The sequence below is a fragment of the Phyllobates terribilis genome, unplaced genomic scaffold (assembly GCF_046119375.1).
Source record: "Phyllobates terribilis strain yellow unplaced genomic scaffold, ASM4611937v1 Scaffold_2__4_contigs__length_985480577, whole genome shotgun sequence".
NCBI lineage: Eukaryota > Metazoa > Chordata > Amphibia > Anura > Dendrobatidae > Phyllobates > Phyllobates terribilis.
The window spans coordinates 567,478,365-567,550,453 of NW_027362762.1; positions in this window are offsets into that span (position 1 = coordinate 567,478,365).

The window sequence follows — 72,089 nt, forward strand, 5'->3', positions numbered from 1 at the left end:
AAAAGCCGAAAAAAATTTTTTTTGGACTTAGTCATTTTTCCGGCGTTTATCAGACTTTCAGATAGGGCAAATGTCAGTGAGCATTCCGATTTCAGTTCCAGATCAATTCGCACAATGAGTCCTTGATATTTAGTCGTTTTCAGCCAATTTTCTGGATTTTTGAAAATTTCACTTTTTTGTGAAAATATCCACTAAATGAGGGAATAATATGTGTGAGGGTACCCCAGGAGAGTTCCAAATGTGTGTGGGTAGAATATATATCCCACGGGGGTAAAATTGAAAAAAGTCTAAAAAAATTTTTTTTTGGACTTAGTCATTTTTGCGGCGTTTTTCAGACTTTCAGATAGGGGAAATGTCTGTGAGCGTTCCGATTTTAGTTCCAGAGCGATTCGCCCAATGAGTCCTTGTTATTTAGTTGTTTTCAGCCAATTTTCTGGATCTTTGAAAATTTCACTTTTTTGTGAAAATATCCACTAAATGAGGGAATAATATGTGTGAGGTTACCCCAGGAGAGTTCTAAATGTGTGTGGGAAGAATATATATCCCACGGGGGTAAAATTGAAAAAAGTTGAAAAAATTTTTTTTTTTGGACTTAGTCATTTTTCCGGCGTTTATCAGACTTTCAGATAGGGCAAATGTCAGTGAGTGTTCCGATTTCAGTTCCAGATCGATTCGCCCAATGAGTCCTTGATATTTAGTCGTTTTCAGCCAATTTTCTGGATTTTTGAAAATTTCACTTTTTTGTGAAAATATCCACTAAATGAGGGAATAATATGTGTGAGGGTACCGAAGGAGAGTTCCAAATTTGTGTGGGTAGAATATATATCCCACGGGGGTAAAATTGAAAAAAGTTGAAAAAATTTTTTTTTGGGACTTAGTCATTTTTCCGGCGTTTATCAGACTTTCAGATAGGGGAAATGTCAGTGAGCGTTCCGATTTCAGTTCCAGAGCGATTCGCCCAATGAGTCCTTGATACTTAGTCGTTTTCAGCCAATTTTCTGGATTTTTGAAAATTTCACTTCTTTGTGAAAATATCCACTAAATGAGGGAATAATATGTGTGAGGGTACCCCAGGAGACTTGCAAATGTGTGTGGGTAGAATATATATCCCACGGGGGTAAAATTGAAAAAAGTTGAAAAAAATTTTTTTTTGGACTTAGTCATTTTTCCGGCGTTTATCAGACTTTAAGATAGGGGAAATGTCAGTGAGCGTTCCGATTTTAGTTCTAGAGTGATTCGCCCAATGAGTCCTTGTTATTTAGTCTTTTTCAGCCAATTTTCTTGATTTTTGAAAATTTCACTTTTTTGTGAAAATATCCACTAAATGAGGGAATAATATGTATGAGGGTACCCCAGGAGAGTTCCAAATGTGTGTGGGTAGAATATATATCCCACGGGGGTAAAATTGAAAAAAGTTGAAAAAAATTTTTTTTTGGACTTAGTCATTTTTCCGGCGTTTATCAGACTTTCAGATAGGGGAAATGTCAGTGAGCGTTCCGATTTCAGTTCCAGAGCGATTCGCCCAATGAGTCCTTGTTATTTAGTTGTTTTCAGCCAATTTTCTGGATTTTTGAAAATTTCACTTTTTTGTGAAAATGTCCACTAAATGAGGGAATAATATGTGTGAGGTTACCCCAGGAGAGTTCTAAATGTGTGTGGGAAGAATATATATCCCACGGGGGTAAAATTGAAAAAAGTTGAAAAAATTTTTTTTTTTGGACTTAGTCATTTTTCCGGCGTTTATCAGACTTTCAGATAGGGCAAATGTCAGTGAGTGTTCCGATTTCAGTTCCAGATCGATTCGCCCAATGAGTCCTTGATATTTAGTCGTTTTCAGCCAATTTTCTGGATTTTTGAAAATTTCACTTTTTTGTGAAAATATCCACTAAATGAGGGAATAATATGTGTGAGGGTACCGAAGGAGAGTTCCAAATTTGTGTGGGTAGAATATATATCCCACGGGGGTAAAATTGAAAAAAGTTGAAAACATTTTTTTTTGTGACTTATTCATTTTTCCGGCGTTTATCAGACTTTCAGATAGGGCAAATGTCAGTGAGCGTTCCGATTTCAGTTCCAGAGCGATTCGCCCAATGAGTCCTTGATATTTAGTCGTTTTCAGCCAATTTTCTGGATTTTTGAAAATTTCACTTTTTTGTGAAAATATCCACTAAATGAGGGAATAATATGTGTGAGGGTACCGAAGGAGAGTTCCAAATTTGTGTGGGTAGAATATATATCCCACGGGGGTAAAATTGAAAAAAGTGGAAAAAAAATTTTTTTGGGACTTAGTCATTTTTCCGGCGTTTATCAGACTTTCAGATTGGGGAAATGTCAGTGAGCGTTCCGATTTCAGTTCCAGAGCGATTCGCCCAATGAGTCCTTGTTATTTAGTTGTTTTCAGCCAATTTTCTGGATTTTTGAAAATTTCACTTTTTTGTGAAAATATCCACTAAATGAGGGAATAATATGTGTGAGGGTACCTCAGGAGAGTTCTAAATGTGTGTGGGAAGAATTTATATCCCACGGGGGTAAAATTGAAAAAAGTTGAAAAAAAATTTTTTTTGGAGTTAGTCATTTTTCTGGCGTTTATCAGACTTTAAGATAGGGGAAATGTCAGTGAGCATTCCCATTTCAGTTCCAGAGCGATTCGCCCAATGAGTCTTTGATATTTAGTCGTTTTCAGCCAATTTTCTGGATTTTTGAAAATTTCACTTTTTTGTGAAAATATCCACTAAATGAGGGAATAATATGTGTCAGGGTACCGAAGGAGAGTTCCAAATTTGTGTGGGTAGAATATATATCCCACGGGGGTAAAATTGAAAAAAGTTGAAAAAAATTTTTTTTTGGACTTAGTCATTTTTCCGGCGTTTATCAGACTTTCAGATAGGGGAAATGTCAGTGAGCGTTCCGATTTCAGTTCCAGAGCGATTCGCCCAATGAGTCCTTGTTATTTAGTTGTTTTCAGCCAATTTTCTGGATTTTTGAAAATTTCACTTTTTTGTGAAAATATCCACTAAATGAGGGAATAATATGTGTGAGGGTACCGAAGGAGAGTTCCAAATTTGTGTGGGTAGAATATATATCCCACGGGGGTAAAATTGAAAAAAGTCGAAAAAAAATTTTTTTTGGACTTAGTCATTTTTCCGGCGTTTATCAGACTTTCAGATAGGGGAGATTTCAGTGAGCGTTCCGATTTCAGTTCCAGAGCGATTCGCCCAATGAGTCCTTGATGCTTAGTCGTTTTCAGCCAATTTTCTGGATTTTTGAAAATTTCACTTCTTTGTGAAAATATCCACTAAATGAGGGAATAATATGTATGAGGGTACCCCAGGAGAGTTCCAATGTGTGTGGCTAGAATATATATCCCACGGGGGTAAAATTGAAAAAAGTGGAAAAAAAATTTTTTTGGGACTTAGTCATTTTTCCGGCGTTTATCAGACTTTCAGATTGGGGAAATGTCAGTGAGCGTTCCGATTTCAGTTCCAGAGCGATTCGCCCAATGAGTCCTTGATACTTAGTCGTTTTCAGCCAATTTTCTGGATTTTTGAAAATTTCACTTCTTTGTGAAAATGTCCACTAAATGAGGGAACAATATGTGTGAGGGTACCCCAGGAGAGTTCCAAATGTGTGTGGGTAGAATATATATCCCACGGGGGTAAAATTGAAAAAAGTTGAAAAAAATTTTTTTTTGGACTTAGTCATTTTTCCGGAGTTTATCAGACTTTCAGATAGGGGAAATGTCAGTGAGCATTCCGATTTCAGTTCCAGAGCGATTTGCCCAATGAGTCCTTGTTATTTAGTTGTTTTCAGCCAATTTTCTGGATTTTTGAAAATTTCACTTTTTTGTGAAAATATCCACTAAATGAGGGAATAATATGTGTGAGGGTACCGAAGGAGAGTTCCAAATTTGTGTGGGTAGAATATATATCCCACGGGGGTAAAATTGAAAAAAGCCGAAAAAATTTTTTTTTGGACTTAGTCATTTTTCCGGCGTTTATCAGACTTTCAGACAGGGGAAATGTCAGTGAGCGTTCCGATTTCAGTTCCAGAGCGATTCGCCCAATGAGTCCTTGTTATTTAGTTGTTTTCCGCCAATTTTCTGGATTTTTGAAAATTTCACTTTTTTGTGAAAATATCCACTAAATGAGGGAATAATATGTGTGAGGGTACCGAAGGAGAGTTCCAAATTTGTGTGGGTAGAATATATATCCCACGGGGGTAAAATTGAAAAAAGTTGAAAACATTTTTTTTTGTGACTTATTCATTTTTCCGGCGTTTATCAGACTTTCAGATAGGGCAAATGTCAGTGAGCGTTCCGATTTCAGTTCCAGAGCGATTCGCCCAATGAGTCCTTGATATTTAGTCGTTTTCAGCCAATTTTCTGGATTTTTGAAAATTTCACTTTTTTGTGAAAATATCCACTAAATGAGGGAATAATATGTGTGAGGGTACCGAAGGAGAGTTCCAAATTTGTGTGGGTAGAATATATATCCCACGGGGGTAAAATTGAAAAAAGTTGAAAATTTTTTTTTTTGTGACTTATTCATTTTTCCGGCGTTTATCAGACTTTCAGATAGGGCAAATGTCAGTGAGCGTTCCTATTTCAGTTCCAGAGCGATTCGCCCAATGAGTCCTTGATATTTAGTCGTTTTCAACCAATTTTCTGGATTTTTGAAAATTTCACTTTTTTGTGAAAATATCCACTAAATGAGGGAATAATATGTGTGAGGTTACCCCAGGAGAGTTGTAAATGTGTGTGGGAAGAATATATATCCCACGGGGGTAAAGTTGAAAAAAGTTGAAAAAAATTTTTTTTTGGACTTAGTCATTTTTCCGGCGTTCATCAGACTTTCAGATAGGGGAAATTTCAGTGAGCGTTCCGATTTCAGTTCCAGAGCGATTTGCCCAATGAGTCCTTGTTATTTAGTTGTTTTCAGCCAATTTTCTGGATTTTTGAAAATTTCACTTTTTTGTGAAATTATCCACTAAATGAGGGAATAATATGTGTGAGGTTACCCCAGGAGAGTTCTAAATGTGTGTGGGTAGAATATATATCCCACGGGGGTAAAATTGAAAAAAGTCGAAAAAATTTTTTTTTGGGACTTAGTCATTTTTCCGGCGTTTTTCAGACTTTCAGATAGGGGAGATGTCAGTGAGCGTTCTGATTTCAGTTCCAGAGCGATTCGCCCAATGAGTCCTTGATACTTAGTTGTTTTCAGCCAATTTTCTGGATTTTTGAAAATTTCACTTCTTTGTGAAAATATCCACTAAATGAGGGAATAATATGTGTGAGGGTACCCCAGGAGAGTTCCAGATGTGTGTTGGTAGAATATATATCCCACGGGGGTAAAATTGAAAAAAGTCTAAAAAAATTTTTTTTTGGACTTAGTCATTTTTCCGGCGTTTATCAGACTTTCAGATAGGGGAAATGTCAGTGAGCATTCCGATTTCAGTTCCAGAGCGATTCGCCCAATGTGTCCTTGTTATTTAGTTGTTTTCAGCCAATTTTCTGGATTTTTGAAAATGTCACTTTTTTGTGAAAATATCCACTAAATGAGGGAATAATAAGTATGAGGGTACCTCAGGAGAGTTCCAAATGTGTGTGGGTAGAATATATATCCCACGGGGGTAAAATTGAAAAAAGTTGAAAAAAATTTTTTTTTGGACTTAGTCATTTTTCCGGCGTTTATCAGACTTTCAGATAGGGGAAATGTCAGTGAGCGTTCCGATTTCAGTTCCAGAGCGATTCGCCCAATGAGTCCTTGTTATTTAGTTGTTTTCCGCCAATTTTCTGGATTTTTGAAAATTTCACTTTTTTGTGAAAATATCCACTAAATGAGGGAATAATATGTGTGAGGTTACCCCAGGAGAGTTCTAAATGTGTGTGGGAAGAATATATATCCCACGGGGGTAAAATTGAAAAAAGTTGAAAAAATTTTTTTTTGTGACTTATTCATTTTTCCGGCGTTTATCAGACTTTCAGATAGGGCAAATGTCAGTGAGCATTCCGATTTCAGTTCCAGAGCGATTCGCCCAATGAGTCCTTGATATTTAGTCGTTTTCAGCCAATTTTCTGGATTTTTGAAAATTTCACTTTTTTGTGAAAATATCCACTAAATGAGGGAATAATATGTGTGAGGGTACCCCAGGAGAGTTCTAAATGTGTGTGGGAAGAATATATATCCCACGGGGGTAAAATTGAAAAAAGTTGAAAAAATTTTTTTTTTTGGACTTAGTCATTTTTCTGGCATTTACAGACTTTAAGATAGGGGAAATGTCAGTGAGCATTCCCATTTCAGTTCCAGAGCGATTCACCCAATGAGTCCTTGATACTTAGTCGTTTTCAGCCAATTTTCTGGATTTTTGAAAATTTCACTTCTTTGTGAAAATATCCACTAAATGAGGGAATAATATGTGTGAGGGTACCCCAGGAGAGTTCCAAATGTGTGTTGGTAGAATATATATCCCACGGGGGTAAAATTGAAAAAAGTCTAAAAAAATTTTTTTTTGGACTTAGTCATTTTTCCGGCGTTTATCAGACTTTCAGATAGGGGAAATGTCAGTGAGCGTTCCGATTTCAGTTCCAGAGCGATTCGCCCAATGTGTCCTTGTTATTTAGTTGTTTTCAGCCAATTTTCTGTATTTTTGAAAATTTCACTTTTTTGTGAAAATATCCACTAAATGAGGGAATAATAAGTATGAGGGTACCTCAGGAGAGTTCCAAATGTGTGTGGGTAGAATATATATCCCACGGGGGTAAAATTGAAAAAAGTTGAAAAAAATTTTTTTTTGGACTTAGTCATTTTTCCGGCGTTTATCAGACTTTCAGATAGGGGAAATGTCAGTGAGCGTTCCGATTTCAGTTCCAGAGCGATTCGCCCAATGAGTCCTTGTTATTTAGTTGTTTTCCGCCAATTTTCTGGATTTTTGAAAATTTCACTTTTTTGTGAAAATATCCACTAAATGAGGGAATAATATGTGTGAGGGTACCGAAGGAGAGTTCCAAATTTGTGTGGGTAGAATATATATCCCACGGGGGTAAAATTGAAAAAAGTTGAAAACATTTTTTTTTGTGACTTATTCATTTTTCCGGCGTTTATCAGACTTTCAGATAGGGCAAATGTCAGTGAGCGTTCCGATTTCAGTTCCAGAGCGATTCGCCCAATGAGTCCTTGATATTTAGTCGTTTTCAGCCAATTTTCTGGATTTTTGAAAATTTCACTTTTTTGTGAAAATATCCACTAAATGAGGGAATAATATGTGTGAGGGTACCGAAGGAGAGTTCCAAATTTGTGTGGGTAGAATATATATCCCACGGGGGTAAAATTGAAAAAAGTTGAAAATTTTTTTTTTTGTGACTTATTCATTTTTCCGGCGTTTATCAGACTTTCAGATAGGGCAAATGTCAGTGAGCGTTCCTATTTCAGTTCCAGAGCGATTCGCCCAATGAGTCCTTGATATTTAGTCGTTTTCAACCAATTTTCTGGATTTTTGAAAATTTCACTTTTTTGTGAAAATATCCACTAAATGAGGGAATAATATGTGTGAGGTTACCCCAGGAGAGTTCTAAATGTGTGTGGGAAGAATATATATCCCACGGGGGTAAAGTTGAAAAAAGTTGAAAAAAATTTTTTTTTGGACTTAGTCATTTTTCCGGCGTTCATCAGACTTTCAGATAGGGGAAATTTCAGTGAGCGTTCCGATTTCAGTTCCAGAGCGATTTGCCCAATGAGTCCTTGTTATTTAGTTGTTTTCAGCCAATTTTCTGGATTTTTGAAAATTTCACTTTTTTGTGAAATTATCCACTAAATGAGGGAATAATATGTGTGAGGTTACCCCAGGAGAGTTCTAAATGTGTGTGGGTAGAATATATATCCCACGGGGGTAAAATTGAAAAAAGTCGAAAAAATTTTTTTTTGGGACTTAGTCATTTTTCCGGCGTTTTTCAGACTTTCAGATAGGGGAGATGTCAGTGAGCGTTCTGATTTCAGTTCCAGAACGATTCGCCCAATGAGTCCTTGATACTTAGTCGTTTTCAGCCAATTTTCTGGATTTTTGAAAATTTCACTTCTTTGTGAAAATATCCACTAAATGAGGGAATAATATGTGTGAGGGTACCCCAGGAGAGTTCCAGATGTGTGTTGGTAGAATATATATCCCACGGGGGTAAAATTGAAAAAAGTCTAAAAAATTTTTTTTTTGGACTTAGTCATTTTTCCGGTGTTTATCAGACTTTCAGATAGGGGAAATGTCAGTGAGCATTCCGATTTCAGTTCCAGAGCGATTCGCCCAATGTGTCCTTGTTATTTAGTTGTTTTCAGCCAATTTTCTGGATTTTTGAAAATTTCACTTTTTTGTGAAAATATCCACTAAATGAGGGAATAATAAGTATGAGGGTACCTCAGGAGAGTTCCAAATGTGTGTGGGTAGAATATATATCCCACGGGGGTAAAATTGAAAAAAGTTGAAAAAAATTTTTTTTTGGACTTAGTCATTTTTCCGGCGTTTATCAGACTTTCAGATAGGGGAAATGTCAGTGAGCGTTCCGATTTCAGTTCCAGAGCGATTCGCCCAATGAGTCCTTGTTATTTAGTTGTTTTCCGCCAATTTTCTGGATTTTTGAAAATTTCACTTTTTTGTGAAAATATCCACTAAATGAGGGAATAATATGTGTGAGGTTACCCCAGGAGAGTTCTAAATGTGTGTGGGAAGAATATATATCCCACGGGGGTAAAATTGAAAAAAGTTGAAAAAATTTTTTTTTGTGACTTATTCATTTTTCCGGCGTTTATCAGACTTTCAGATAGGGCAAATGTCAGTGAGCGTTCCGATTTCAGTTCCAGAGCGATTCGCCCAATGAGTCCTTGTTATTTAGTTGTTTTCCGCCAATTTTCTGGATTTTTGAAAATTTCACTTTTTTGTGAAAATATCCACTAAATGAGGGAATAATATGTGTGAGGGTACCGAAGGAGAGTTCCAAATTTGTGTGGGTAGAATATATATCCCACGGGGGTAAAATTGAAAAAAGTTGAAAACATTTTTTTTTGTGACTTATTCATTTTTCCGGCGTTTATCAGACTTTCAGATAGGGCAAATGTCAGTGAGCGTTCCGATTTCAGTTCCAGAGCGATTCGCCCAATGAGTCCTTGATATTTAGTCGTTTTCAGCCAATTTTCTGGATTTTTGAAAATTTCACTTTTTTGTGAAAATATCCACTAAATGAGGGAATAATATGTGTGAGGGTACCGAAGGAGAGTTCCAAATTTGTGTGGGTAGAATATATATCCCACGGGGGTAAAATTGAAAAAAGTTGAAAATTTTTTTTTTTGTGACTTATTCATTTTTCCGGCGTTTATCAGACTTTCAGATAGGGCAAATGTCAGTGAGCGTTCCTATTTCAGTTCCAGAGCGATTCGCCCAATGAGTCCTTGATATTTAGTCGTTTTCAACCAATTTTCTGGATTTTTGAAAATTTCACTTTTTTGTGAAAATATCCACTAAATGAGGGAATAATATGTGTGAGGTTACCCCAGGAGAGTTCTAAATGTGTGTGGGAAGAATATATATCCCACGGGGGTAAAGTTGAAAAAAGTTGAAAAAAATTTTTTTTTGGACTTAGTCATTTTTCCGGCGTTTTTCAGACTTTCAGATAGGGGAAATTTCAGTGAGCGTTCCGATTTCAGTTCCAGAGCGATTTGCCCAATGAGTCCTTGTTATTTAGTTGTTTTCAGCCAATTTTCTGGATTTTTGAAAATTTCACTTTTTTGTGAAATTATCCACTAAATGAGGGAATAATATGTGTGAGGTTACCCCAGGAGAGTTCTAAATGTGTGTGGGTAGAATATATATCCCACGGGGGTAAAATTGAAAAAAGTCGAAAAAATTTTTTTTTGGGACTTAGTCATTTTTCTGGCGTTTTTCAGACTTTCAGATAGGGGAGATGTCAGTGAGCGTTCTGATTTCAGTTCCAGAGCGATTCGCCCAATGAGTCCTTGATACTTAGTCGTTTTCAGCCAATTTTCTGGATTTTTGAAAATTTCACTTCTTTGTGAAAATATCCACTAAATGAGGGAATAATATGTGTGAGGGTACCCCAGGAGAGTTCCAGATGTGTGTTGGTAGAATATATATCCCACGGGGGTAAAATTGAAAAAAGTCTAAAAAAATTTTTTTTTGGACTTAGTCATTTTTCCGGCGTTTATCAGACTTTCAGATAGGGGAAATGTCAGTGAGCATTCCGATTTCAGTTCCAGAGCGATTCGCCCAATGTGTCCTTGTTATTTAGTTGTTTTCAGCCAATTTTCTGGATTTTTGAAAATTTCACTTTTTTGTGAAAATATCCACTAAATGAGGGAATAATAAGTATGAGGGTACCTCAGGAGAGTTCCAAATGTGTGTGGGTAGAATATATATCCCACGGGGGTAAAATTGAAAAAAGTTGAAAAAAATTTTTTTTTGGACTTAGTCATTTTTCCGGCGTTTATCAGACTTTCAGATAGGGGAAATGTCAGTGAGCGTTCCGATTTCAGTTCCAGAGCGATTCGCCCAATGAGTCCTTGTTATTTAGTTGTTTTCCGCCAATTTTCTGGATTTTTGAAAATTTCACTTTTTTGTGAAAATATCCACTAAATGAGGGAATAATATGTGTGAGGTTACCCCAGGAGAGTTCTAAATGTGTGTGGGAAGAATATATATCCCACGGGGGTAAAATTGAAAAAAGTTGAAAAAATTTTTTTTTGTGACTTATTCATTTTTCCGGCGTTTATCAGACTTTCAGATAGGGCAAATGTCAGTGAGCATTCCGATTTCAGTTCCAGAGCGATTCGCCCAATGAGTCCTTGATATTTAGTCGTTTTCAGCCAATTTTCTGGATTTTTGAAAATTTCACTTTTTTGTGAAAATATCCACTAAATGAGGGAATAATATGTGTGAGGGTATCGAAGGAGAGTTCCAAATTTGTGTGGGTAGAATATATATCCCACGGGGGTAAAATTGAAAAAAGTAAAAAAAATTTTTTTGTGTGACTTATTCATTTTTCCGGCGTTTATCAGACTTTCAGATAGGGCAAATGTCAGTGAGCGTTCCGATTTCAGTTCCAGAGCGATTCGCCCAATGAGTCCTTGACATTTAGTCGTTTTCAGCCAATTTTCTGGATTTTTGAAAATTTCACTTTTTTGTGAAAATATCCACTAAATGAGGGAATAATATGTGTGAGGGTACCGAAGGAGAGTTCCAAATTTGTGTGGGTAGAATATATATCCCACGGGGGTAAAATTGAAAAAAGTTGAAAAAATTTTTTTTTGTGACTTAATTTTTCCGGCGTTTATCAGACTTTCAGATAGGGCAAATGTCAGTGAGCGTTCCGATTTCAGTTCCAGAGCGATTCGCCCAATGAGTCCTTGTTATTTAGTCGTTTTCAGCCAATTTTCTGGATTTTTGAAAATTTCACTTTTTTGTGAAAATATCCACTAAATGAGGGAATAATATGTATGAGGGTACCCCAGGAGAGTTGCAAATGTGTGTGGGTAGAATATATATCCCACGGGGGTAAAATTGAAAAAAGTTGAAAAAAATTTTTTTTTGGACTTAGTCATTTTTCTGGCATTTACAGACTTTAAGATAGGGGAAATGTCAGTGAGCATTCCCATTTCAGTTCCAGAGCGATTCGCCCAATGAGTCCTTGTTATTTAGTCGTTTTCAGCCAATTTTCTGGATATTTGAAAATTTCACTTCTTTGTGAAAATATCCACTAAATGAGGGAATAATATGTGTGAGGGTACCCCAGGAGAGTCCTAAATGTGTGTGGGAAGAATATATATTTCACGGGGGTAAAATTGAAAAAAGTTGGAAAAATTTTTTTTTTGGACTTAGTCATTTTTCCGGCGTTTATCAGACTTTCAGATAGGGCAAATGTCAGTGAGCGTTCCAATTTCAGTTCCAGATCGATTCGCCCAATGAGTCCTTGACATTTAGTCGTTTTCAGCCAATTTTCTGGATTTTTGAAAATTTCACTTTTTTGTGAAAATATCCACTAAATGAGGGAATAATATGTGTGAGGGTACCCCAGGAGAGTTCCAAATGTGTGTGGGTAGAATATATATCCCACGGGGGTAAAATTGAAAAAAGTTGAAAAAAATTTTTTTTTGGACTTAGTCATTTTTCTGGCATTTACAGACTTTAAGATAGGGGAAATGTCAGTGAGCATTCCCATTTCAGTTCCAGAGCGATTCGCCCAATGAGTCTTTGATATTTAGTCGTTTTCAGCCAATTTTCTGGATTTTTGAAAATTTCACTTTTTTGTGAAAATATCCACTAAATGAGGGAATAATATGTGTGAGGGTACCGAAGGAGAGTTCCAAATTTGTGTGGGTAGAATATATATCCCACGGGGGTAAAATTGAAAAAAGTTGAAAAAATTTTTTTTTGTGACTTATTAATTTTTCCGGCGTTTATCAGACTTTCAGATAGGGGAAATGTCAGTGAGCATTCCGATTTCAGTTCCAGAGCGATTCTCCCAATGAGTCCTTGATATTTAGTCGTTTTCAGCCAATTTTCTGGATTTTTGAAAATTTCACTTTTTTGTGAAAATATCCACTAAATGAGGGAATAATATGTATGAGGGTACCCAAGGAGAGATCCAAATGTGTGTGGGTAGAATATATATCCCACGGGGGTAAAATTGAAAAAAGTTTAAAAAATTTTTTTTTTGGACTTAGTCATTTTTCTGGCGTTTACAGACTTTAAGATAGGGGAAATGTCAGTGAGCATTCCCATTTCAGTTCCAGAGCGATTCGCCCAATGAGTCTTTGATATTTAGTCGTTTTCAGCCAATTTTCTGGATTTTTGAAAATTTCACTTTTTTGTGAAAATATCCACTAAATGAGGGAATAATATGTGTGAGGGTACCCCAGGAGAGTTCCAAATGTGTGTGGGTAGAATATATATCGCACGGGGGTAAAATTGAAAAAAGTCTAAAAAAATTTTTTTTTGGACTTAGTCATTTTTCCGGCGTTTATCAGACTTTCAGATAGGGGAAATGTCAGTGAGCATTCTGATTTCAGTTCCAGAGCGATTCGCCCAATGAGTCCTTGTTATTTAGTCGTTTTCAGCCAATTTTCTGGATATTTGAAAATTTCACTTCTTTGTGAAAATATCCACTAAATGAGGGAATAATATGTGTGAGGGTACCCCAGGAGAGTCCTAAATGTGTGTGGGAAGAATATATATTTCACGGGGGTAAAATTGAAAAAAGTTGGAAAAATTTTTTTTTTGGACTTAGTCATTTTTCCGGCGTTTATCAGACTTTCAGATAGGGCAAATGTCAGTGAGCGTTCCAATTTCAGTTCCAGATCGATTCGCCCAATGAGTCCTTGACATTTAGTCGTTTTCAGCCAATTTTCTGGATTTTTGAAAATTTCACTTTTTTGTGAAAATATCCACTAAATGAGGGAATAATATGTGTGAGGGTACCCCAGGAGAGTTCCAAATGTGTGTGGGTAGAATATATATCCAACGGGGGTAAAATTGAAAAAAGTTTAAAAAAATTTTTTTTTGGACTTAGTCATTTTTCTGGCGTTTACAGACTTTAAGATCGGGGAAATGTCAGTGAGCATTCCCATTTCAGTTCCAGAGCGATTCGCCCAATGAGTCTTTGATAGTTTGTCGTTTTCAGCGAATTTTCTGGATTTTTGAAAATTTCACTTTTTTGTGAAAACATCCACTAAATGAGTGAATAATATGTGTGAGGGTATCGAAGGAGAGTTCCAAATTTGTGTGGGTAGAATATATATCCCACGGGGGTAAAATTGAAAAAAGTAAAAAAAATTTTTTTGTGTGACTTATTCATTTTTCCGGCGTTTATCAGACTTTCAGATAGGGCAAATGTCAGTGAGCGTTCCGATTTCAGTTCCAGAGCGATTCGCCCAATGAGTCCTTGACATTTAGTCGTTTTCAGCCAATTTTCTGGATTTTTGAAAATTTCACTTTTTTGTGAAAATATCCACTAAATGAGGGAATAATATGTGTGAGGGTACCGAAGGAGAGTTCCAAATTTGTGTGGGTAGAATATATATCCCACGGGGGTAAAATTGAAAAAAGTTGAAAAAATTTTTTTTTGTGACTTAATTTTTCCGGCGTTTATCAGACTTTCAGATAGGGCAAATGTCAGTGAGCGTTCCGATTTCAGTTCCAGAGCGATTCGCCCAATGAGTCCTTGTTATTTAGTCGTTTTCAGCCAATTTTCTGGATTTTTGAAAATTTCACTTTTTTGTGAAAATATCCACTAAATGAGGGAATAATATGTATGAGGGTACCCCAGGAGAGTTGCAAATGTGTGTGGGTAGAATATATATCCCACGGGGGTAAAATTGAAAAAAGTTGAAAAAAATTTTTTTTTGGACTTAGTCATTTTTCCGGCGTTTATCAGACTTTCAGATAGGGCAAATGTCAGTGAGCGTTCCGATTTCAGTTCCAGATCGATTCGCCCAATGAGTCCTTGATATTTAGTCGTTTTCAGCCAATTTTCTGGATTTTTGAAAATTTTACTTTTTTGTGAAAATATCCACTAAATGAGGGAATAATATGTGTGAGGGTACCGAAGGAGAGTTCCAAATTTGTGTGGGTAGAATATATATCCCACGGGGGTAAAATTGAAAAAAGTTGAAAAAATTTTTTTTTTTGACTGTCATTTTTCCGGCGTTTATCAGACTTTCAGATACGGGAAATGTCAGTGAGCGTTCCGATTTCAGCTCCAGAGCGATTCGCCCAATGAGTCCTTGTTGTTTAGTTGTTTTCAGCCAATTTTCTGGATTTTTGAAAATTTCACTTTTTTGTGAAAATATCCACTAAATGAGGGAATAATATGTGTGAGGGTTCCGAAGGAGAGTTCCAAATTTGTGTGGGTAGAATATATATCCCACGGGGGTAAAATTGAAAAAAGTTGAAAAAAATTTTTTTTGGGACTTATTCATTTTTCCGGCATTTATCAGACTTTCAGATAGGGGAAATGTCAGTGAGCATTCTGATTTCAGTTCCAGAGCAATTCGCCCAATGAGTCCTTGATATTTAGTCGTTTTCAGCCAATTTTCTGGATTTTTGAAAATTTCACTTTTTTTGTGAAAATATCCACTAAATGAGGGAATAATATGTGTGAGGGTTCCGAAGGAGAGTTCCAAATTTGAGTGGGTAGAATATATATCCCACGGGGTAAAATTGAAAAAAGTTGAAAAAATTTTTTTTTGTGACTTATTCATTTTTCCGGCGTTTATCAGACTTTCAGATAGGGCAAATGTCAGTGAGCGTTCCGATTTCAGTTCCAGATCGATTCGCCCAATTAGTCCTTGATATTTAGTCGCTTTCAGCCAATTTTCTGGATTTTTGAAAATTTCACTTTTTTGTGAAAATATCCACTAAATGAGGGAATAATATGTGTGAGGGTACCCCAGGAGAGTTCCAAATGTGTGTGGGTAGAATATATATCCCACGGGGGTAAAATTGAAAAAAGTCTAAAAAAATTTTTTTTTGGACTTAGTCATTTTTCCGGCGTTTATCAGACTTTCAGATACGGGAAATGTCAGTGAGCGTTCCAATTTCAGTTCCAGAGCGATTCGCCCAATGAGTCCTTGTTATTTAGTTGTTTTAAGCCAATTTTCTGGATTTTTGAAAATTTCACTTTTTTGTGAAAATATCCACTAAATGAGGGAATAATATGTGTGAGGTTACCCCAGGAGAGTTCTAAATGTGTGTGGGAAGAATATATATCCCACGGGGGTAAAATTGAAAAAAGTTGAAAAAATTTTTTTTTTGGACTTAGTCATTTTTCCGGCGTTTATCAGACTTTCAGATAGGGCAAATGTCAGTGAGCGTTCCGATTTCAGTTCCAGATCGATTCGCCCAATGAATCCATGATATTTAGTCGTTTTCAGCCAATTTTCTGGATTTTTGAAAATTTCACTTTTTTGTGAAAATATCCACTAAATGAGGGAATAATATGTGTGAGGGTTCCAAAGGAGAGTTCCAAATTTGTGTGGGTAGAATATATATCCCACGGGGGTAAAATTGAAAAAAGTTGAAAAAATTTTTTTTTGGGGACTTATTCATTTTTCCGGCGTTTATCAGACTTTCAGATAGGGGAAATGTCAGTGAGCATTCTGATTTCAGTTCCAGAGCAATTCGCCCAATGAGTCTTTGATATTTAGTCGTTTTCAGCCAATTTTCTGGATTTTTGAAAATTTCACTTTTTTGTGAAAATATCCACTAAATGAGGGAATAATATGTGTGAGGGTACCCCAGGAGAGTTCTAAATGTGTGTGGGAAGAATATATATCCCACGGGGGTAAAATTGAAAAAAGTTGAAAAAAATTTTTTTTTGGACTTAGTCATTTTTCCGGCGTTTATCAGACTTTCAGATAGGGCAAATGTCAGTGAGCGTTCCGATTTCAGTTCCAGATCGATTCGCCCAATGAGTCCTTAATATTTAGTCGCTTTCAGCCAATTTTCTGGATTTTTGAAAATTTCACTTTTTTGTGAAAATATCCACTAAATGAGGGAATAATATGTGTGAGGTTACCCCAGGAGAGTTCCAAATGTGTGTGGGTAGAATATATATCCCACGGGGGTAAAATTGAAAAAAGTTGAAAAAATTTTTTTTTTGGGACTTATTCATTTTTCCGGCGTTTATCAGACTTTCAGATAGGGGAAATGTCAGTGAGCATTCTGATTTCAGTTCCAGAGCAATTCGCCCAATGAGTCTTTGATATTTAGTCGTTTTCAGCCAATTTTCTGGATTTTTGAAAATTTCACTTTTTTGTGAAAATATCCACTAAATGAGGGAATAATATGTGTGAGGGTACCCCAGGAGAGTTCCAAATGTGTGTGGGTAGAATATATATCCCACGGGGGTAAAATTGAAAAAAGCTGAAAAATTTTTTTTTTGGACTTAGTCATTTTTCCGGCGTTTATCAGACTTTCAGATACGAGAAATGTCAGTGAGCGTTCCGATTTTAGCTCCAGAGCCATTCGCCCAATGAGTCTTTGATATTTAGTCGTTTTCAGCCAATTTTCTGGATTTTTGAAAATTTCACTTTTTTGAGAAAATATCCACTAAATGAGGGAATAATATGTGTGAGGGTAACCCAGGAGAGCTCTAAATGTGTGTGGGAAGAATATATATCCCACGGGGGTAAAAGTGAAAAAAGTTGAAAAAAATTTTTTTTTGGACTTAGTCATTTTTCCGGCGTTTATCAGACTTTCAGATAGGGCAAATGTCAGTGAGCGTTCCAATTTCAGTTCCAGAGCGATTCGCCCAATGAGTCTTTGATATTTAGTCGTTTTCAGCCAATTTTCTGGATTTTTGAAAATTTCACTTTTTTGTGAAAATATCCACTAAATGAGGGAATAATATGTGTGAGGGTACCGCAGGAGAGTACCAAATGTGTGTGGGAAGATTATATATCCCACGGGGGTAAAATTGAAAAAAGTTGAAAAAATTTTTTTTTTGGACTTAGTCATTTTTCCGGCGTTTATCAGACTTTCAGATAGGGCAAATGTCAGTGAGCGTTCCGATTTCAGTTCCAGATCGATTCGCCCAATGAATCCTTGATATTTAGTCATTTTCAGCCAATTTTCTGGATTTTTGAAAATTTCACTTTTTTGTGAAAATATCCACTAAATGAGGGAATAATATGTGTGAGGGTTCCGAAGGAGAGTTCCAAATTTGTGTGGGTAGAATATATATCCCACGGGGGTAAAATTGAAAAAAGTTGAAAAAATTTTTTTTTGGACTTAGTCATTTTTCCGGCGTTTATCAAACTTTCAGATACGGGAAATGTCAGTGAGCGTTCCGATTTCAGTTCCAGAGCGATTCGCCCAATGAGTCCTTGTTATTTAGTTGTTTTCAGCCAATTTTCTGGATTTTTGAAAATTTCACTTTTTTGTGAAAATATCCACTAAATGAGGGAATAATATGTGTGAGGTTACCCCAGGAGAGTTCCAAATGTGTGTGGGTAGAATATATATCCCACGGGGGTAAAATTGAAAAAAGTTGAAAAAATTTTTTTTTGGGACTTATTCATTTTTCCGGCGTTTATCAGACTTTCAGATAGGGGAAATGTCAGTGAGCATTCTGATTTCAGTTCCAGAGCAATTCGCCCAATGAATCCTTGATATTTAGTCGTTTTCAGCCAATTTTCTGGATTTTTGAAAATTTCACTTTTTTGAGAAAATATCCACTAAATGAGGGAATAATATGTGTGAGGGTACCGAAGGAGAGTTCCAAATTTGTGTGGGTAGAATATATATCCCACGGGGGTAAAATTGAAAAAAGTTGAAAAATTTTTTTTTTGTGACTTATTCATTTTTCCGGCGTTTATCAGACTTTCAGATAGGGCAAATGTCAGTGAGCGTTCCGATTTCAGTTCCAGAGCGATTCGCCCAATGAGTCCTTGATATTTAGTCGTTTTCAGCCAATTTTCTGGATTTTTGAAAATTTCACTTTTTTGTGAAAATATCCACTAAATGAGGGAATAATATGTGTGAGGGTACCGAAGGAGAGTTCCAAATTTGTGTGGGTAGAATATATATCCCACGGGGGTAAAATTGAAAAAAGTTGAAAACATTTTTTTTGTGACTTATTCATTTTTCCGGCGTTTATCAGACTTTCAGATAGGGCAAATGTCAGTGAGCGTTCCGATTTCAGTTCCAGAGCGATTCGCCCAATGAGTCCTTGATATTTAGTCGTTTTCAGCCAATTTTCTGGATTTTTGAAAATTTCACTTTTTTGTGAAGATATCCACTAAATGAGGGAATAATATGTGTGAGGTTACCCCAGGAGAGTTCTAAATGTGTGTGGGAAGAATATATATCCCACAGGGGTAAAATTGAAAAAAGTTTAAAAAATTTTTTTTTTGGACTTAGTCATTTTTCCGGCGTTTATCAGACTTTCAGATAGGGCAAATGTCAGTGAGCGTTCCGATTTCAGTTCCAGATCGATTCGCCCAATGAGTCCTTAATATTTAGTCGCTTTCAGCCAATTTTCTGGATTTTTGAAAATTTCACTTTTTTGTGAAAATATCCACTAAATGAGGGAATAATATGTGTGAGGTTACCCCAGGAGAGTTCCAAATGTGTGTGGGTAGAATATATATCCCACGGGGGTAAAATTGAAAAAAGTTGAAAAAATTTTTTTTTTGGGACTTATTCATTTTTCCGGCGTTTATCAGACTTTCAGATAGGGGAAATGTCAGTGAGCATTCTGATTTCAGTTCCAGAGCAATTCGCCCAATGAGTCTTTGATATTTAGTCGTTTTCAGCCAATTTTCTGGATTTTTGAAAATTTCACTTTTTTGTGAAAATATCCACTAAATGAGGGAATAATATGTGTGAGGGTAACCCAGGAGAGCTCTAAATGTGTGTGGGAAGAATATATATCCCACGGGGGTAAAATTGAAAAAAGTTGAAAAAAATTTTTTTTTGGACTTAGTCATTTTTCCGGCGTTTATCAGACTTTCAGATAGGGCAAATGTCAGTGAGCGTTCCAATTTCAGTTCCAGAGCGATTCGCCCAATGAGTCTTTGATATTTAGTCGTTTTCAGCCAATTTTCTGGATTTTTGAAAATTTCACTTTTTTGTGAAAATATCCACTAAATGAGGGAATAATATGTGTGAGGGTACCGCAGGAGAGTACCAAATGTGCGTGGGAAGATTATATATCCCACGGGGGTAAAATTGAAAAAAGTTGAAAAAATTTTTTTTTTGGACTTAGTCATTTTTCCGGCGTTTATCAGACTTTCAGATAGGGCAAATGTCAGTGAGCGTTCCGATTTCAGTTCCAGATCGATTCGCCCAATGAATCCTTGATATTTAGTCATTTTCAGCCAATTTTCTGGATTTTTGAAAATTTCACTTTTTTGTGAAAATATCCACTAAATGAGGGAATAATATGTGTGAGGGTTCCGAAGGAGAGTTCCAAATTTGTGTGGGTAGAATATATATCCCACGCGGGTAAAATTGAAAAAAGTTGAAAAAATTTTTTTTTGTGACTTATTCATTTTTCCGGCGTTTATCAGACTTTCAGATAGGACAAATGTCAGTGAGCGTTCCGATTTCAGTTCCAGATCGATTCGCCCAATTAGTCCTTGATATTTAGTCGCTTTCAGCCAATTTTCTGGATTTTTGAAAATTTCACTTTTTTTGTGAAAATATCCACTAAATGAGGGAATAATATGTGTGAGGGTACCCCAGGAGAGTTCCAAATGTGTGTGGGTAGAATATATATCCCACGGGGGTAAAATTGAAAAAAGTCTAAAAAAATTTTTTTTTGGACTTAGTCATTTTTCCGGCGTTTATCAGACTTTCAGATACGGGAAATGTCAGTGAGCGTTCCGATTTCAGTTCCAGAGCGATTCGCCCAATGAGTCCTTGTTATTTAGTTGTTTTCAGCCAATTTTCTGGATTTTTGAAAATTTCACTTTTTTGTGAAAATATCCACTAAATGAGGGAATAATATGTGTGAGGTTACCCCAGGAGAGTTCCAAATGTGTGTGGGTAGAATATATATCCCACGGGGGTAAAATTGAAAAAAGTTGAAAAAATTTTTTTTTGGGACTTATTCATTTTTCCGGCGTTTATCAGACTTTCAGATAGGGGAAATGTCAGTGAGCATTCTGATTTCAGTTCCAGAGCAATTCGCCCAATGAATCCTTGATATTTAGTCGTTTTCAGCCAATTTTCTGGATTTTGGAAAATTTCACTTTTTTGAGAAAATATCCACTAAATGAGGGAATAATATGTGTGAGGGTAACCCAGGAGAGCTCTAAATGTGTGTGGGAAGAATATATATCCCACGGGGGTAAAATTGAAAAAAGTTGAAAAAAATTTTTTTTGGACTTAGTCATTTTTCCGGCGTTTATCAGACTTTCAGATAGGGCAAATGTCAGTGAGCGTTCCAATTTCAGTTCCAGAGCGATTCGCCCAATGAATCTTTGATATTTAGTCGTTTTCAGCCAATTTTCTGGATTTTTGAAAATTTCACTTTTTTGTGAAAATATCCACTAAATGAGGGAATAATATGTGTGAGGGTACTGCAGGAGAGTACCAAATGTGTGTGGGAAGATTATATATCCCACGGGGGTAAAACTGAAAAAAGTTGAAAAAATTTTTTTTTTGGACTTAGTCATTTTTCCGGCGTTTATCAGACTTTCAGATAGGGCAAATGTCAGTGAGCGTTCCGATTTCAGTTCCAGATCGATTCGCCCAATGAATCCTTGATATTTAGTCATTTTCAGCCAATTTTCTGGATTTTTGAAAATTTCACTTTTTTGTGAAAATATCCACTAAATGAGGGAATAATATGTGTGAGGGTTCCGAAGGAGAGTTCCAAATTTGTGTGGGTAGAATATATATCCCACGGGGGTAAAATTGAAAAAAGTTGAAAAAATTTTTTTTTGTGACTTATTCATTTTTCCGGCGTTTATCAGACTTTCAGATAGGGCAAATGTCAGTGAGCGTTCCGATTTCAGTTCCAGATCGATTCGCCCAATTAGTCCTTGATATTTAGTCGCTTTCAGCCAATTTTCTGGATTTTTGAAAATTTCACTTTTTTTGTGAAAATATCCACTAAATGAGGGAATAATATGTGTGAGGGTACCCCAGGAGAGTTCCAAATGTGTGTGGGTAGAATATATATCCCACGGGGGTAAAATTGAAAAAAGTTGAAAAAATTTTTTTTTGGGACTTATTCATTTTTCCGGCGTTTATCAGACTTTCAGATAGGGGAAATGTCAGTGAGCATTCTGATTTCAGTTCCAGAGCAATTCGCCCAATGAATCCTTGATATTTAGTCGTTTTCAGCCAATTTTCTGGATTTTTGAAAATTTCACTTTTTTGAGAAAATATCCACTAAATGAGGGAATAATATGTGTGAGGGTACCGAAGGAGAGTTCCAAATTTGTGTGGGTAGAATATATATCCCACGGGGGTAAAATTGAAAAAAGTTGAAAAATTTTTTTTTTGTGACTTATTCATTTTTCCGGCGTTTATCAGACTTTCAGATAGGGCAAATGTCAGTGAGCGTTCCGATTTCAGTTCCAGAGCGATTCGCCCAATGAGTCCTTGATATTTAGTCGTTTTCAGCCAATTTTCTGGATTTTTGAAAATTTCACTTTTTTGTGAAAATATCCACTAAATGAGGGAATAATATGTGTGAGGGTACCGAAGGAGAGTTCCAAATTTGTGTGGGTAGAATATATATCCCACGGGGGTAAAATTGAAAAAAGTTGAAAACATTTTTTTTGTGACTTATTCATTTTTCCGGCGTTTATCAGACTTTCAGATAGGGCAAATGTCAGTGAGCGTTCCGATTTCAGTTCCAGAGCGATTCGCCCAATGAGTCCTTGATATTTAGTCGTTTTCAGCCAATTTTCTGGATTTTTGAAAATTTCACTTTTTTGTGAAGATATCCACTAAATGAGGGAATAATATGTGTGAGGTTACCCCAGGAGAGTTCTAAATGTGTGTGGGAAGAATATATATCCCACAGGGGTAAAATTGAAAAAAGTTGAAAAAAATTTTTTTTTGGACTTAGTCATTTTTCCGGCGTTTATCAGACTTTCAGATAGGGCAAATGTCAGTGAGCGTTCCGATTTCAGTTCCAGATCGATTCGCCCAATGAGTCCTTAATATTTAGTCGCTTTCAGCCAATTTTCTGGATTTTTGAAAATTTCACTTTTTTGTGAAAATATCCACTAAATGAGGGAATAATATGTGTGAGGGTACCCCAGGAGAGTTCCAAATGTGTGTGGGTAGAATATATATCCCACGGGGGTAAAATTGAAAAAAGTCTAAAAAAATTTTTTTTTGGACTTAGTCATTTTTCCGGCGTTTATCAGACTTTCAGATACGGGAAATGTCAGTGAGCGTTCCGATTTCAGTTCCAGAGCGATTCGCCCAATGAGTCCTTGTTATTTAGTTGTTTTCAGCCAATTTTCTGGATTTTTGAAAATTTCACTTTTTTGTGAAAATATCCACTAAATGAGGGAATAATATGTGTGAGGTTACCCCAGGAGAGTTCCAAATGTGTGTGGGTAGAATATATATCCCACGGGGGTAAAATTGAAAAAAGTTGAAAAAATTTTTTTTTTGGGACTTATTCATTTTTCCGGCGTTTATCAGACTTTCAGATAGGGGAAATGTCAGTGAGCATTCTGATTTCAGTTCCAGAGCAATTCGCCCAATGAGTCTTTGATATTTAGTCGTTTTCAGCCAATTTTCTGGATTTTTGAAAATTTCACTTTTTTGTGAAAATATCCACTAAATGAGGGAATAATATGTGTGAGGGTAACCCAGGAGAGCTCTAAATGTGTGTGGGAAGAATTTATATCCCACGGGGGTAAAATTGAAAAAAGTTGAAAAAAATTTTTTTTTGGACTTAGTCATTTTTCCGGCGTTTATCAGACTTTCAGATAGGGCAAATGTCAGTGAGCGTTCCAATTTCAGTTCCAGAGCGATTCGCCCAATGAGTCTTTGATATTTAGTCGTTTTCAGCCAATTTTCTGGATTTTTGAAAATTTCACTTTTTTGTGAAAATATCCACTAAATGAGGGAATAATATGTGTGAGGGTACCGCAGGAGAGTACCAAATGTGTGTGGGAAGATTATATATCCCACGGGGGTAAAATTGAAAAAAGTTGAAAAAATTTTTTTTTTGGACTTAGTCATTTTTCCGGCGTTTATCAGACTTTCAGATAGGGCAAATGTCAGTGAGCGTTCCGATTTCAGTTCCAGATCGATTCGCCCAATGAATCCTTGATATTTAGTCATTTTCAGCCAATTTTCTGGATTTTTGAAAATTTCACTTTTTTGTGAAAATATCCACTAAATGAGGGAATAATATGTGTGAGGGTTCCGAAGGAGAGTTCCAAATTTGTGTGGGTAGAATATATATCCCACGGGGGTAAAATTGAAAAAAGTTGAAAAAATTTTTTTTTGTGACTTATTCATTTTTCCGGCGTTTATCAGACTTTCAGATAGGGCAAATGTCAGTGAGCGTTCCGATTTCAGTTCCAGATCGATTCGCCCAATTAGTCCTTGATATTTAGTCGCTTTCAGCCAATTTTCTGGATTTTTGAAAATTTCACTTTTTTTGTGAAAATATCCACTAAATGAGGGAATAATATGTGTGAGGGTACCCCAGGAGAGTTCCAAATGTGTGTGGGTAGAATATATATCCCACGGGGGTAAAATTGAAAAAAGTCTGAAAAAATTTTTTTTTGGACTTAGTCATTTTTCCGGCGTTTATCAGACTTTCAGATACGGGAAATGTCAGTGAGCGTTCCGATTTCAGTTCCAGAGCGATTCGCCCAATGAGTCCTTGTTATTTAGTTGTTTTCAGCCAATTTTCTGGATTTTTGAAAATTTCACTTTTTTGTGAAAATATCCACTAAATGAGGGAATAATATGTGTGAGGTTACCCCAGGAGAGTTCCAAATGTGTGTGGGTAGAATATATATCCCACGGGGGTAAAATTGAAAAAAGTTGAAAAAATTTTTTTTTGGGACTTATTCATTTTTCCGGCGTTTATCAGACTTTCAGATAGGGGAAATGTCAGTGAGCATTCTGATTTCAGTTCCAGAGCAATTCGCCCAATGAATCCTTGATATTTAGTCGTTTTCAGCCAATTTTCTGGATTTTTGAAAATTTCACTTTTTTGAGACAATATCCACTAAATGAGGGAATAATATGTGTGAGGGTACCGAAGGAGAGTTCCAAATTTGTGTGGGTAGAATATATATCCCACGGTGGTAAAATTGAAAAAAGTTGAAAAATTTTTTTTTTGTGACTTATTCATTTTTCCGGCGTTTATCAGACTTTCAGATAGGGCAAATGTCAGTGAGCGTTCCGATTTCAGTTCCAGAGCGATTCGCCCAATGAGTCCTTGATATTTAGTCGTTTTCAGCCAATTTTCTGGATTTTTGAAAATTTCACTTTTTTGTGAAAATATCCACTAAATGAGGGAATAATATGTGTGAGGGTACCGAAGGAGAGTTCCAAATTTGTGTGGGTAGAATATATATCCCACGGGGGTAAAATTGAAAAAAGTTGAAAACATTTTTTTTGTGACTTATTCATTTTTCCGGCGTTTATCAGACTTTCAGATAGGGCAAATGTCAGTGAGCGTTCCGATTTCAGTTCCAGATCGATTCGCCCAATTAGTCCTTGATATTTAGTCGTTTTCAGCCAATTTTCTGGATTTTTGAAAATTTCACTTTTTTGTGAAGATATCCACTAAATGAGGGAATAATATGTGTGAGGTTACCCCAGGAGAGTTCTAAATGTGTGTGGGAAGAATATATATCCCACAGGGGTAAAATTGAAAAAAGTCTAAAAAAATTTTTTTTTGGACTTAGTCATTTTTCCGGCGTTTATCAGACTTTCAGATACGGGAAATGTCAGTGAGCATTCCGATTTCAGTTCCAGAGCGATTCGCCCAATGAGTCCTTGTTATTTAGTTGTTTTCAGCCAATTTTCTGGATTTTTGAAAATTTCACTTTTTTGTGAAAATATCCACTAAATGAGGGAATAATATGTGTGAGGTTACCCCAGGAGAGTTCCAAATGTGTGTGGGTAGAATATATATCCCACGGGGGTAAAATTGAAAAAAGTTGAAAAAATTTTTTTTTTGGACTTAGTCATTTTTCCGGTGTTTATCAGACTTTCAGATAGGGCAAATGTCAGTGAGCGTTCCGATTTCAGTTCCAGATCGATTCGCCCAATGAATCCATGATATTTAGTCGTTTTCTGCCAATTTTCTGGATTTTTGAAAATTTCACTTTTTTGTGAAAATATCCACTAAATGAGGGAATAATATGTGTGAGGGTTCCAAAGGAGAGTTCCAAATTTGTGTGGGTAGAATATATATCCCACGGGGGTAAAATTGAAAAAAGTTGAAAAAATTTTTTTTTTGGGACTTATTCATTTTTCCAGCGTTTATCAGACTTTCAGATAGGGGAAATGTCAGTGAGCATTCTTATTTCATTTCCAGAGCAATTCGCCCAATGAGTCCTTGATATTTAGTCATTTTCAGCCAATTTTCTGGATTTTTGAAAATTTCACTTTTTTGTGAAAATATCCACTAAATGAGGGAATAATATGTGTGAGGGTAACCCAGGAGAGTTCCAAATGTGTGTGGGTAGAATATATATCCCACGGGGGTAAAATTGAAAAAAGTTGAAAAAAATTTTTTTTTGGACTTAGTCATTTTTCTGGCGTTTATCAGACTTTCAGATAGGGGAAATGTCAGTGAGCGTTCTGATTTCAGTTCCAGAGTGATTCGCCCAATGAGTCCTTGATATTTAGTTGTTTTCAGCCAATTTTCTGGATTTTTGAAAATTTCACTTTTTTGTGAAAATATTCACTAAATGAGGGAATAATATGTTTGAGGGTACCCCAGGAGAGTTCTAAATGTGTATGGGAAGAATATATATCCCACGGGGGTAAAATTGAAAAAAGTTGAAAAAAATTTTTTTTGGACTTAGTCATTTTTCTGGCGTTGATCAGACTTTCAGATAGGGGAAATGTCAGTGAGCGTTCCGATTTCAGTTCCAGAGCGATACGCCCAATGAGTCCTTGATATTTAGTTGTTTTCAGCCAATTTTCTGGATTTTTGAAAATTTCACTTTTTTGTGAAAATATCCACTAAATGAGGGAATAATATGTGTGAGGTTACCCCAGGAGAGTTCCAAATGTGTGTGGGTAGAATATATATCCCACGGGGGTAAAATTGAAAAAAGTTGAAAAAATTTTTTTTTGGGACTTATTCATTTTTCCGGCGTTTATCAGACTTTCAGATAGGGGAAATGTCAGTGAGCATTCTGATTTCAGTTCCAGAGCAATTCGCCCAATGAATCCTTGATATTTAGTCGTTTTCAGCCAATTTTCTGGATTTTTGAAAATTTCACTTTTTTGAGACAATATCCACTAAATGAGGGAATAATATGTGTGAGGGTACCGAAGGAGAGTTCCAAATTTGTGTGGGTAGAATATATATCCCACGGTGGTAAAATTGAAAAAAGTTGAAAAATTTTTTTTTTGTGACTTATTCATTTTTCCGGCGTTTATCAGACTTTCAGATAGGGCAAATGTCAGTGAGCGTTCCGATTTCAGTTCCAGAGCGATTCGCCCAATGAGTCCTTGATATTTAGTCGTTTTCAGCCAATTTTCTGGATTTTTGAAAATTTCACTTTTTTGTGAAAATATCCACTAAATGAGGGAATAATATGTGTGAGGGTACCGAAGGAGAGTTCCAAATTTGTGTGGGTAGAATATATATCCCACGGGGGTAAAATTGAAAAAAGTTGAAAACATTTTTTTTGTGACTTATTCATTTTTCCGGCGTTTATCAGACTTTCAGATAGGGCAAATGTCAGTGAGCGTTCCGATTTCAGTTCCAGATCGATTCGCCCAATTAGTCCTTGATATTTAGTCGTTTTCAGCCAATTTTCTGGATTTTTGAAAATTTCACTTTTTTGTGAAGATATCCACTAAATGAGGGAATAATATGTGTGAGGTTACCCCAGGAGAGTTCTAAATGTGTGTGGGAAGAATATATATCCCACAGGGGTAAAATTGAAAAAAGTCTAAAAAAATTTTTTTTTGGACTTAGTCATTTTTCCGGCGTTTATCAGACTTTCAGATACGGGAAATGTCAGTGAGCATTCCGATTTCAGTTCCAGAGCGATTCGCCCAATGAGTCCTTGTTATTTAGTTGTTTTCAGCCAATTTTCTGGATTTTTGAAAATTTCACTTTTTTGTGAAAATATCCACTAAATGAGGGAATAATATGTGTGAGGTTACCCCAGGAGAGTTCCAAATGTGTGTGGGTAGAATATATATCCCACGGGGGTAAAATTGAAAAAAGTTGAAAAAATTTTTTTTTTGGACTTAGTCATTTTTCCGGTGTTTATCAGACTTTCAGATAGGGCAAATGTCAGTGAGCGTTCCGATTTCAGTTCCAGATCGATTCGCCCAATGAATCCATGATATTTAGTCGTTTTCTGCCAATTTTCTGGATTTTTGAAAATTTCACTTTTTTGTGAAAATATCCACTAAATGAGGGAATAATATGTGTGAGGGTTCCAAAGGAGAGTTCCAAATTTGTGTGGGTAGAATATATATCCCACGGGGGTAAAATTGAAAAAAGTTGAAAAAATTTTTTTTTTGGGACTTATTCATTTTTCCAGCGTTTATCAGACTTTCAGATAGGGGAAATGTCAGTGAGCATTCTTATTTCATTTCCAGAGCAATTCGCCCAATGAGTCCTTGATATTTAGTCATTTTCAGCCAATTTTCTGGATTTTTGAAAATTTCACTTTTTTGTGAAAATATCCACTAAATGAGGGAATAATATGTGTGAGGGTAACCCAGGAGAGTTCCAAATGTGTGTGGGTAGAATATATATCCCACGGGGGTAAAATTGAAAAAAGTTGAAAAAAATTTTTTTTTGGACTTAGTCATTTTTCTGGCGTTTATCAGACTTTCAGATAGGGGAAATGTCAGTGAGCGTTCTGATTTCAGTTCCAGAGTGATTCGCCCAATGAGTCCTTGATATTTAGTTGTTTTCAGCCAATTTTCTGGATTTTTGAAAATTTCACTTTTTTGTGAAAATATTCACTAAATGAGGGAATAATATGTTTGAGGGTACCCCAGGAGAGTTCTAAATGTGTATGGGAAGAATATATATCCCACGGGGGTAAAATTGAAAAAAGTTGAAAAAAATTTTTTTTGGACTTAGTCATTTTTCTGGCGTTGATCAGACTTTCAGATAGGGGAAATGTCAGTGAGCGTTCCGATTTCAGTTCCAGAGCGATACGCCCAATGAGTCCTTGATATTTAGTCGTTTTCAGCCAATTTTCTGGATTTTTGAAAATTTCACTTTTTTGTGAAAATATCCACTAAATGAGGGAATAATATGTGTGAGGGTACCCCAGGAGAGTTCCAAATGTGTGTGGGTAGAATATATATCCCACGGGGGTAAAATTTAAAAAAGCTGAAAAAATTTTTTTTTGGACTTAGTCATTTTTCCGGTGTTTATCAGACTTTCAGATAGGGCAAATGTCAATGAGCGTTCCAATTTCAGTTCCAGAGCGATTCGCCCAATGAGTCTTTGATATTTAGTCGTTTTCAGCCAATTTTCTGGATTTTTGAAAATTTCACTTTTTTGTGAAAATATCCACTAAATGAGGGAATAATATGTGTGAGGGTACCGCAGGAGAGTACCAAATGTGTGTGGGAAGATTATATATCCCACAGGGGTAAAATTGAAAAATGTTAAAAACAATTTTTTTTTGGACTTAGTCATTTTTCCGGCGTTTATCAGACGTTCAGATACGAGAAATGTCAGTGAGCGTTGCGAGCGTTGCGATTTCAGCTCCAGAGCGATTCGCCCAATGAGTCCTTGATATTTAGTTGTTTTCAGCCTATTTTGTGGATTTTTGAAAATTTCACTTTTTTGTGAAAATATCCACTAAATAAGGGAATATTATGTGTGAGGGTACCCCATGAGAGTACCAAATGTGTGTGGGAAGAATATATATCCCATGGGGGTAAAATTGAAAAAAGTTGAAAAAAAATTTTTTTGGGACTTAGTCATTTTTCTGGCGTTGATCAGACTTTCAGATAGGGGAAATGTCAGTGAGCGTTCCGATTTCAGTTCCAGAGCGATACGCCCAATGAGTCCTTGATATTTAGTCGTTTTCAGCCAATTTTCTGGATTTTTGAAAATTTCACTTTTTTGTGAAAATATCCACTAAATGAGGGAATAATATGTGTGAGGGTACCCCAGGAGAGTTCCAAATGTGTTTGGGTAGAATATATATCCCACGGGGGTAAAATTGAAAAAAGCTGAAAAAATTTTTTTTTGGACTTAGTCATTTTTCCGGTGTTTATCAGACTCTCAGATACGAGAAATGTCAGTGAGCATTCCGATTTCAGCTCCAGAGCGATTCGCACAATGAGTCCTTGATATTTAGTCGTTTTCAGCCAATTTTCTGGATTTTTGAAAATTTCACTTTTTTGTGAAAATATCCACTAAATGAGGGAATAATATGTGTGAGGGTACCGAAGGAGAGTTCCAAATTTGTGTGGGTAGAATATATATCCCACGGGGGTAAAATTGAAAAAAGTTGAAAACATTTTTTTTGTGACTTATTTATTTTTCCGGCGTTTATCAGACTTTCAGATAGGGCAAATGTCAGTGAGCGTTCCGATTTCAGTTCCAGAGCGATTCGCCCAATGAGTCCTTGATATTTAGTCGTTTTCAGCCAATTTTCTGGATTTTTGAAAATTTCACTTTTTTGTGAAAATATCCACTAAATGAGGGAATAATATGTGTGAGGGTACCGAAGGAGAGTTCCAAATTTGTTTGGGTAGAATATATATCCCACGGGGGTAAAATTGAAAAAAGTTGAAAACATTTTTTTTGTGACTTATTCATTTTTCCGGCGTTTATCAGACTTTCAGATAGGGCAAATGTCAGTGAGCGTTCCGATTTCAGTTCCAGAGCGATTCGCCCAATGAGTCCTTGATATTTAGTCGTTTTCAGCCAATTTTCTGGATTTTTGAAAATTTCACTTTTTTGTGAAAATATCCACTAAATGAGGGAATAATATGTGTGAGGGTACCGAAGGAGAGTTCCAAATTTGTGTATGTAGAATATATATCCCACGGGGGTAAAATTGAAAAAAGTTGAAAACATTTTTTTTGTGACTTATTCATTTTTCCGGCGTTTATCAGACTTTCAGATAGGGCAAATGTCAGTGAGCGTTCCGATTTCAGTTCCAGAGCGATTCGCCCAATGAGTCCTTGATATTTAGTCGTTTTCAGCCAATTTTCTGGATTTTTGAAAATTTCACTTTTTTGTGAAGATATCCACTAAATGAGGGAATAATATGTGTGAGGTTACCCCAGGAGAGTTCTAAATGTGTGTTGGAAGAAAATATATCCCACGGGGGTAAAATTGAAAAAAGTTGAAAAAAATTTTTTTTTGGACTTAGTCATTTTTCCGGCGTTTATCAGACTTTCAGATAGGGCAAATGTCAGTGAGCGTTCCGATTTCAGTTCCAGATCGATTCGCCCAATGAGTCCTTAATATTTAGTCGCTTTCAGCCAATTTTCTGGATTTTTGAAAATTTCACTTTTTTGTGAAAATATCCACTAAATGAGGGAATAATATGTGTGAGGTTACCCCAGGAGAGTTCCAAATGTGTGTGGGTAGAATATATATCCCACGGGGGTAAAATTGAAAAAAGTTGAAAAAATTTTTTTTTTGGACTTAGTCATTTTTCCGGCGTTTATCAGACTTTCAGATAGGGCAAATGTCAGTGAGCGTTCCGATTTCAGTTCCAGATCGATTCGCCCAATGAGTCCTTGATATTTAGTCATTTTCAGCCAATTTTCTGGATTTTTGAAAATTTCACTTTTTTGTGAAAATATCCACTAAATGAGGGAATAATATGTGAGAGGGTACCCCATGAGAGTACCAAATGTGTGTGGGAAGAATATATATCCCATGGGGGTAAAATTGAAAAAAGTTGAAAAAAAATTTTTTTGGGACTTAGTCATTTTTCTGGCGTTGATCAGACTTTCAGATAGGGGAAATGTCAGTGAGCGTTCCGATTTCAGTTCCAGAGCGATACGCCCAATGAGTCCTTGATATTTAGTCGTTTTCAGCCAATTTTCTGGATTTTTGAAAATTTCACTTTTTTGTGAAAATATCCACTAAATGAGGGAATAATATGTGTGAGGGTACCCCAGGAGAGTTCCAAATGTGTGTGGGTAGAATATATATCCCACGGGGGTAAAATTGAAAAAAGCTGAAAAATTTTTTTTTTGGACTTAGTCATTTTTCCGGCGTTTATCAGACTTTCAGATACGAGAAATGTCAGTGAGCGTTCCGATTTTAGCTCCAGAGCGATTCGCCCAATGAGTCTTTGATATTTAGTCGTTTTCAGCCAATTTTCTGGATTTTTGAAAATTTCACTTTTTTGAGAAAATATCCACTAAATGAGGGAATAATATGTGTGAGGGTAACCCAGGAGAGCTCTAAATGTGTGTGGGAAGAATATATATCCCACGGGGGTAAAATTGAAAAAAGTTGAAAAAAATTTTTTTTTGGACTTAGTCATTTTTCCGGCGTTTATCAGACTTTCAGATACGAGAAATGTCAGTGAGCGTTCCGATTTCAGCTCCAGAGCGATTCACCCAATGAGTCCTTGATATTTAGTCATTTTCAGCCAATTTTCTGGATTTTTGAAAATTTCACTTTTTTGTGAAAATATCCACTAAATGAGGGAATAATATGTGTGAGGGTAACCCAGGAGAGTTCCAAATGTGTGTGGGTAGAATATATATCCCACGGGGGTAAAATTGAAAAAAGTTGAAAAAAATTTTTTTTTGGACTTAGTCATTTTTCTGGCGTTTATCAGACTTTTAGATAGGGGAAATGTCAGTGAGCGTTCTGATTTCAGTTCCAGAGTGATTCGCCCAATGAGTCCTTGATATTTAGTTGTTTTCAGCCAATTTTCTGGATTTTTGAAAATTTCACTTTTTTGTGAAAATATTCACTAAATGAGGGAATAATATGTTTGAGGTTACCCCAGGAGAGTTCTAAATGTGTGTGGGAAGAATATATATCCCACAGGGGTAAAATTGAAAAAAGTTGAAAAAAATTTTTTTTTGGACTTTGTCATTTTTCCGGCGTTTATCAGACTTTCAGATAGGGCAAATGTCAGTGAGCGTTCCGATTTCAGTTCCAGATCGATTCGCCCAATGAGTCCTTAATATTTAGTCGCTTTCAGCCAATTTTCTGGATTTTTGAAAATTTCACTTTTTTGTGAAAATATCCACTAAATGAGGGAATAATATGTGTGAGGGTACCCCAGGAGAGTACCAAATGTGTGTGGGTAGAATATATATCCCACGGGGGTAAAATTGAAAAAAGTCTAAAAAAATTTTTTTTTGGACTTAGTCATTTTTCCGGCGTTTATCAGACTTTCAGATACGGGAAATGTCAGTGAGCATTCCGATTTCAGTTCCAGAGCGATTCGCCCAATGAGTCCTTGTTATTTAGTTGTTTTCAGCCAATTTTCTGGATTTTTGTAAATTTCACTTTTTTGTGAAAATATCCACTAAATGAGGGAATAATATGTGTGAGGTTACCCCAGGAGAGTTCCAAATGTGTGTGGGTAGAATATATATCCCACGGGGGTAAAATTGAAAAAAGTTGAAAAAAAATTTTTTTTGGACTTAGTCATTTTTCCGGCGTTTATCAGACTTTCAGATACGAGAAATGTCAGTGAGCGTTCCGATTTCAGCTCCAGAGCGATGCGCCCAATGAGTCCTTGATATTTAGTCATTTTCAGCCAATTTTCTGGATTTTTGAAAATTTCACTTTTTTGTGAAAATATCCAGTAAATGAGGGAATAATATGTGTGAGGGTACCCCAGGAGAGTTTCAAATGTGTGTGGGAAGATTATATATCCCACGGGGGTAAAATTGAAAAATGTTAAAAAAAATTTTTTTTTGGACTTATTAATTTTTCCGGCGTTTATCAGACTTTCAGATACGAGAAATGTCAGTGAGCGTTGCGATTTCAGCTCCAGAGCGATTCGCCCAATGAGTCCTTGATATTTAGTTGTTTTCAGCCAATTTTCTGGATTTTTGAAAATTTCACTTTTTTGCGAAAATATCCACTAAATAAGGGAATAATATGTGTGAGGGTACCCCATGAGAGTACCAAATGTGTGTGGGAAGAATATATATCCCATGGGGGTAAAATTGAAAAAAGTTGAAAAAAAATTTTTTTTGGACTTAGTCATTTTTCTGGCGTTGATCAGACTTTCAGATAGGGAAAATGTCAGTGAGCGTTCCGATTTCAGTTCCAGAGCGATTCGCCCAATGAGTCCTTGATATTTAGTCGTTTTCAGCCAATTTTCTGGATTTTTGAAAATTTCACTTTTTTGTGAAAATATTCACTAAATGAGGGAATAATATGTGTGAGGGTACCCCAGGAGAGTTCTAAATGTGTGTGGGAAGAATATATATCCCACGGGGGTAAAATTGAAAAAAGTTGAAAAAATTTTTTTTTGGACTTAGTCATTTTTCCGGTGTTTATCAGACTTTCAGATACGAGAAATGTCAGTGAGCGTTCCGATTTCAGCTCCAGAGCGATTCGCCCAATGAGTCCTTGATATTTAGTCATTTTCAGCCAATTTTCTGGATTTTTGAAAATTTCACTTTTTTGTGAAAATATCCACTAAATGAGGGAATAATATGTGTGAGGGTACCCCAGGAGAGTTCCAAATGTGTTTGGGTAGAATATATATCCCACGGGGTAAAATTGAAAAAAGCTGAAAAAATTTTTTTTTGGACTTAGTCATTTTTCCGGTGTTTATCAGACTCTCAGATACGAGAAATGTCAGTGAGCATTCCGATTTCAGCTCCAGAGCGATTCGCACAATGAGTCCTTGATATTTAGTCGCTTTCAGCCAATTTTCTGGATTTTTGAAAATTTCACTTTTTTGTGAAAATATCCACTAAATGAGGGAATAATATGTGTGAGGGTAACCCAGGAGAGTTCCAAATGTGTGTGGGTAGAATATATATCCCACGGGGGTAAAATTGAAAAAAGTTGAAAAAAATTTTTTTTTGGACTTAGTCATTTTTCCGGCGTTTATCAGACTTTCAGATAGGGGAAATGTCAGTGAGCGTTCCGATTTCAGTTCCAGAGCGACACGCCCAATGAGTCCTTGATATTTAGTCATTTTCAGCCAATTTTCTGGATTTTTGAAAATTTCACTTTTTTGTGAAAATATCCACTAAATGAGGGAATAATATGTGTGAGGGTACCGCAGGAGAGTACCAAATGTGTGTGGGAAGATTATATATCCCACGGGGGTAAAATTGAAAAATGTTAAAAAAAATTTTTTTTTGGACTTAGTCATTTTTCCGGCGTTTATCAGACTTTCAGATAGGGGAAATGTCAGTGAGCGTTCCGATTTCAGTTCCAGAGCGATACGCCCAATGAGTCCTTGATATTTAGTCGTTTTCAGCCAATTTTCTGGATTTTTGAAAATTTCACTTTTTTGTGAAAATATTCACTAAATGAGGGAATAATATGTGTGAGGGTACCCCAGGAGAGATCCAAATGTGTGTGGGTAGAATATATATCCCACGGGGGTAAAATTTAAAAAAGTTTAAAAAATTTTTTTTTGCACTTAGTCATTTTTCCAACTTTTATCAGACTTTCAGATAGAGGAAATGTCAGTGAGCATTCCGATTTCAGTTCCAGAGCGATTCACCCAATAAGTCCTTCATATTTAGTCGTTTTCAGCCAATTTTCTGGATTTTTGAAAATTTCACTTTTTTGTGAAAATATCCACTAAATGAGGGAATAATATGTGTGAGGGTTCCAAAGGAGAGTTCCAAATTTGTGTGGGTAGAATATATATCCCACGGGGGTAAAATTGAAAAAAGTTGAAAAAATTTTTTTTTGGGGACTTATTCATTTTTCCGGCGTTTATCAGACTTTCAGATAGGGGAAATGTCAGTGAGCATTCTGATTTCAGTTCCAGAGCAATTCGCCCAATGAGTCTTTGATATTTAGTCGTTTTCAGCCAATTTTCTGGATTTTTGAAAATTTCACTTTTTTGTGAAAATATCCACTAAATGAGGGAATAATATGTGTGAGGGTACCCCAGGAGAGTTCTAAATGTGTGTGGGAAGAATATATATCCCACGGGGGTAAAATTGAAAAAAGTTGAAAAAATTTTTTTTTGGACTTAGTCATTTTTCCGGCGTTTATCAGACTTTCAGATAGGGCAAATGTCAGTGAGCGTTCCGATTTCAGTTCCAGATCGATTCGCCCAATGAGTCCTTAATATTTAGTCGCTTTCAGCCAATTTTCTGGATTTTTGAAAATTTCACTTTTTTGTGAAAATATCCACTAAATGAGGGAATAATATGTGTGAGGGTACCCCAGGAGAGTTCCAAATGTGTGTGGGTAGAATATATATCCCACGGGGGTAAAATTGAAAAAAGCTGAAAAATTTTTTTTTTGGACTTAGTCATTTTTCCGGCGTTTATCAGACTTTCAGATACGAGAAATGTCAGTGAGCGTTCCGATTTTAGCTCCAGAGCCATTCGCCCAATGAGTCTTTGATATTTAGTCGTTTTCAGCCAATTTTCTGGATTTTTGAAAATTTCACTTTTTTGAGAAAATATCCACTAAATGAGGGAATAATATGTGTGAAGGTACCGCAGGAGAGTACCAAATGTGTGTGGGAAGATTATATATCCCACGGGGATAAAATTGAAAAAAGTTGAAAAAATTTTTTTTTTGGACTTAGTCATTTTTCCGGCGTTTATCAGACTTTCAGATAGGGCAAATGTCAGTGAGCGTTCCGATTTCAGTTCCAGATCGATTCGCCCAATGAATCCTTGATATTTAGTCATTTTCAGCCTTTTTTCTGGATTTTTGAAAATTTCACTTTTTTGTGAAAATATCCACTAAATGAGGGAATAATATGTGTGAGGGTTCCGAAGGAGAGTTCCAAATTTGTGTGGGTAGAATATATATCCCACGGGGGTAAAATTGAAAAAAGTTGAAAAAATTTTTTTTTGTGACTTATTCATTTTTCCGGCGTTTATCAGACTTTCAGATAGGGCAAATGTCAGTGAGCGTTCCGATTTCAGTTCCAGATCGATTCGCCCAATTAGTCCTTGATATTTAGTCGCTTTCAGCCAATTTTCTGGATTTTTGAAAATTTCACTTTTTTTGTGAAAATATCCACTAAATGAGGGAATAATATGTGTGAGGGTACCCCAGGAGAGTTCCAAATGTGTGTGGGTAGAATATATATCCCACGGGGGTAAAATTGAAAAAAGTCTAAAAAAATTTTTTTTTGGACTTAGTCATTTTTCCGGCGTTTATCAGACTTTCAGATATGGGAAATGTCAGTGAGCGTTCCGATTTCAGTTCCAGAGCGATTCGCCCAATGAGTCCTTGTTATTTAGTTGTTTTCAGCCAATTTTCTGGATTTTTGAAAATTTCACTTTTTTTGTGAAAATATCCACTAAATGAGGGAATAATATGTGTGAGGTTACCCCAGGAGAGTTCCAAATGTGTGTGGGTAGAATATATATCCCACGGGGGTAAAATTGAAAAAAGTTGAAAAAATTTTTTTTTGGGACTTATTCATTTTTCCGGCGTTTATCAGACTTTCAGAAAGGGGAAATGTCAGTGAGCATTCTGATTTCAGTTCCAGAGCAATTCGCCCAATGAATCCTTGATATTTAGTCGTTTTCAGCCAATTTTCTGGATTTTGGAAAATTTCACTTTTTTGAGAAAATATCCACTAAATGAGGGAATAATATGTGTGAGGGTAACCCAGGAGAGCTCTAAATGTGTGTGGGAAGAATATATATCCCACGGGGGTAAAATTGAAAAAAGTTGAAAAAAATTTTTTTTTGGACTTAGTCATTTTTCCGGCGTTTATCAGACTTTCAGATAGGGCAAATGTCAGTGAGCGTTCCAATTTCAGTTCCAGAGCGATTCGCCCAATGAGTCTTTGATATTTAGTCGTTTTCAGCCAATTTTCTGGATTTTTGAAAATTTCACTTTTTTGTGAAAATATCCACTAAATGAGGGAATAATATGTGTGAGGGTACCGCAGGAGAGTACCAAATGTGTGTGGGAAGATTATATATCCCACGGGGGTAAAACTGAAAAAAGTTGAAAAAATTTTTTTTTTGGACTTAGTCATTTTTCCGGCGTTTATCAGACTTTCAGATAGGGCAAATGTCAGTGAGCGTTCCGATTTCAGTTCCAGATCGATTCGCCCAATGAATCCTTGATATTTAGTCATTTTCAGCCAATTTTTTTGGATTTTTGAAAATTTCACTTTTTTGTGAAAATATCCACTAAATGAGGGAATAATATGTGTGAGGGTACCCCAGGAGAGTTCCAAATGTGTGTGGGTAGAATATATATCCCACGGGGGTAAAATTGAAAAAAGTCTAAAAAAATTTTTTTTTGGACTTAGTCATTTTTCCGGCGTTTATCAGACTTTCAGATACGGGAAATGTCAGTGAGCGTTCCGATTTCAGTTCCAGAGCGATTCGCCCAATGAGTCCTTGTTATTTAGTTGTTTTCAGCCAATTTTCTGGATTTTTGAAAATTTCACTTTTTTGTGAAAATATCCACTAAATGAGGGAATAATATGTGTGAGGTTACCCCAGGAGAGTTCCAAATGTGTGTGGGTAGAATATATATCCCACGGGGGTAAAATTGAAAAAAGTTGAAAAAATTTTTTTTTGGGACTTATTCATTTTTCCGGCGTTTATCAGACTTTCAGATAGGGGAAATGTCAGTGAGCATTCTGATTTCAGTTCCAGAGCAATTTGCCCAATGAATCCTTGATATTTAGTCGTTTTCAGCCAATTTTCTGGATTTTTGAAAATTTCACTTTTTTGAGAAAATATCCACTAAATGAGGGAATAATATGTGTGAGGGTACCGAAGGAGAGTTCCAAATTTGTGTGGGTAGAATATATATCCCACGGGGGTAAAATTGAAAAAAGTTGAAAAATTTTTTTTTTGTGACTTATTCATTTTTCCGGCGTTTATCAGACTTTCAGATAGGGCAAATGTCAGTGAGCGTTCCGATTTCAGTTCCAGAGCGATTCGCCCAATGAGTCCTTGATATTTAGTCGTTTTCAGCCAATTTTCTGGATTTTTGAAAATTTCACTTTTTTGTGAAAATATCCACTAAATGAGGGAATAATATGTGTGAGGGTACCGAAGGAGAGTTCCAAATTTGTGTGGGTAGAATATATATCCCACGGGGGTAAAATTGAAAAAAGTTGAAAACATTTTTTTTGTGACTTATTCATTTTTCCGGCGTTTATCAGACTTTCAGATAGGGCAAATGTCAGTGAGCGTTCCGATTTCAGTTCCAGAGCGATTCGCCCAATGAGTCCTTGATATTTAGTCGTTTTCAGCCAATTTTCTGGATTTTTGAAAATTTCACTTTTTTGTGAAGATATCCACTAAATGAGGGAATAATATGTGTGAGGTTACCCCAGGAGAGTTCTAAATGTGTGTGGGAAGAATATATATCCCACAGGGGTAAAATTGAAAAAAGTTGAAAAAAATTTTTTTTTGGACTTAGTCATTTTTCCGGCGTTTATCAGACTTTCAGATAGGGCAAATGTCAGTGAGCGTTCCGATTTCAGTTCCAGATCGATTCGCCCAATGAGTCCTTAATATTTAGTCGCTTTCAGCCAATTTTCTGGATTTTTGAAAATTTCACTTTTTTGTGAAAATATCCACTAAATGAGGGAATAATATGTGTGAGGGTACCCCAGGAGAGTTCCAAATGTGTGTGGGTAGAATATATATCCCACGGGGGTAAAATTGAAAAAAGTCTAAAAAAATTTTTTTTTGGACTTAGTCATTTTTCCGGCGTTTATCAGACTTTCAGATACGGGAAATGTCAGTGAGCGTTCCGATTTCAGTTCCAGAGCGATTCGCCCAATGAGTCCTTGTTATTTAGTTGTTTTCAGCCAATTTTCTGGATTTTTGAAAATTTCACTTTTTTGTGAAAATATCCACTAAATGAGGGAATAATATGTGTGAGGTTACCCCAGGAGAGTTCCAAATGTGTGTGGGTAGAATATATATCCCACGGGGGTAAAATTGAAAAAAGTTGAAAAAATTTTTTTTTGGGACTTATTCATTTTTCCGGCGTTTATCAGACTTTCAGATAGGGGAAATGTCAGTGAGCATTCTGATTTCAGTTCCAGAGCAATTCGCCCAATGAATCCCTGATATTTAGTCGTTTTCAGCCAATTTTCTGGATTTTTGAAAATTTCACTTTTTTGAGAAAATATCCACTAAATGAGGGAATAATATGTGTGAGGGTACCGAAGGAGAGTTCCAAATTTGTGTGGGTAGAATATATATCCCACGGGGGTAAAATTGAAAAAAGTTGAAAAATTTTTTTTTTGTGACTTATTCATTTTTCCGGCGTTTATCAGACTTTCAGATAGGGCAAATGTCAGTGAGCGTTCCGATTTCAGTTCCAGAGCGATTCGCCCAATGAGTCCTTGATATTTAGTCGTTTTCAGCCAATTTTCTGGATTTTTGAAAATTTCACTTTTTTGTGAAAATATCCACTAAATGAGGGAATAATATGTGTGAGGGTACCGAAGGAGAGTTCCAAATTTGTGTGGGTAGAATATATATCCCACGGGGGTAAAATTGAAAAAAGTTGAAAACATTTTTTTTGTGACTTATTCATTTTTCCGGCGTTTATCAGACTTTCAGATAGGGCAAATGTCAGTGAGCGTTCCGATTTCAGTTCCAGAGCGATTCGCCCAATGAGTCCTTAATATTTAGTCGCTTTCAGCCAATTTTCTGGATTTTTGAAAATTTCACTTTTTTGTGAAAATATCCACTAAATGAGGGAATAATATGTGTGAGGGTACCCCAGGAGAGTTCCAAATGTGTGTGGGTAGAATATATATCCCACGGGGGTAAAATTGAAAAAAGCTGAAAAATTTTTTTTTTGGACTTAGTCATTTTTCCGGCGTTTATCAGACTTTCAGATACGAGAAATGTCAGTGAGCGTTCCGATTTTAGCTCCAGAGCCATTCGCCCAATGAGTCTTTGATATTTAGTCGTTTTCAGCCAATTTTCTGGATTTTTGAAAATTTCACTTTTTTGAGAAAATATCCACTAAATGAGGGAATAATATGTGTGAAGGTACCGCAGGAGAGTACCAAATGTGTGTGGGAAGATTATATATCCCACGGGGATAAAATTGAAAAAAGTTGAAAAAATTTTTTTTTTGGACTTAGTCATTTTTCCGGCGTTTATCAGACTTTCAGATAGGGCAAATGTCAGTGAGCGTTCCGATTTCAGTTCCAGATCGATTCGCCCAATGAATCCTTGATATTTAGTCATTTTCAGCCAATTTTCTGGATTTTTGAAAATTTCACTTTTTTGTGAAAATATCCACTAAATGAGGGAATAATATGTGTGAGGGTTCCGAAGGAGAGTTCCAAATTTGTGTGGGTAGAATATATATCCCACGGGGGTAAAATTGAAAAAAGTTGAAAAAATTTTTTTTTGTGACTTATTCATTTTTCCGGCGTTTATCAGACTTTCAGATAGGGCAAATGTCAGTGAGCGTTCCGATTTCAGTTCCAGATCGATTCGCCCAATTAGTCCTTGATATTTAGTCGCTTTCAGCCAATTTTCTGGATTTTTGAAAATTTCACTTTTTTTGTGAAAATATCCACTAAATGAGGGAATAATATGTGTGAGGGTACCCCAGGAGAGTTCCAAATGTGTGTGGGTAGAATATATATCCCACGGGGGTAAAATTGAAAAAAGTCTAAAAAAATTTTTTTTTGGACTTAGTCATTTTTCCGGCGTTTATCAGACTTTCAGATATGGGAAATGTCAGTGAGCGTTCCGATTTCAGTTCCAGAGCGATTCGCCCAATGAGTCCTTGTTATTTAGTTGTTTTCAGCCAATTTTCTGGATTTTTGAAAATTTCACTTTTTTGTGAAAATATCCACTAAATGAGGGAATAATATGTGTGAGGTTACCCCAGGAGAGTTCCAAATGTGTGTGGGTAGAATATATATCCCACGGGGGTAAAATTGAAAAAAGTTGAAAAAATTTTTTTTTGGGACTTATTCATTTTTCCGGCGTTTATCAGACTTTCAGATAGGGGAAATGTCAGTGAGCATTCTGATTTCAGTTCCAGAGCAATTCGCCCAATGAATCCTTGATATTTAGTCGTTTTCAGCCAATTTTCTGGATTTTGGAAAATTTCACTTTTTTGAGAAAATATCCACTAAATGAGGGAATAATATGTGTGAGGGTAACCCAGGAGAGCTCTAAATGTGTGTGGGAAGAATATATATCCCACGGGGGTAAAATTGAAAAAAGTTGAAAAAAATTTTTTTTTGGACTTAGTCATTTTTCCGGCGTTTATCAGACTTTCAGATAGGGCAAATGTCAGTGAGCGTTCCAATTTCAGTTCCAGAGCGATTCGCCCAATGAGTCTTTGATATTTAGTCGTTTTCAGCCAATTTTCTGGATTTTTGAAAATTTCACTTTTTTGTGAAAATATCCACTAAATGAGGGAATAATATGTGTGAGGGTACCCCAGGAGAGTTCCAAATGTGTGTGGGTAGAATATATATCCCACGGGGGTAAAATTGAAAAAAGTCTAAAAAAATTTTTTTTTGGACTTAGTCATTTTTCTGGCGTTTATCAGACTTTCAGATACGGGAAATGTCAGTGAGCGTTCCGATTTCAGTTCCAGAGCGATTCGCCCAATGAGTCCTTGTTATTTAGTTGTTTTCAGCCAATTTTCTGGATTTTTGAAAATTTCACTTTTTTGTGAAAATATCCACTAAATGAGGGAATAATATGTGTGAGGTTACCCCAGGAGAGTTCCAAATGTGTGTGGGTAGAATATATATCCCACGGGGGTAAAATTGAAAAAAGTTGAAAAAATTTTTTTTTGGGACTTATTCATTTTTCCGGCGTTTATCAGACTTTCAGATAGGGGAAATGTCAGTGAGCATTCTGATTTCAGTTCCAGAGCAATTCGCCCAATGAATCCTTGATATTTAGTCGTTTTCAGCCAATTTTCTGGATTTTTGAAAATTTCACTTTTTTGAGAAAATATCCACTAAATGAGGGAATAATATGTGTGAGGGTACCGAAGGAGAGTTCCAAATTTGTGTGGGTAGAATATATATCCCACGGGGGTAAAATTGAAAAAAGTTGAAAAATTTTTTTTTTGTGACTTATTCATTTTTCCGGCGTTTATCAGACTTTCAGATAGGGCAAATGTCAGTGAGCGTTCCGATTTCAGTTCCAGAGCGATTCGCCCAATGAGTCCTTGATATTTAGTCGTTTTCAGCCAATTTTCTGGATTTTTGAAAATTTCACTTTTTTGTGAAAATATCCACTAAATGAGGGAATAATATGTGTGAGGGTACCGAAGGAGAGTTCCAAATTTGTGTGGGTAGAATATATATCCCACGGGGGTAAAATTGAAAAAAGTTGAAAACATTTTTTTTGTGACTTATTCATTTTTCCGGCGTTTATCAGACTTTCAGATAGGGCAAATGTCAGTGAGCGTTCCGATTTCAGTTCCAGAGCGATTCGCCCAATGAGTCCTTGATATTTAGTCGTTTTCAGCCAATTTTCTGGATTTTTGAAAATTTCACTTTTTTGTGAAGATATCCACTAAATGAGGGAATAATATGTGTGAGGTTACCCCAGGAGAGTTCTAAATGTGTGTGGGAAGAATATATATCCCACAGGGGTAAAATTGAAAAAAGTTGAAAAAAATTTTTTTTTGGACTTAGTCATTTTTCCGGCGTTTATCAGACTTTCAGATAGGGCAAATGTCAGTGAGCGTTCCGATTTCAGTTCCAGATCGATTCGCCCAATGAGTCCTTAATATTTAGTCGCTTTCAGCCAATTTTCTGGATTTTTGAAAATTTCACTTTTTTGTGAAAATATCCACTAAATGAGGGAATAATATGTGTGAGGGTACCCCAGGAGAGTTCCAAATGTGTGTGGGTAGAATATATATCCCACGGGGGTAAAATTGAAAAAAGTCTAAAAAAATTTTTTTTTGGACTTAGTCATTTTTCCGGCGTTTATCAGACTTTCAGATACGGGAAATGTCAGTGAGCGTTCCGATTTCAGTTCCAGAGCGATTCGCCCAATGAGTCCTTGTTATTTAGTTGTTTTCAGCCAATTTTCTGGATTTTTGAAAATTTCACTTTTTTGTGAAAATATCCACTAAATGAGGGAATAATATGTGTGAGGTTACCCCAGGAGAGTTCCAAATGTGTGTGGGTAGAATATATATCCCACGGGGGTAAAATTGAAAAAAGTTGAAAAAATTTTTTTTTGGGACTTATTCATTTTTCCGGCGTTTATCAGACTTTCAGATAGGGGAAATGTCAGTGAGCATTCTGATTTCAGTTCCAGAGCAATTCGCCCAATGAATCCTTGATATTTAGTCGTTTTCAGCCAATTTTCTGGATTTTTGAAAATTTCACTTTTTTGAGAAAATATCCACTAAATGAGGGAATAATATGTGTGAGGGTACCGAAGGAGAGTTCCAAATTTGTGTGGGTAGAATATATATCCCACGGGGGTAAAATTGAAAAAAGTTGAAAAATTTTTTTTTTGTGACTTATTCATTTTTCCGGCGTTTATCAGACTTTCAGATAGGGCAAATGTCAGTGAGCGTTCCGATTTCAGTTCCAGAGCGATTCGCCCAATGAGTCCTTGATATTTAGTCGTTTTCAGCCAATTTTCTGGATTTTTGAAAATTTCACTTTTTTGTGAAAATATCCACTAAATGAGGGAATAATATGTGTGAGGGTACCGAAGGAGAGTTCCAAATTTGTGTGGGTAGAATATATATCCCACGGGGGTAAAATTGAAAAAAGTTGAAAACATTTTTTTTGTGACTTATTCATTTTTCCGGCGTTTATCAGACTTTCAGATAGGGCAAATGTCAGTGAGCGTTCCGATTTCAGTTCCAGAGCGATTCGCCCAATGAGTCCTTGATATTTAGTCGTTTTCAGCCAATTTTCTGGATTTTTGAAAATTTCACTTTTTTGTGAAAATATCCACTAAATGAGGGAATAATATGTGTGAGGGTACCGAAGGAGAGTTCCAAATTTGTGTGGGTAGAATATATATCCCACGGGGGTAAAATTGAAAAAAGTTGAAAACATTTTTTTTGTGACTTATTCATTTTTCCGGCGTTTATCAGACTTTCAGATAGGGCAAATGTCAGTGAGCGTTCCGATTTCAGTTCCAGAGCGATTCGCCCAATGAGTCCTTGATATTTAGTCGTTTTCAGCCAATTTTCTGGATTTTTGAAAATTTCACTTTTTTGTGAAAATATCCACTAAATGAGGGAATAATATGTGTGAGGGTACCGAAGGAGAGTTCCAAATTTGTGTGGGTAGAATATATATCCCACGGGGGTAAAATTGAAAAAAGTTGAAAACATTTTTTTTGTGACTTATTCATTTTTCCGGCGTTTATCAGACTTTCAGATAGGGCAAATGTCAGTGAGCGTTCCGATTTCAGTTCCAGAGCGATTCGCCCAATGAGTCCTTGATATTTAGTCGTTTTCAGCCAATTTTCTGGATTTTTGAAAATTTCACTTTTTTGTGAAAATATCCACTAAATGAGGGAATAATATGTGTGAGGGTACCGAAGGAGAGTTCCAAATTTGTGTGGGTAGAATATATATCCCACGGGGGTAAAATTGAAAAAAGTTGAAAACATTTTTTTTGTGACTTATTCATTTTTCCGGCGTTTATCAGACTTTCAGATAGGGCAAATGTCAGTGAGCGTTCCGATTTCAGTTCCAGAGCGATTCGCCCAATGAGTCCTTAATATTTAGTCGCTTTCAGCCAATTTTCTGGATTTTTGAAAATTTCACTTTTTTGTGAAAATATCCACTAAATGAGGGAATAATATGTGTGAGGGTACCCCAGGAGAGTTCCAAATGTGTGTGGGTAGAATATATATCCCACGGGGGTAAAATTGAAAAAAGCTGAAAAATTTTTTTTTTGGACTTAGTCATTTTTCCGGCGTTTATCAGACTTTCAGATACGAGAAATGTCAGTGAGCGTTCAGATTTTAGCTCCAGAGCCATTCGCCCAATGAGTCTTTGATATTTAGTCGTTTTCAGCCAATTTTCTGGATTTTTGAAAATTTCACTTTTTTGAGAAAATATCCACTAAATGAGGGAATAATATGTGTGAAGGTACCGCAGGAGAGTACCAAATGTGTGTGGGAAGATTATATATCCCACGGGGATAAAATTGAAAAAAGTTGAAAAAATTTTTTTTTTGGACTTAGTCATTTTTCCGGCGTTTATCAGACTTTCAGATAGGGCAAATGTCAGTGAGCGTTCCGATTTCAGTTCCAGATCGATTCGCCCAATGAATCCTTGATATTTAGTCATTTTCAGCCAATTTTCTGGATTTTTGAAAATTTCACTTTTTTGTGAAAATATCCACTAAATGAGGGAATAATATGTGTGAGGGTTCCGAAGGAGAGTTCCAAATTTGTGTGGGTAGAATATATATCCCACGGGGGTAAAATTGAAAAAAGTTGAAAAAATTTTTTTTTGTGACTTATTCATTTTTCCGGCGTTTATCAGACTTTCAGATAGGGCAAATGTCAGTGAGCGTTCCGATTTCAGTTCCAGATCGATTCGCCCAATTAGTCCTTGATATTTAGTCGCTTTCAGCCAATTTTCTGGATTTTTGAAAATTTCACTTTTTTTGTGAAAATATCCACTAAATGAGGGAATAATATGTGTGAGGGTACCCCAGGAGAGTTCCAAATGTGTGTGGGTAGAATATATATCCCACGGGGGTAAAATTGAAAAAAGTCTAAAAAAATTTTTTTTTGGACTTAGTCATTTTTCCGGCGTTTATCAGACTTTCAGATATGGGAAATGTCAGTGAGCGTTCCGATTTCAGTTCCAGAGCGATTCGCCCAATGAGTCCTTGTTATTTAGTTGTTTTCAGCCAATTTTCTGGATTTTTGAAAATTTCACTTTTTTGTGAAAATATCCACTAAATGAGGGAATAATATGTGTGAGGTTACCCCAGGAGAGTTCCAAATGTGTGTGGGTAGAATATATATCCCACGGGGGTAAAATTGAAAAAAGTTGAAAAAATTTTTTTTTGGGACTTATTCATTTTTCCGGCGTTTATCAGACTTTCAGATAGGGGAAATGTCAGTGAGCATTCTGATTTCAGTTCCAGAGCAATTCGCCCAATGAATCCTTGATATTTAGTCGTTTTCAGCCAATTTTCTGGATTTTGGAAAATTTCACTTTTTTGAGAAAATATCCACTAAATGAGGGAATAATATGTGTGAGGGTAACCCAGGAGAGCTCTAAATGTGTGTGGGAAGAATATATATCCCACGGGGGTAAAATTGAAAAAAGTTGAAAAAATTTTTTTTTTGGACTTAGTCATTTTTCCGGCGTTTATCAGACTTTCAGATAGGGCAAATGTCAGTGAGCGTTCCGATTTCAGTTCCAGATCGATTCGCCCAATGAATCCTTGATATTTAGTCATTTTCAGCCAATTTTCTGGATTTTTGAAAATTTCACTTTTTTGTGAAAATATCCACTAAATGAGGGAATAATATGTGTGAGGGTTCCGAAGGAGAGTTCCAAATTTGTGTGGGTAGAATATATATCCCACGGGGGTAAAATTGAAAAAAGTTGAAAAAATTTTTTTTTGTGACTTATTCATTTTTCCGGCGTTTATCAGACTTTCAGATAGGGCAAATGTCAGTGAGCGTTCCGATTTCAGTTCCAGATCGATTCGCCCAATTAGTCCTTGATATTTAGTCGCTTTCAGCCAATTTTCTGGATTTTTGAAAATTTCACTTTTTTTGTGAAAATATCCACTAAATGAGGGAATAATATGTGTGAGGGTACCCCAGGAGAGTTCCAAATGTGTGTGGGTAGAATATATATCCCACGGGGGTAAAATTGAAAAAAGTCTAAAAAAATTTTTTTTTCGACTTAGTCATTTTTCCGGCGTTTATCAGACTTTCAGATACGGGAAATGTCAGTGAGCGTTCCGATTTCAGTTCCAGAGCGATTCGCCCAATGAGTCCTTGTTATTTAGTTGTTTTCAGCCAATTTTCTGGATTTTTGAAAATTTCACTTTTTTGTGAAAATATCCACTAAATGAGGGAATAATATGTGTGAGGTTACCCCAGGAGAGTTCCAAATGTGTGTGGGTAGAATATATATCCCACGGGGGTAAAATTGAAAAAAGTTGAAAAAATTTTTTTTTGGGACTTATTCATTTTTCCGGCGTTTATCAGACTTTCAGATAGGGGAAATGTCAGTGAGCATTCTGATTTCAGTTCCAGAGCAATTCGCCCAATGAATCCTTGATATTTAGTCGTTTTCAGCCAATTTTCTGGATTTTTGAAAATTTCACTTTTTTGAGAAAATATCCACTAAATGAGGGAATAATATGTGTGAGGGTACCGAAGGAGAGTTCCAAATTTGTGTGGGTAGAATATATATCCCACGGGGGTAAAATTGAAAAAAGTTGAAAAATTTTTTTTTTGTGACTTATTCATTTTTCCGGCGTTTATCAGACTTTCAGATAGGGCAAATGTCAGTGAGCGTTCCGATTTCAGTTCCAGAGCGATTCGCCCAATGAGTCCTTGATATTTAGTCGTTTTCAGCCAATTTTCTGGATTTTTGAAAATTTCACTTTTTTGCGAAAATATCCACTAAATGAGGGAATAATATGTGTGAGGGTACCGAAGGAGAGTTCCAAATTTGTGTGGGTAGAATATATATCCCACGGGGGTAAAATTGAAAAAAGTTGAAAACATTTTTTTTGTGACTTATTCATTTTTCCGGCGTTTATCAGACTTTCAGATAGGGCAAATGTCAGTGAGCGTTCCGATTTCAGTTCCAGAGCGATTCGCCCAATGAGTCCTTGATATTTAGTCGTTTTCAGCCAATTTTCTGGATTTTTGAAAATTTCACTTTTTTGTGAAGATATCCACTAAATGAGGGAATAATATGTGTGAGGTTACCCCAGGAGAGTTCTAAATGTGTGTGGGAAGAATATATATCCCACAGGGGTAAAATTGAAAAAAGTTGAAAAAAATTTTTTTTTGGACTTAGTCATTTTTCCGGCGTTTATCAGACTTTCAGATAGGGCAAATGTCAGTGAGCGTTCCGATTTCAGTTCCAGATCGATTCGCCCAATGAGTCCTTAATATTTAGTCGCTTTCAGCCAATTTTCTGGATTTTTGAAAATTTCACTTTTTTGTGAAAATATCCACTAAATGAGGGAATAATATGTGTGAGGGTACCCCAGGAGAGTTCCAAATGTGTGTGGGTAGAATATATATCCCACGGGGGTAAAATTGAAAAAAGTCTAAAAAAATTTTTTTTTGGACTTAGTCATTTTTCCGGCGTTTATCAGACTTTCAGATACGGGAAATGTCAGTGAGCGTTCCGATTTCAGTTCCAGAGCGATTCGCCCAATGAGTCCTTGTTATTTAGTTGTTTTCAGCCAATTTTCTGGATTTTTGAAAATTTCACTTTTTTGTGAAAATATCCACTAAATGAGGGAATAATATGTGTGAGGTTACCCCAGGAGAGTTCCAAATGTGTGTGGGTAGAATATATATCCCACGGGGGTAAAATTGAAAAAAGTTGAAAAAATTTTTTTTTGGGACTTATTCATTTTTCCGGCGTTTATCAGACTTTCAGATAGGGGAAATGTCAGTGAGCATTCTGATTTCAGTTCCAGAGCAATTCGCCCAATGAATCCTTGATATTTAGTCGTTTTCAGCCAATTTTCTGGATTTTTGAAAATTTCACTTTTTTGAGAAAATATCCACTAAATGAGGGAATAATATGTGTGAGGGTACCGAAGGAGAGTTCCAAATTTGTGTGGGTAGAATATATATCCCACGGGGGTAAAATTGAAAAAAGTTGAAAAATTTTTTTTTTGTGACTTATTCATTTTTCCGGCGTTTATCAGACTTTCAGATAGGGCAAATGTCAGTGAGCGTTCCGATTTCAGTTCCAGAGCGATTCGCCCAATGAGTCCTTGATATTTAGTCGTTTTCAGCCAATTTTCTGGATTTTTGAAAATTTCACTTTTTTGCGAAAATATCCACTAAATGAGGGAATAATATGTGTGAGGGTACCGAAGGAGAGTTCCAAATTTGTGTGGGTAGAATATATATCCCACGGGGGTAAAATTGAAAAAAGTTGAAAACATTTTTTTTGTGACTTATTCATTTTTCCGGCGTTTATCAGACTTTCAGATAGGGCAAATGTCAGTGAGCGTTCCGATTTCAGTTCCAGAGCGATTCGCCCAATGAGTCCTTGATATTTAGTCGTTTTCAGCCAATTTTCTGGATTTTTGAAAATTTCACTTTTTTGTGAAGATATCCACTAAATGAGGGAATAATATGTGTGAGGTTACCCCAGGAGAGTTCTAAATGTGTGTGGGAAGAATATATATCCCACAGGGGTAAAATTGAAAAAAGTTGAAAAAAATTTTTTTTTGGACTTAGTCATTTTTCCGGCGTTTATCAGACTTTCAGATAGGGCAAATGTCAGTGAGCGTTCCGATTTCAGTTCCAGATCGATTCGCCCAATGAGTCCTTAATATTTAGTCGCTTTCAGCCAATTTTCTGGATTTTTGAAAATTTCACTTTTTTGTGAAAATATCCACTAAATGAGGGAATAATATGTGTGAGGGTACCCCAGGAGAGTTCCAAATGTGTGTGGGTAGAATATATATCCCACGGGGGTAAAATTGAAAAAAGTCTAAAAAAATTTTTTTTTGGACTTAGTCATTTTTCCGGCGTTTATCAGACTTTCAGATACGGGAAATGTCAGTGAGCGTTCCGATTTCAGTTCCAGAGCGATTCGCCCAATGAGTCCTTGTTATTTAGTTGTTTTCAGCCAATTTTCTGGATTTTTGAAAATTTCACTTTTTTGTGAAAATATCCACTAAATGAGGGAATAATATGTGTGAGGTTACCCCAGGAGAGTTCCAAATGTGTGTGGGTAGAATATATATCCCACGGGGGTAAAATTGAAAAAAGTTGAAAAAATTTTTTTTTGGGACTTATTCATTTTTCCGGCGTTTATCAGACTTTCAGATAGGGGAAATGTCAGTGAGCATTCTGATTTCAGTTCCAGAGCAATTCGCCCAATGAATCCTTGATATTTAGTCGTTTTCAGCCAATTTTCTGGATTTTTGAAAATTTCACTTTTTTGAGAAAATATCCACTAAATGAGGGAATAATATGTGTGAGGGTACCGAAGGAGAGTTCCAAATTTGTGTGGGTAGAATATATATCCCACGGGGGTAAAATTGAAAAAAGTTGAAAAATTTTTTTTTTGTGACTTATTCATTTTTCCGGCGTTTATCAGACTTTCAGATAGGGCAAATGTCAGTGAGCGTTCCGATTTCAGTTCCAGAGCGATTCGCCCAATGAGTCCTTGATATTTAGTCGTTTTCAGCCAATTTTCTGGATTTTTGAAAATTTCACTTTTTTGTGAAAATATCCACTAAATGAGGGAATAATATGTGTGAGGGTACCGAAGGAGAGTTCCAAATTTGTGTGGGTAGAATATATATCCCACGGGGGTAAAATTGAAAAAAGTTGAAAACATTTTTTTTGTGACTTATTCATTTTTCCGGCGTTTATCAGACTTTCAGATAGGGCAAATGTCAGTGAGCGTTCCGATTTCAGTTCCAGAGCGATTCGCCCAATGAGTCCTTGATATTTAGTCGTTTTCAGCCAATTTTCTGGATTTTTGAAAATTTCACTTTTTTGTGAAGATATCCACTAAATGAGGGAATAATATGTGTGAGGTTACCCCAGGAGAGTTCTAAATGTGTGTGGGAAGAATATATATCCCACAGGGGTAAAATTGAAAAAAGTTGAAAAAAATTTTTTTTTGGACTTAGTCATTTTTCCGGCGTTTATCAGACTTTCAGATAGGGCAAATGTCAGTGAGCGTTCCGATTTCAGTTCCAGATCGATTCGCCCAATGAGTCCTTAATATTTAGTCGCTTTCAGCCAATTTTCTGGATTTTTGAAAATTTCACTTTTTTGTGAAAATATCCACTAAATGAGGGAATAATATGTGTGAGGGTACCCCAGGAGAGTTCCAAATGTGTGTGGGTAGAATATATATCCCACGGGGGTAAAATTGAAAAAAGTCTAAAAAAATTTTTTTTTGGACTTAGTCATTTTTCCGGCGTTTATCAGACTTTCAGATACGGGAAATGTCAGTGAGCGTTCCGATTTCAGTTCCAGAGCGATTCGCCCAATGAGTCCTTGTTATTTAGTTGTTTTCAGCCAATTTTCTGGATTTTTGAAAATTTCACTTTTTTGTGAAAATATCCACTAAATAAGGGAATAATATGTGTGAGGTTACCCCAGGAGAGTTCCAAATGTGTGTGGGTAGAATATATATCCCACGGGGGTAAAATTGAAAAAAGTTGAAAAAATTTTTTTTTTGGGACTTATTCATTTTTCCGGCGTTTATCAGACTTTCAGATAGGGGAAATGTCAGTGAGCATTCTGATTTCAGTTCCAGAGCAATTCGCCCAATGAGTCTTTGATATTTAGTCGTTTTCAGCCAATTTTCTGGATTTTTGAAAATTTCACTTTTTTGTGAAAATATCCACTAAATGAGGGAATAATATGTGTGAGGGTAACCCAGGAGAGCTCTAAATGTGTGTGGGAAGAATATATATCCCACGGGGGTAAAATTGAAAAAAGTCTAAAAAAATTTTTTTTTGGACTTAGTCATTTTTCCGGCGTTTATCAGACTTTCAGATACGGGAAATGTCAGTGAGCGTTCCGATTTCAGTTCCAGAGCGATTCGCCCAATGAGTCCTTGCTATTTAGTTGTTTTCAGCCAATTTTCTGGATTTTTGAAAATTTCACTTTTTTGTGAAAATATCCACTAAATGAGGGAATAATATGTGTGAGGTTACCCCAGGAGAGTTCCAAATGTGTGTGGGTAGAATATATATCCCACGGGGGTAAAATTGAAAAAAGTTGAAAAATTTTTTTTTTGGGACTTATTCATTTTTCCGGCGTTTATCAGACTTTCAGATAGGGGAAATGTCAGTGAGCATTCTGATTTCAGTTCCAGAGCAATTCGCCCAATGAATCCTTGATATTTAGTCGTTTTCAGCCAATTTTCTGGATTTTTGAAAATTTCACTTTTTTGAGAAAATATCCACTAAATGAGGGAATAATATGTGTGAGGGTAACCCAGGAGAGCTCTAAATGTGTGTGGGAAGAATATATATCCCACGGGGGTAAAATTGAAAAAAGTTGAAAAAAATTTTTTTTTGGACTTAGTCATTTTTCCGGCGTTTATCAGACTTTCAGATAGGGCAAATGTCAGTGAGCGTTCCAATTTCAGTTCCAGAGCGATTAGCCCAATGAGTCTTTGATATTTAGTCGTTTTCAGCCAATTTTCTGGATTTTTGAAAATTTCACTTTTTTGTGAAAATATCCACTAAATGAGGGAATAATATGTGTGAGGGTACCGCAGGAGAGTACCAAATGTGTGTGGGAAGATTATATATCCCACGGGGGTAAAATTGAAAAAAGTTGAAAAAATTTTTTTTTTGGACTTAGTCATTTTTCCGGCGTTTATCAGACTTTCAGATAGGGCAAATGTCAGTGAGCGTTCCGATTTCAGTTCCAGATCGATTCGCCCAATGAATCCTTGATATTTAGTCATTTTCAGCCAATTTTCTGGATTTTTGAAAATTTCACTTTTTTGTGAAAATATCCACTAAATGAGGGAATAATATGTGTGAGGGTTCCGAAGGAGAGTTCCAAATTTGTGTGGGTAGAATATATATCCCACGGGGGTAAAATTGAAAAAAGTTGAAAAAAATTTTTTTTGTGACTTATTCATTTTTCCGGCGTTTATCAGACTTTCAGATAGGGCAAATGTCAGTGAGCGTTCCGATTTCAGTTCCAGATCGATTCGCCCAATTAGTCCTTGATATTTAGTCGCTTTCAGCCAATTTTCTGGATTTTTGAAAATTTCACTTTTTTTGTGAAAATATCCACTAAATGAGGGAATAATATGTGTGAGGGTACCCCAGGAGAGTTCCAAATGTGTGTGGGTAGAATATATATCCCACGGGGGTAAAATTGAAAAAAGTCTAAAAAAATTTTTTTTTGGACTTAGTCATTTTTCCGGCGTTTATCAGACTTTCAGATACGGGAAATGTCAGTGAGCGTTCCGATTTCAGTTCCAGAGCGATTCGCCCAATGAGTCCTTGTTATTTAGTTGTTTTCAGCCAATTTTCTGGATTTTTGAAAATTTCACTTTTTTGTGAAAATATCCACTAAATGAGGGAATAATATGTGTGAGGTTACCCCAGGAGAGTTCCAAATGTGTGTGGGTAGAATATATATCCCACGGGGGTAAAATTGAAAAAAGTTGAAAACATTTTTTTTTGGGACTTATTCATTTTTCCGGCGTTTATCAGACTTTCAGATAGGGGAAATGTCAGTGAGCATTCTGATTTCAGTTCCAGAGCAATTCGCCCAATGAATCCTTGATATTTAGTCGTTTTCAGCCAATTTTCTGGATTTTTGAAAATTTCACTTTTTTGAGAAAATATCCACTAAATGAGGGAATAATATGTGTGAGGGTACCGAAGGAGAGTTCCAAATTTGTGTGGGTAGAATATATATCCCACGGGGGTAAAATTGAAAAAAGTTGAAAAATTTTTTTTTTGTGACTTATTCATTTTTCCGGCGTTTATCAGACTTTCAGATAGGGCAAATGTCAGTGAGCGTTCCGATTTCAGTTCCAGAGCGATTCGCCCAATGAGTCCTTGATATTTAGTCATTTTCAGCCAATTTTCTGGATTTTTGAAAATTTCACTTTTTTGTGAAAATATCCACTAAATGAGGGAATAATATGTGTGAGGGTACCGAAGGAGAGTTCCAAATTTGTGTGGGTAGAATATATATCCCACGGGGGTAAAATTGAAAAAAGTTGAAAACATTTTTTTTGTGACTTATTCATTTTTCCGGCGTTTATCAGACTTTCAGATAGGGCAAATGTCAGTGAGCATTCCGAATTCAGTTCCAGAGCGATTCGCCCAATGAGTCCTTGATATTTAGTCGTTTTCAGCCAATTTTCTGGATTTTTGAAAATTTCACTTTTTTGTGAAGATATCCACTAAATGAGGGAATAATATGTGTGAGGTTACCCCAGGAGAGTTCTAAATGTGTGTGGGAAGAATATATATCCCACAGGGGTAAAATTGAAAAAAGTTGAAAAAAATTTTTTTTTGGACTTAGTCATTTTTCCGGCGTTTATCAGACTTTCAGATAGGGCAAATGTCAGTGAGCGTTCCGATTTCAGTTCCAGATCGATTCGCCCAATGAGTCCTTAATATTTAGTCGCTTTCAGCCAATTTTCTGGATTTTTGAAAATTTCACTTTTTTGTGAAAATATCCACTAAATGAGGGAATAATATGTGTGAGGGTACCCCAGGAGAGTTCCAAATGTGTGTGGGTAGAATATATATCCCACGGGGGTAAAATTGAAAAAAGTCTAAAAAAAATTTTTTTTGGACTTAGTCATTTTTCCGGCGTTTATCAGACTTTCAGATACGGGAAATGTCAGTGAGCATTCCGATTTCAGTTCCAGAGCGATTCGCCCAATGAGTCCTTGTTATTTAGTTGTTTTCAGCCAATTTTCTGGACTTTTGAAAATTTCACTTTTTTGTGAAAATATCCACTAAATGAGGGAATAATATGTGTGAGGTTACCCCAGGAGAGTTCCAAATGTGTGTGGGTAGAATATATATCCCACGGGGGTAAAATTGAAAAAAGTTGAAAAAATTTTTTTTTTGGACTTAGTCATTTTTCCGGTGTTTATCAGACTTTCAGATAGGGCAAATGTCAGTGAGCGTTCCGATTTCAGTTCCAGATCGATTCGCCCAATGAATCCATGATATTTAGTCGTTTTCTGCCAATTTTCTGGATTTTTGAAAATGTCACTTTTTTGTGAAAATATCCACTAAATGAGGGAATAATATGTGTGAGGGTACCCCAGGAGAGTTCCAAATGTGTGTGGGTAGAATATATATCCCACGGGGGTAAAATTGAAAAAAGCTGAAAAATTTTTTTTTTGGACTTAGTCATTTTTCCGGCGTTTATCAGACTTTCAGATACGAGAAATGTCAGTGAGCGTTGCGATTTCAGCTCCAGAGCGATTCGCACAATGAGTCCTTGATATTTAGTCGTTTTCAGCCAATTTTCTGGATTTTTGAAAATTTCACTTTTTTGTGAAAATATCCACTAAATGAGGGAATAATATGTGTGAGGGTACCGCAGGAGAGTATCAAATGTGTGTGGGAAGAATATATATCCCACGGGGGTAAAATTGAAAAAAGTTGAAAAAAATTTTTTTTTGGACTTAGTCATTTTTCCGGCGTTTATCAGACTTTCAGATACGAGAAATGTCAGTGAGCGTTCCGATTTCAGGTCCAGAGCGATTCACCCAATGAGTCCTTGTTATTTAGTCATTTTCAGCCAATTTTCTGGATTTTTGAAAATTTCACTTTTTTGTGAAAATATCCACTAAATGAGGGAATAATATGTGTGAGGGTAACCCAGGAGAGTTCCAAATGTGTGTGGGTAGAATATATATCCCACGGGGGTAAAATTGAAAAAAGTTGAAAAAAATTTTTTTTTGGACTTAGTCATTTTTCTGGCGTTTATCAGACTTTCAGATAGGGGAAATGTCAGTGAGCGTTCTGATTTCAGTTCCAGAGTGATTCGCCCAATGAGTCCTTGATATTTAGTTGTTTTCAGCCAATTTTCTGGATTTTTGAAAATTTCACTTTTTTGTGAAAATATTCACTAAATGAGGGAATAATATGTTTGAGGGTACCCCAGGAGAGTTCTAAATGTGTATGGGAAGAATATATATCCCACGGGGGTAAAATTGAAAAAAGTTGAAAAAAAATTTTTTTGGACTTAGTCATTTTTCTGGCGTTGATCAGACTTTCAGATAGGGGAAATGTCAGTGAGCGTTCCGATTTCAGTTCCAGAGCGATACGCCCAATGAGTCCTTGATATTTAGTCGTTTTCAGCCAATTTTCTGGATTTTTGAAAATTTCACTTTTTTGTGAAAATATCCACTAAATGAGGGAATAATATGTGTGAGGGTACCCCAGGAGAGTTCCAAATGTGTGTGGGTAGAATATATATCCCACGGGGGTAAAATTTAAAAAAGCTGAAAAAATTTTTTTTTGGACTTAGTCATTTTTCCGGTGTTTATCAGACTTTCAGATAGGGCAAATGTCAATGAGCGTTCCAATTTCAGTTCCAGAGCGATTCGCCCAATGAGTCTTTGATATTTAGTCGTTTTCAGCCAATTTTCTGGATTTTTGAAAATTTCACTTTTTTGTGAAAATATCCACTAAATGAGGGAATAATATGTGTGAGGGTACCGCAGGAGAGTACCAAATGTGTGTGGGAAGATTATATATCCCACAGGGGTAAAATTGAAAAATGTTAAAAACAATTTTTTTTTGGACTTAGTCATTTTTCCGGCGTTTATCAGACTTTCAGATACGAGAAATGTCAGTGAGCGTTGCGATTTCAGCTCCAGAGCGATACGCCCAATGAGTCCTTGATATTTAGTCGTTTTCAGCCAATTTTCTGGATTTTTGAAAATTTCACTTTTTTGTGAAAATATCCACTAAATGAGGGAATAATATGTGTGAGGGTACCCCAGGAGAGTTCCAAATGTGTTTGGGTAGAATATATATCCCACGGGGGTAAAATTGAAAAAAGCTGAAAAAATTTTTTTTTGGACTTAGTCATTTTTCCGGTGTTTATCAGACTCTCAGATACGAGAAATGTCAGTGAGCATTCCGATTTCAGCTCCAGAGCGATTCGCACAATGAGTCCTTGATATTTAGTCGTTTTCAGCCAATTTTCTGGATTTTTGAAAATTTCACTTTTTTGTGAAAATATCCACTAAATGAGGGAATAATATGTGTGAGGGTACCGAAGGAGAGTTCCAAATTTGTGTGGGTAGAATATATATCCCACGGGGGTAAAATTGAAAAAAGTTGAAAACATTTTTTTTGTGACTTATTCATTTTTCCGGCGTTTATCAGACTTTCAGATAGGGCAAATGTCAGTGAGCGTTCCGATTTCAGTTCCAGAGCGATTCGCCCAATGAGTCCTTGATATTTAGTCGTTTTCAGCCAATTTTCTGGATTTTTGAAAATTTCACTTTTTTGTGAAAATATCCACTAAATGAGGGAATAATATGTGTGAGGGTACCGAAGGAGAGTTCCAAATTTGTGTGAGTAGAATATATATCCCACGGGGGTAAAATTGAAAAAAGTTGAAAACATTTTTTTTGTGACTTATTCATTTTTCCGGCGTTTATCAGACTTTCAGATAGGGCAAATGTCAGTGAGCGTTCCGATTTCAGTTCCAGAGCGATTCGCCCAATGAGTCCTTGATATTTAGTCGTTTTCAGCCAATTTTCTGGATTTTTGAAAATTTCACTTTTTTGTGAAAATATCCACTAAATGAGGGAATAATATGTGTGAGGGTACCGAAGGAGAGTTCCAAATTTGTGTGGGTAGAATATATATCCCACGGGGGTAAAATTGAAAAAAGTTGAAAACATTTTTTTTGTGACTTATTCATTTTTCCGGCGTTTATCAGACTTTCAGATAGGGCAAATGTCAGTGAGCGTTCCGATTTCAGTTCCAGAGCGATTCGCCCAATGAGTCCTTGATATTTAGTCGTTTTCAGCCAATTTTCTGGATTTTTGAAAATTTCACTTTTTTGTGAAGATATCCACTAAATGAAGGAATAATATGTGTGAGGTTACCCCAGGAGAGTTCTAAATGTGTGTGGGAAGAAAATATATCCCACAGGGGTAAAATTGAAAAAAGTTGAAAAAAATTTTTTTTTGGACTTAGTCATTTTTCCGGCGTTTATCAGACTTTCAGATAGGGCAAATGTCAGTGAGCGTTCCGATTTCAGTTCCAGATCGATTCGCCCAATGAGTCCTTGATATTTAGTCATTTTCAGCCAATTTTCTGGATTTTTGAAAATTTCACTTTTTTGTGAAAATATCCACTAAATGAGGGAATAATATGTGAGAGGGTACCCCATGAGAGTACCAAATGTGTGTGGGAAGAATATATATCCCATGGGGGTAAAATTGAAAAAAGTTGAAAAAAAATTTTTTTGGGACTTAGTCATTTTTCTGGCGTTGATCAGACTTTCAGATAGGGGAAATGTCAGTGAGCGTTCCGATTTCAGTTCCAGAGCGATACGCCCAATGAGTCCTTGATATTTAGTCGTTTTCAGCCAATTTTCTGGATTTTTGAAAATTTCACTTTTTTGTGAAAATATCCACTAAATGAGGGAATAATATGTGTGAGGGTACCCCAGGAGAGTTCCAAATGTGTGTGGGTAGAATATATATCCCACGGGGGTAAAATTGAAAAAAGCTGAAAAATTTTTTTTTTGGACTTAGTCATTTTTCCGGCGTTTATCAGACTTTCAGATACGAGAAATGTCAGTGAGCGTTCCGATTTTAGCTCCAGAGCGATTCGCCCAATGAGTCTTTGATATTTAGTCGTTTTCAGCCAATTTTCTGGATTTTTGAAAATTTCACTTTTTTGAGAAAATATCCACTAAATGAGGGAATAATATGTGTGAGGGTAACCCAGGAGAGCTCTAAATGTGTGTGGGAAGAATATATATCCCACGGGGGTAAAATTGAAAAAAGTTGAAAAAAATTTTTTTTTGGACTTAGTCATTTTTCCGGCGTTTATCAGACTTTCAGATACGAGAAATGTCAGTGAGCGTTCCGATTTCAGCTCCAGAGCGATTCACCCAATGAGTCCTTGATATTTAGTCATTTTCAGCCAATTTTCTGGATTTTTGAAAATTTCACTTTTTTGTGAAAATATCCACTAAATGAGGGAATAATATGTGTGAGGGTAACCCAGGAGAGTTCCAAATGTGTGTGGGTAGAATATATATCCCACGGGGGTAAAATTGAAAAAAGTTGAAAAAAATTTTTTTTTGGACTTAGTCATTTTTCTGGCGTTTATCAGACTTTCAGATAGGGGAAATGTCAGTGAGCGTTCTGATTTCAGTTCCAGAGTGATTCGCCCAATGAGTCCTTGATATTTAGTTGTTTTCAGCCAATTTTCTGGATTTTTGAAAATTTCACTTTTTTGTGAAAATATTCACTAAATGAGGGAATAATATGTTTGAGGTTACCCCAGGAGAGTTCTAAATGTGTGTGGGAAGAATATATATCCCACAGGGGTAAAATTGAAAAAAGTTGAAAAAAATTTTTTTTTGGACTTTGTCATTTTTCCGGCGTTTATCAGACTTTCAGATAGGGCAAATGTCAGTGAGCGTTCCGATTTCAGTTCCAGATCGATTCGCCCAGTGAGTCCTTAATATTTAGTCGCTTTCAGCCAATTTTCTGGATTTTTGAAAATTTCACTTTTTTGTGAAAATATCCACTAAATGAGGGAATAATATGTGTGAGGGTACCCCAGGAGAGTTCCAAATGTGTGTGGGTAGAATATATATCCCACGGGGGTAAAATTGAAAAAAGTCTAAAAAAATTTTTTTTTGGACTTAGTCATTTTTCCGGCGTTTATCAGACTTTCAGATACGGGAAATGTCAGTGAGCATTCCGATTTCAGTTCCAGAGCGATTCGCCCAATGAGTCCTTGTTATTTAGTTGTTTTCAGCCAATTTTCTGGATTTTTGTAAATTTCACTTTTTTGTGAAAATATCCACTAAATGAGGGAATAATATGTGTGAGGTTACCCCAGGAGAGTTCCAAATGTGTGTGGGTAGAATATATATCCCACGGGGGTAAAATTGAAAAAAGTTGAAAAAAAATTTTTTTTGGACTTAGTCATTTTTCCGGCGTTTATCAGACTTTCAGATACGAGAAATGTCAGTGAGCGTTCCGATTTCAGCTCCAGAGCGATTCGCCCAATGAGTCCTTGATATTTAGTCATTTTCAGCCAATTTTCTGGATTTTTGAAAATTTCACTTTTTTGTGAAAATATCCAGTAAATGAGGGAATAATATGTGTGAGGGTACCCCAGGAGAGTTTCAAATGTGTGTGGGAAGATTATATATCCCACGGGGGTAAAATTGAAAAATGTTCAAAAAAATTTTTTTTTGGACTTAGTCATTTTTCTGGCGTTTATCAGACTTTCAGATAGGGGAAATGTCAGTGAGCGTTCCGATTTCAGTTCCAGAGCGATTCGCCCAATGAGTCCTTGATATTTAGTTGTTTTCAGCCAATTTTCTGGATTTTTGAAAATTTCACTTTTTTATGAAAATATTCACTAAATGAGGGAATAATATGTTTGAGGGTACCCCAGGAGAGTTCTAAATGTGTATGGGAAGAATATATATCCCACGGGGGTAAAATTGAAAAAAGTTGAAAAAATTTTTTTTTTGGACTTAGTCATTTTTCCGGCGTTTATCAGACTTTCAGATACGAGAAATGTCAGTGAGCGTTCCGATTTTAGCTCCAGAGCGATTCGCCCAATGAGTCTTTGATATTTAGTCGTTTTCAGCCAATTTTCTGGATTTTTGAAAATTTCACTTTTTTGAGAAAATATCCACTAAATGAGGGAATAATATGTGTGAGGGTAACCCAGGAGAGCTCTAAATGTGTGTGGGAAGAATATATATCCCACGGGGGTAAAATTGAAAAAAGTTGAAAAAAATTTTTTTTTGGACTTAGTCATTTTTCTGGCGTTTATCAGACTTTCAGATAGGGGAAATGTCAGTGAGCGTTCTGATTTCAGTTCCAGAGTGATTCGCCCAATGAGTCCTTGATATTTAGTTGTTTTCAGCCAATTTTCTGGATTTTTGTAAATTTCACTTTTTTGTGAAAATATCCACTAAATGAGGGAATAATATGTGTGAGGTTACCCCAGGAGAGTTCCAAATGTGTGTGGGTAGAATATATATCCCACGGGGGTAAAATTGAAAAAAGTTGAAAAAAAATTTTTTTTGGACTTAGTCATTTTTCCGGCGTTTATCAGACTTTCAGATACGAGAAATGTCAGTGAGCGTTCCGATTTCAGCTCCAGAGCGATTCGCCCAATGAGTCCTTGATATTTAGTCATTTTCAGCCAATTTTCTGGATTTTTGAAAATTTCACTTTTTTGTGAAAATATCCAGTAAATGAGGGAATAATATGTGTGAGGGTACCCCAGGAGAGTTTCAAATGTGTGTGGGAAGATTATATATCCCACGGGGGTAAAATTGAAAAATGTTCAAAAAAATTTTTTTTTGGACTTAGTCATTTTTCTGGCGTTTATCAGACTTTCAGATAGGGGAAATGTCAGTGAGCGTTCCGATTTCAGTTCCAGAGCGATTCGCCCAATGAGTCCTTGATATTTAGTTGTTTTCAGCCAATTTTCTGGATTTTTGAAAATTTCACTTTTTTATGAAAATATTCACTAAATGAGGGAATAATATGTTTGAGGGTACCCCAGGAGAGTTCTAAATGTGTATGGGAAGAATATATATCCCACGGGGGTAAAATTGAAAAAAGTTGAAAAAATTTTTTTTTTGGACTTAGTCATTTTTCCGGCGTTTATCAGACTTTCAGATAGGGGAAATGTCAGTGAGCGTTCCGATTTCAGTTCCAGAGCGATTCGCCCAATGAGTCCTTGATATTTAGTCGTTTTCAGCCAATTTTCTGGATTTTTGAAAATTTCACTTTTTTGTGAAAATATCCACTAAATGAGGGAATAATATGTGTGAGGGTACCACAGGAGAGTACCAAATGTGTGTGGGAAGAATATATATCCGACTGGGGTAAAATTGAAAAAAGTTGAAAAAAAAATTGTTTTGGACTTAGTCATTTTTCTGCCGTTGATCAGACTTTCAGATAGGGGAAATGTCAGTGAGCGTTCCGATTTCAGTTCCAGAGCGATACGCCCAATGAGTCCTTGATATTTAGTCGTTTTCAGCCAATTTTCTGGATTTTTGAAAATTTCACTTTTTTGTGAAAATATTCACTAAATGAGGGAATAATATGTGTGAGGGTACCCCAGGAGAGTTCCAAATGTGTGTGGGTAGAATATATATCCCACGGGGGTAAAATTTAAAAAAGCTGAAAAAATTTTTTTTTGGACTTAGTCATTTTTCCGGTGTTTATCAGACTTTCAGATAGGGCAAATGTCAGTGAGCGTTCCAATTTCAGTTCCAGAGCGATTCGCCCAATGAGTCTTTGATATTTAGTCGTTTTCAGCCAATTTTCTGGATTTTTGAAAATTTCACTTTTTTGTGAAAATATCCACTAAATGAGGCAATAATATGTGTGACGGTACCGCAGGAGAGTACCAAATGTGTGTGGGAAGATTATATATCCCACGGGGGTAAAATTGAAAAATGTTAAAAAAAATTTTTTTTTGGACTTATTCATTTTTCCGGCGTTTATCAGACTTTCAGATACGAGAAATGTCAGTGAGCGTTGCGATTTCAGCTCCAGAGCGATTCGCCCAATGAGTCCTTGATATTTAGTTGTTTTCAGCCAATTTTCTGGATTTTTGAAAATTTCACTTTTTTGTGAAAATATCCACTAAATAAGGGAATAATATGTGTGAGGGTACCCCATGAGAGTACCAAATGTGTGTGGGAAGAATATATATCCCATGGGGGTAAAATTGAAAAAAGTTGAAAAAAAATTTTTTTTGGACTTAGTCATTTTTCTGGCGTTGATCAGACTTTCAGATAGGGAAAATGTCAGTGAGCGTTCCGATTTCAGTTCCAGAGCGATTCGCCCAATGAGTCCTTGATATTTAGTCGTTTTCAGCCAATTTTCTGGATTTTTGAAAATTTCACTTTTTTGTGAAAATATTCACTAAATGAGGGAATAATATGTGTGAGGGTACCCCAGGAGAGTTCTAAATGTGTGTGGGAAGAATATATATCCCACGGGGGTAAAATTGAAAAAAGTTGAAAAAAATTTTTTTTGGACTTAGTCATTTTTCCGGTGTTTATCAGACTTTCAGATACGAGAAATGTCAGTGAGCGTTCCGATTTCAGCTCCAGAGCGATTCGCCCAATGAGTCCTTGATATTTAGTCATTTTCAGCCAATTTTCTGGATTTTTGAAAATTTCACTTTTTTGTGAAAATATCCACTAAATGAGGGAATAATATGTGTGAGGGTACCCCAGGAGAGTTCCAAATGTGTTTGGGTAGAATATATATCCCACGGGGAAAAATTGAAAAAAGCTGAAAAAATTTTTTTTTGGACTTAGTGATTTTTCCGGTGTTTATCAGACTCTCAGATACGAGAAATGTCAGTGAGCATTCCGATTTCAGCTCCAGAGCGATTCGCACAATGAGTCCTTGATATTTAGTCGTTTTCAGCCAATTTTCTGGATTTTTGAAAATTTCACTTTTTTGTGAAAATATCCACTAAATGAGGGAATAATATGTGTGAGGGTAACCCAGGAGAGTTCCAAATGTGTGTGGGTAGAATATATATCCCACGGGGGTAAAATTGAAAAAAGTTGAAAAAAATTTTTTTTTGGACTTAGTCATTTTTCCGGCGTTTATCAGACTTTCAGATAGGGGAAATGTCAGTGAGCGTTCCGATTTCAGTTCCAGAGCGACACGCCCAATGAGTCCTTGATATTTAGTCGTTTTCAGCCAATTTTCTGGATTTTTGACAATTTCACTTTTTTGTGAAAATATCCAGTAAATGAGGGAATAATATGTGTGAGGGTACCCCAGGAGAGTTTCAAATGTGTGTGGGAAGATTATATATCCCACGGGGGGAAAATTGAAAAATGTTAAAAAAAATTTTTTTTTGGACTTAGTCATTTTTCCGGCGTTTATCAGACTTTCAGATACGAGAAATGTCAGTGAGCGTTCCGATTTCAGCTCCAGAGCGATTCGCCCAATGAGTCCTTGATATTTAGTCATTTTCAGCCAATTTTCTGGATTTTTGAAAATTTCACTTTTTTGTGAAAATATCCACTAAATGAGGGAATAATATGTGTGAGGGTACCCCAGGAGAGTTCCAAATGTGTGTGGGTAGAATATATATCCCACGGGGGTAAAATTGAAAAAAGTTGAAAAAAATTTTTTTTTGGACTTAGTCATTTTTCTGGCGTTTATCAGACTTTCAGATAGGGGAAATGTCAGTGAGCGTTCCGATTTCAGTTTCAGAGCGATTTGCCCAATGAGTCCTTGATATTTAGTCGTTTTCAGCCAATTTTCTGGATTTTTGAAAATTTCACTTTTTTGTGAAAATATCCACTAAATGAGGGAATAATATGTGTGAGGGTACCGCAGGAGAGTACCAAATGTGTGTGGGAAGATTATATATCCCACGGGGGTAAAATTGAAAAATGTTAAAAAAAATTTTTTTTTGGACTTAGTCATTTTTCCGGCGTTTATCAGACTTTCAGATAGGGGAAATGTCAGTGAGCGTTCCGATTTCAGTTCCAGAGCGATACGCCCAATGAGTCCTTGATATTTAGTCGTTTTCAGCCAATTTTCTGGATTTTTGAAAATTTCACTTTTTTGTGAAAATATTCACTAAATGAGGGAATAATATGTGTGAGGGTACTCCAGGAGAGATCCAAATGTGTGTGGGTAGAATATATATCCCACGGGGGTAAAATTTAAAAAAGTTTAAAAAATTTTTTTTTGCACTTAGTCATTTTTCCAACTTTTATCAGACTTTCAGATAGAGGAAATGTCAGTGAGCGTTCCGATTTCAGTTCCAGAGCGATTCACCCAATAAGTCCTTGATATTTAGTCGTTTTCAGCCAATATTCTGGATTTTTGAAAATTTCACTTTTTTGTGAAGATATCCACTAAATGAGGGAATAATATGTGTGAGGGGACCCCAGGAGAGTTCCAAATGTGTGTGGGTAGAATATATATCCCACGGGGGTAAAATTGAAAAAAGTTTAAAAAAAATTTTTTTGTACTTAGTCAATTTTCCGGCGTCTATCAGACTTTCAGATAGGGCAAATGTCAGTGATCGTTCCGATTTCAGTTCCAGAGCGATTCGCCCAATGAGTCCTTGATGTTTAGTCATTTTCAGCCAAGTTTCTGGATTTTTGAAAATTTCACTTTTTTGTGAAAATATCCACTAAATGAGGGAATAATATGTGTAAGGGTACCCCAGGAGAGTTCCAAATGTGTGTGGGTAGAATATATATCCCACGCGGGTAAAATTGAAAAAAGTTTTAAAAAATTTTTTTTTGCCCTTATTCATTTTTCCGCCGTTTATCATACTTTCAGATAGGGGAAATGTCAGTGAGCGTTCTGATTTCAGTTCCAGAGCGATTCGCCCAATGAGTCCTTGATATTTAGTCATTTTCAGCCAATTTTCTTGATTTTTGAAAATTTCACTTTTTTGTGAAAATATCCACTAAATGAGGGAATAATATGTGTGAGGGTACCCCAGGAGAGTTCCAAATGTGTTTGGGTAGAATATATATCCCACGGGGTAAAATTGAAAAAAGCTGAAAAAATTTTTTTTTGGACTTAGTGATTTTTCCGGTGTTTATCAGACTCTCAGATACGAGAAATGTCAGTGAGCATTCCGATTTCAGCTCCAGAGCGATTCGCACAATGAGTCCTTGATATTTAGTCGTTTTCAGCCAATTTTCTGGATTTTTGAAAATTTCACTTTTTTGTGAAAATATCCACTAAATGAGGGAATAATATGTGTGAGGGTAACCCAGGAGAGTTCCAAATGTGTGTGGGTAGAATATATATCCCACGGGGGTAAAATTGAAAAAAGTTGAAAAAAATTTTTTTTTGGACTTAGTCATTTTTCCGGCGTTTATCAGACTTTCAGATAGGGGAAATGTCAGTGAGCGTTCCGATTTCAGTTCCAGAGCGACACGCCCAATGAGTCCTTGATATTTAGTCGTTTTCAGCCAATTTTCTGGATTTTTGACAATTTCACTTTTTTGTGAAAATATCCAGTAAATGAGGGAATAATATGTGTGAGGGTACCCCAGGAGAGTTTCAAATGTGTGTGGGAAGATTATATATCCCACGGGGGTAAAATTGAAAAATGTTAAAAAAAATTTTTTTTTGGACTTAGTCATTTTTCCGGCGTTTATCAGACTTTCAGATACGAGAAATGTCAGTGAGCATTCCGATTTCAGCTCCAGAGCGATTCGCCCAATGAGTCCTTGATATTTAGTCATTTTCAGCCAATTTTCTGGATTTTTGAAAATTTCACTTTTTTGTGAAAATATCCACTAAATGAGGGAATAATATGTGTGAGGGTACCCCAGGAGAGTTCCAAATGTGTGTGGGTAGAATATATATCCCACGGGGGTAAAATTGAAAAAAGTTGAAAAAAATTTTTTTTTGGACTTAGTCATTTTTCTGGCGTTTATCAGACTTTCAGATAGGGGAAATGTCAGTGAGCGTTCCGATTTCAGTTCCAGAGCGATTCGCCCAATGAGTCTTTGATATTTAGTCGTTTTCAGCCAATTTTCTGGATTTTTGAAAATTTCACTTTTTTGTGAAAATATCCACTAAATGAGGGAATAATATGTGTGAGGGTACCGCAGGAGAGTACCAAATGTGTGTGGGAAGATTATATATCCCACGGGGGTAAAATTGAAAAATGTTAAAAAAAATTTTTTTTTGGACTTAGTCATTTTTCCGGCGTTTATCAGACTTTCAGATAGGGGAAATGTCAGTGAGCGTTCCGATTTCAGTTCCAGAGCGATACGCCCAATGAGTCCTTGATATTTAGTCGTTTTCAGCCAATTTTCTGGATTTTTGAAAATTTCACTTTTTTGTGAAAATATTCACTAAATGAGGGAATAATATGTGTGAGGGTACTCCAGGAGAGATCCAAATGTGTGTGGGTAGAATATATATCCCACGGGGGTAAAATTTAAAAAAGTTTAAAAAATTTTTTTTTGCACTTAGTCATTTTTCCAACTTTTATCAGACTTTCAGATAGAGGAAATGTCAGTGAGCGTTCCGATTTCAGTTCCAGAGCGATTCACCCAATAAGTCCTTGATATTTAGTCGTTTTCAGCCAATATTCTGGATTTTTGAAAATTTCACTTTTTTGTGAAGATATCCACTAAATGAGGGAATAATATGTGTGAGGGGACCCCAGGAGAGTTCCAAATGTGTGTGGGTAGAATATATATCCCACGGGGGTAAAATTGAAAAAAGTTTAAAAAAAATTTTTTTGTACTTAGTCAATTTTCCGGCGTCTATCAGACTTTCAGATAGGGCAAATGTCAGTGATCGTTCCGATTTCAGTTCCAGAGCGATTCGCCCAATGAGTCCTTGATGTTTAGTCATTTTCAGCCAAGTTTCTGGATTTTTGAAAATTTCACTTTTTTGTGAAAATATCCACTAAATGAGGGAATAATATGTGTAAGGGTACCCCAGGAGAGTTCCAAATGTGTGTGGGTAGAATATATATCCCACGCGGGTAAAATTGAAAAAAGTTTTAAAAAATTTTTTTTTGCCCTTATTCATTTTTCCGCCGTTTATCATACTTTCAGATAGGGGAAATGTCAGTGAGCGTTCTGATTTCAGTTCCAGAGCGATTCGCCCAATGAGTCCTTGATATTTAGTCATTTTCAGCCAATTTTCTTGATTTTTGAAAATTTCACTTTTTTGTGAAAATATCCACTAAATGAGGGAATAATATGTGTGAGGGTACCCCAGGAGAGTTCCAAATGTGTTTGGGTAGAATATATATCCCACGGGGTAAAATTGAAAAAAGCTGAAAAAATTTTTTTTTGGACTTAGTGATTTTTCCGGTGTTTATCAGACTCTCAGATACGAGAAATGTCAGTGAGCATTCCGATTTCAGCTCCAGAGCGATTCGCACAATGAGTCCTTGATATTTAGTCGTTTTCAGCCAATTTTCTGGATTTTTGAAAATTTCACTTTTTTGTGAAAATATCCACTAAATGAGGGAATAATATGTGTGAGGGTAACCCAGGAGAGTTCCAAATGTGTGTGGGTAGAATATATATCCCACGGGGGTAAAATTGAAAAAAGTTGAAAAAAATTTTTTTTTGGACTTAGTCATTTTTCCGGCGTTTATCAGACTTTCAGATAGGGGAAATGTCAGTGAGCGTTCCGATTTCAGTTCCAGAGCGACACGCCCAATGAGTCCTTGATATTTAGTCGTTTTCAGCCAATTTTCTGGATTTTTGACAATTTCACTTTTTTGTGAAAATATCCAGTAAATGAGGGAATAATATGTGTGAGGGTACCCCAGGAGAGTTTCAAATGTGTGTGGGAAGATTATATATCCCACGGGGGTAAAATTGAAAAATGTTAAAAAAAATTTTTTTTTGGACTTAGTCATTTTTCCGGCGTTTATCAGACTTTCAGATACGAGAAATGTCAGTGAGCGTTCCGATTTCAGCTCCAGAGCGATTCGCCCAATGAGTCCTTGATATTTAGTCATTTTCAGCCAATTTTCTGGATTTTTGAAAATTTCACTTTTTTGTGAAAATATCCACTAAATGAGGGAATAATATGTGTGAGGGTACCCCAGGAGAGTTCCAAATGTGTGTGGGTAGAATATATATCCCACGGGGGTAAAATTGAAAAAAGTTGAAAAAAATTTTTTTTTGGACTTAGTCATTTTTCTGGCGTTTATCAGACTTTCAGATAGGGGAAATGTCAGTGAGCGTTCCGATTTCAGTTCCAGAGCGATTCGCCCAATGAGTCTTTGATATTTAGTCGTTTTCAGCCAATTTTCTGGATTTTTGAAAATTTCACTTTTTTGTGAAAATATCCACTAAATGAGGGAATAATATGTGTGAAGGTACCGCAGGAGAGTACCAAATGTGTGTGGGAAGATTATATATCCCACGGGGGTAAAATTGAAAAATGTTAAAAAAAATTTTTTTTTGGACTTAGTCATTTTTCCGGCGTTTATCAGACTTTCAGATAGGGGAAATGTCAGTGAGCGTTCCGATTTCAGTTCCAGAGCGATACGCCCAATGAGTCCTTGATATTTAGTCGTTTTCAGCCAATTTTCTGGATTTTTGAAAATTTCACTTTTTTGTGAAAATATTCACTAAATGAGGGAATAATATGTGTGAGGGTACTCCAGGAGAGATCCAAATGTGTGTGGGTAGAATATATATCCCACGGGGGTAAAATTTAAAAAAGTTTAAAAAATTTTTTTTTGCACTTAGTCATTTTTCCAACTTTTATCAGACTTTCAGATAGAGGAAATGTCAGTGAGCGTTCCGATTTCAGTTCCAGAGCGATTCACCCAATAAGTCCTTGATATTTAGTCATTTTCAGCCAATATTCTGGATTTTTGAAAATTTCACTTTTTTGTGAAGATATCCACTAAATGAGGGAATAATATGTGTGAGGGGACCCCAGGAGAGTTCCAAATGTGTGTGGGTAGAATATATATCCCACGGGGGTAAAATTGAAAAAAGTTTAAAAAAAATTTTTTTGTACTTAGTCAATTTTCCGGCGTCTATCAGACTTTCAGATAGGGCAAATGTCAGTGATCGTTCCGATTTCAGTTCCAGAGCGATTCGCCCAATGAGTCCTTGATGTTTAGTCATTTTCAGCCAAGTTTCTGGATTTTTGAAAATTTCACTTTTTTGTGAAAATATCCACTAAATGAGGGAATAATATGTGTAAGGGTACCCCAGGAGAGTTCCAAATGTGTGTGGGTAGAATATATATCCCACGCGGGTAAAATTGAAAAAAGTTTTAAAAAATTTTTTTTTGCCCTTATTCATTTTTCCGCCGTTTATCATACTTTCAGATAGGGGAAATGTCAGTGAGCGTTCTGATTTCAGTTCCAGAGCGATTCGCCCAATGAGTCCTTGATATTTAGTCATTTTCAGCCAATTTTCTTGATTTTTGAAAATTTCACTTTTTTGTGAAAATATCCACTAAATGAGGGAATAATATGTGTGAGGGTACCCCAGGAGAGTTCCAAATGTGTGTGGGTAGAATATATATCACATGGGGGTAAAATTGAAAACAGTTGAAAAAATTTTTTTTTTGGACTTATTCATTTTTCCGCCGTTTATCAGACTTTCAGATAGGGGAAATGTCAGTGAGCGTTCCGATTTCAGTTCCAGAGCGATTCACCCAATGAGTCCTTGATATTTAGTCATTTTCAGCCAATTTTCTGGATTTTTGAAAATTTCACTTTTTTGTGAAGATATCCACTAAATGAGGGAATAATATGTGTGAGGGTACCCCAGGAGAGTTCCAAATGTGTGTGGGTAGAATATATATCCCACGGGGGTAAAATTTAAAAAAGTTTAAAAAATTTTTTTTTGCACTTAGTCATTTTTCCAACTTTTATCAGACTTTCAGATAGAGGAAATGTCAGTGAGCGTTCCGATTTCAGTTCCAGAGCGATTCACCCAATAAGTCCTTGATATTTAGTCGTTTTCAGCCAATATTCTGGATTTTTGAAAATTTCACTTTTTTGTGAAGATATCCACTAAATGAGGGAATAATATGTGTGAGGGGACCCCAGGAGAGTTCCAAATGTGTGTGGGTAGAATATATATCCCACGGGGGTAAAATTGAAAAAAGTTTAAAAAAAATTTTTTTGTACTTAGTCAATTTTCCGGCATCTATCAGACTTTCAGATAGGGCAAATGTCAGTGATCGTTCCGATTTCAGTTCCAGAGCGATTCGCCCAATGAGTCCTTGATGTTTAGTCGTTTTCAGCCAAGTTTCTGGATTTTTGAAAATTTCACTTTTTTGTGAAAATATCCACTAAATGAGGGAATAATATGTGTGAGGGTACCCCAGGAGAGTTCCAAATGCGTGTCGGTAGAATATATATCCCACGGGGGTAAAATTGAAAAAAGTTGAAAACATTTTTTTTTGGACTTATTCATTTTTCCGACGTTTATCAGACTTTCAGATAGAGGAAATGTCTGTGAGCGTTCCGATTTCAGTTCCAGATCGATTCACCCAATGAGTCCTTGATGTTTAGTCTTTTTCAGCCAATTTTCTGGATTTTTGAAAATTTTACTTTTTTGTGAAAATATCCACTAAATGAGGGAATAATATGTGTGAGAGGACCCCAGGAGAGTTCCAAATGTGTGTGGGTAGAATATATATCCCACGGGGGTAAAATTCAAAAAAGTTTAAAAAAATTTTTTTTGGGACTTTGTCATTTTTCCAACGTTTATCAGACTTTCAGATAGAGGAAATGTCAGTGAGCTTTCCGATTTCAGTTCCAGATCGATTCACCCAATGAGTCCTTGATGTTTAGTCTTTTTCAGCCAATTTTCTGGATTTTTGAAAATTTCACTTTTTTGTGAAAATATCCACTAAATGAGGGAATAATATGTGTGAGGGTACC